Source organism: Myotis yumanensis, unplaced genomic scaffold (genome assembly GCF_028538775.1).
Source record: "Myotis yumanensis isolate MYYU_CA2020_CCGP unplaced genomic scaffold, mMyoYum1.0.hap1 SCAF_2, whole genome shotgun sequence".
NCBI lineage: Eukaryota > Metazoa > Chordata > Mammalia > Chiroptera > Vespertilionidae > Myotis > Myotis yumanensis.
The window spans coordinates 182,873,995-182,946,083 of NW_027223753.1; the positions used below are offsets into that span (position 1 = coordinate 182,873,995).

General features: G+C 39.9%; 1 protein-coding gene and 1 pseudogene across 1 annotated transcript; one reads left to right on the forward strand and one right to left on the reverse strand.

The window, feature by feature from the left end:
- Positions 1–33,679: 33,679 nt before the first annotated feature.
- LOC139002252 (nuclear envelope pore membrane protein POM 121C-like) lies at positions 33,680–36,613 on the reverse strand. The gene is given in 1 exon segment (XM_070403626.1): positions 33,680–36,613. A coding segment is annotated over 1 exon segment (2,919 nt). The 5' UTR covers positions 36,599–36,613.
- Positions 36,614–37,752: 1,139 nt separating this feature from the next.
- On the forward strand, positions 37,753–38,631 carry LOC139002253 (glyceraldehyde-3-phosphate dehydrogenase-like; annotated as a pseudogene).
- The last annotated feature ends 33,458 nt before the right edge of the window (positions 38,632–72,089 follow it).

Genomic DNA, 72,089 nt, shown 5'->3' on the forward strand with positions numbered 1-72,089 from the left:
TCTACAATGCTAATCACCCTCTGGGAGTTTATCATCTAAATGAAAAGGAAAAGACTAGCACACATGAAACAATAGTGTTTCTAATCAATATGCAAAGTAAAATCTTATGGGGAAAATTAATTTTCCCTGCAGAGAAAGTATGAAACATCAAGCTGAAATAAGCACTCGTATGTGTATTTAAATCTGTTTACTGCAGGACTAGCAAACTTTTTTTCCCTGTAAAGGTCCAGAGAGTAAATGTTTTTGGCTCTGCTGTCCCTATGGTCTCTGTTGCAACTATGCTGTTTGCTTTACAATGTGAAGCAGCCATAGACAATATGTAAACAACTGAGCATAGTTGTGTGTATTCCAATAAAACTTTGATTATGGAAATAGATTGAGGAACAAATGTGGCTTGGAGGAACATCACTTGACAGTCCCCAGTCTAGTGTATCATTTTGAGAAGTAATGCATCCCATTTTCAATATGAAAACGAGAGCAAGAAATGAACTGAGGCCAAGTGGAAGTTTTGCAGATATACTCTGAAATCCCAGATCACCAGAAACACTTATATTTGAATACAATTCAATAAAATGTGATGGATGTTTTTATTGGCTATTGTTTTATATTACCCAAGCAAATTCCTCTCTCCATTGAGAGAAATTCTTTAAAAACTGCCAACTAGGCAAAGCTCTTCCTAAGTTTGCTGTCATTGAATTTCCTTGGCACTTAAGATAGCTTTGATAAAACAGTATACACATCAAATTTTGTCAATTAAAAGCTTAATTACATTTTTAAAATTAAAATAAAAGACCTTCATCTATCACTGAGATGTGCTTCAATGTTGTACCTCTTTCCTATAAATCCAAACATTTCACTACATGAGAAAGTAGAACAGAACAAAATTACTACAAGTAACCTTAAGCATCATGACAACTTTGTCCTTGAACTCTACCCTCCATCATGTAATATAAGACAACACATTCAAAATTCTGAATAGAAAATGTTAGTAATTATAATATGGCTCTCAGTTATTTCAGTGATTAAACCACTAATAAAAATTTCACTGTTACAAAATGTTAAAATTCAGCTTATTAACACTTCTTTTCTTAAGTAATTGTTTCCTGTAGAAAGGTTATAAAAGTGATCATGACATTAGCAACTATATATATAAAGCCTAAGCGACCATTCAACCTTTCGACTAGTAGCTATGAGGTGCACTGACCACCAGGGAGCAGACGCTCAATGCACAGGCATGGAAACATAGAACAGATTGATGAATCTCAGAGGGAAGGGGGGAGAGGGGAGGGCAGGAAGAGATTAACCAAAGATCTTACGTGCATACTCGAGGCCTGATGCATGGATTTGTGCACTGGTGGGGTCCCTTGGCCTGTGGGGATCAGGGAGAAATTGGCAGTTGACATCCCCCACCCCACCAGTGCATGAATCCGTGCACCAGGCCTCTAGTTAATAATAATAGCTAATAACTATTAATTAATTAAATGTCATTTAATATTCAAAGCAATCCTATGTAATGCAGGCACTATTATTACCTTCATTGCATAATGATGAAGACACTGTGCCTCAGACAAATGCTTGTCCAAGTCATAGGGTTAGTAAGCAGCAAAGCTGGGATTTAAAAGCAGGTGTTCTAGGTTCTAAATCAGCCATGGGCAAACTACGGCCCGCGGGCCGGATCCGGCCCGTTTGAAATGAATAAAACTAAAAAAAAAAAAAAAGACCGTACCCTTTTATGTAATGATGTTTACTTTGAATTTATATTAGTTCACACAAACACTCCATCCATGCTTTTGTTCCGGCCCTCCGGTCCAGTTTAAGAACCCATTGTGGCCCTCGAGTCAAAAAGTTTGCCCACCCCTGTAAATGCTAGTGAGGCCAACACCATGATTCAGTGTCTGCACAGAACTACCAGCCTGCTGACGCAGCCAGTATGCCCTACACTTTGTCTGGACAAGATATCACTGGCAAAAAGGATCAGGAAACTGGAGCTGGAGGTGAATGCATAAAGTACAAGTCAAAAGTGGAAGATGGAGAAAGAAAGGGAAACTCCTGAAAGTTTAAAACTGGGAATCCAAAAACTAGTTATTCAAAAAACGCTGCAGGTCAGTAATCTTCCTTAGAGACATGGCAAACACATTTATTTCAGGCTAGGGAATCATGTGGGGCTTTTAAAAATCCTAGATCCACTATTTAGAAGGTAGTTTGTTGATTACTTAAAATGTATGAAGCTCAGACTCCTCTAATATAAATTAAGGAAAACGACCAGGGTTGTTTTGTAGGGAGGTTACGAGGATAAAATGAGCTCGTGTGGGCCTGATAAATATTGGGTTCCTCCAAGTAGTAGCTACTATTATTATTCAGGGTTTTGTATTTGTATTTTTAATTATAGAAGTGGTAAATAGTGGCTATGGCAACAACTTAAAAGATGCCAGATTTCTGGATAAAAATTGAAAAAATATCCAATCGTTTGAATGTCTTGTCTATGTAACTTTGGGCTTCTCGAATTTTTCTGATTATTCATCATGTGTTAGAAACAACATTTTTTGGGGGGGAAGAATTTTGATCAGTCAAAAAGACAAACTCTCTAGAGTCTAGAAGATTCACTGATTTTTTTCACTTTCATCTGAAGACATATGTATACAACTATTAAGCCTTTTCAATTTACAGAGCTTCCTACCTTGTCTCTGGCTACAGTATTCTATGACAATCCCTTCGGCCCTCAGTAAGCCCCTTACCTGTGGCCTGAGACAGGCTAAACACCCCCTTCCATCCTAATCTGCTCACTTACAGTTTAAAGCAGTTTCCTTCATCCATTTCCCCCAATATACCATAGAAATAGTCTTTCATCACTGTCCTAGCATGCCTTGATACACCAAAGATAGAAAAGAATTGTACTACTGAATGCATCTGATACATTCATCATTAAATAAGGAGGAAGTGACAATTATATTTTCATGTCATACTCCAGTAGAATGTTTACATGTAATTATATTAAACATATAACATTGGGCATAATCATAAAGAAGCAGATCATATTACAAGGAGATTTTTTTAATTTAAAAGAGGAAAATGAGCTGCCTTTCCCTTTCCCTTCTCTCTCCCTTCCCCTGCCCAGGCACATCACCACTAGCTTCCTCACTCCTAAGCTCCAAGAGCCTTTCCTTTAAGTCCATAACTTGTTTCCTAAGACCATTTCTTCTAGGAATTAAATTATCTACCTCTGTAATTTACCCAATAAATGTTCTCTTATAAAAAAAGGAGAAAGGTTATATAGAAAAAGATAGATATGGGGGGAAAAAGAGAGAATTTCATATTCATGAATTAAATTCTTTTACTTTTTTGCAATTTTCTCTTAAAAGTATAGTATAAATAGAGATTTTTTTCTGATTGTCGGAATAAACATCTCCCAAAGAAGATATACTAGTACAAAAGACCAAGAGGTACATGAAAAGATGTTCAATACCATTACAAGTCATCAGGGAAATGCAAATCAAAACCATAATGAGATATCACCTCATACCTGTTTCAATAGCTATTACCCCAAAAAACAAGAGATAACAAGTGTTAATGAAGATGTGGGGAAAAGGGAACTACTGTGCACTGTTGGTGGGAATGTAAATTGGTGCATCCATTATAGATAACAGTAATGAGGCACCTCAAATTTTAAAAATAGAACTACCATATGATTCAGTGATTCCACTTCTGGGTAATTACCCCCCGCCCCCCAAAAAAATAAAAAAGAAAAACACTAATTTGAAAAGATATATGCACAACCATGTTCATTTCATAGAAACATTATTTACAAATAGAGGCCTGGTGCACGAATTCATGCATGGGTGGGGTCCCTTGGCCTGGCAGGTGATCGGGGCCTATTGGGGCCATCTCACCCAGTCCCAATTGGGGATGATGGGGGCCAGCCGGCCAGGGAGGGACTACAGGAGGATGGCCAGCCGGGGAGGGACCACGGGAGGGCTCCAGGGTGTTTCTGGCCCTCTTGCCCAGTCCTGATTGGCCAGACCCCAGCAGCAAGCTAACCTACAGGTCAGAGCATCTGCCCCCTAGTGGTCAGTGCGCAGCATAATGACTGGTTGAGCGGTTGACCAAATGGTTGACCGATCAGTCAGACACTTAGCATATTACACTTTTATTATATAGGATAGTCAAGACATGAAAATAACCTAAATATCCGTCGATGGTTACATAAATGGAATATTAATCAGCCATAAAAAATAATTATATCTTGTCACTTGCAACAACATGGATGAACCTTGGGGGAATTGTGCCAAGTGAAATAAATCAGACAGAAAAAGACAAATACCAGCCCAGCTGGCATGGCTCAGTGATTGAAAGTCAACCTATGAACCAGGAGGTCACGGTTTGATTCCTTGTCAGGTCACACTCCCCGGGTTGCAGGCTTGATCCTCAGTGTGGGGCGTGCAAGGAGGCAGCTGATCAATGATTCTCCCTCATCATTGATATTTCAATCTCTCTTTCTCCTCTTTCCTCTCAGAAATCAATAAAAATACATATTTTTTAAAAAGGTAAATACCATATGATCTCAGTTATGTGTGGAATCTAAAAACAAAAACAAAACCGAGCTCATAAATATGGAGAAAAGACTGGGGGTTGCCTGAGGAAGGGGTAAGTGAAATGGGTGAAAGAGGTTAAAAGGTACACATTTCCACTTATTAATGACTAAGTCATGGGAATGTAGTATAGCATGATGACAATAGTAAATAATACTTTATCACATATTTGAAAGTAGCTAGGAAAGTGGATCTTAAAGATCTCATCACATGAAAAACAAAGTTGTAACTCTGTATGGTGATGGATGTTAACTGGATTTATTATGATAATCATTTTGCAATATGTATACACATTGAATCATTACATCATATATATGAAACATATAATGTTATAGCAATTATCCTATATAAAAAAGAGCCTAATATGCTAAGTGTGTCTGGTCGTCTGGTTGGCCGTTCAATCAATCAAAGCATAATATGCTAATGATATGCTAAGGATGCTCAACTGCTCGCTATAACATGCATTGACCACCAGGGGGCAGACAGTCAACTGGTCGACCAGTCACTATGATGTACACTGACCACCAGGGGACAGACACACTGACTGGTAGGTAGGTTAGCTCGCTGCTGGGGTCTGGCAGATCAGGACTGAGCAAGACGGGCTGGACATGCCCTGGAGCCCTCCTGTGGTCGCTCCCCAGCTGGCCAACCTCCTGAGTCCCTCCATGGCCCCAATAGTGGATCAGTGGGGTCCCTTGACCTGGCCTGCACCCTCTTGCAATCTGGGACCCCTCAGGGGATGTTGGAGAGCCAGTTTTAGCTCGACAGTGAAACAACTGGCCGCTATAATGTGCAATGACCACCAGGGGCAGGAGCTCAATGCAGGAGCTGCCCCCTGGTGGTCAGTGCGCTCACTCAGGGGGAGCGCCGCTCAGCCAGAAGCCAGGCTCATGGGCAGCAAGTACAGCAGCGGTGGCGGAAGCCTCTCCCACCTCCACAGCAGTCAGACATCCCCCGAGGGCTCCCAGACTATGAGAGGGCACAGGCACGAATTTTGTACACTGGGCCTCTAGTTACTCAATGAAAAGAGAGAGAAGTACCTATTGTACTTCTGTTCACAATCTGAATTTTATATAAAGAGTAAAAAAGCAAAATAATGTTACAAAATCATATGATTATAATGAATAAAATAATATGACATAATTATATAGTGATGTTTACGCACTATTTGGCAATGACCTAGCAATATAAGAGTACCAAAGACATAAATAAGGAAAGACATTTCCCACAGATGAGAAAAATAGGCAGTATAAAGCCTTGGGTGGGTTAAAATAAATGGGATTAGTTCCGGCAGGCAGCGAAATCCTATGAGATAGAACTTATCTTTCATCTGTTTTCAATTCATTCAGCTGATAATAAGCAGCTATTTTTGTGTCACTCCACTGTTGTCACCCTGTTTTAAGTTCTGCTTTCAAACTTAGATCAACCTATTACATATTTTGTTATAGGAAAGCTTAAAGGAAACATTTGTAAAAGAGATTTCAGAATGCTTCATTAGGTTACCATCATTGATCAGTTTCTACAGAGATTATTTTTGGTGTGAATTGAACCAAAATTACTTTGAAATGGTAGAATATGAGTTATGACTATAAAAATTTGAATTTATTAAATATAACCAGAATTTATGTGCACAAATGATGTGTTTTCCTCATGGGATACTCTACATGGATTTCAATTGTGATGCCATTGTCTAAGCATTTTAATAAAACAAATGAGAGTTTGTTAAACAGCAGTCTTATCACCTAATAAAGTCAGTTGTCTCAAGGTTCAGGGTAATGTGATATGAAGGCAAAAATAGTCCAACCATATTAATCCTAGAACAAAGTAGAGGACACATAAAATAATTATCCCAGTGTCCTCTGTGGGATATACAGAATGCCATTGTATGTGGCTTTTTTTTTTTTTTTTTTAAGGGATGTTGAAAACAGAAGAGTAAGAAAAGGACAATGAAAGAAAGACAGAACATACATACCTCTCCCCCTCCCCAAAAAACAAAGCCTTTCATTCATTCACTCATTTCAACAACTTTGCTGAGGGCTAATCTTGGTCTTAATGTTGAAGATTTTGAATTATTTGCATTTCAAAAAAAACCAACTATGATAAAATGATTTCCTTTGAAAATGCTATCCCCGTGTTTAAGAATATAAAATCTGTATATTGAACACTCCCCAAGTGGTGGTTTGAGCCATGATTATTACCACTAATAAAACAATCATTAATATTTTGGTTTGCTGTGATGTCTTATAGATAGGATGTATGTTTGTGAGTGTGTGTGAGTGTGTGAGTGTGTGTGTAAAAGAAACAGAAAGAGAGATACAAAGGGGAAAAGGAGAGAGATACCTTGCTGACTCACAGAAATTATCTTTATAATGTCAGAGCTTTTCCTACTCTGGAAAATTCAAATAACTGAGCCTTTGCCTTAAAACAAGTCCAGCCTGGCTGGTGTTGCTCATTGGTTGAGCATCGACCTACTAGTATGAACCAGGAGGTCACAGTTGGATTTCCATTCAGAGCACATGCCTGAGCTGTGGGTTTGATCCTCAGTAAGGGGGCATGCAAGAGGCAACCATTCAATGATTCTCATCATTGATGTTTCAATCTCTCCCCCTCTCCCTTCCTCTCTAAACTCAATTTTAAAAAATTTTAATTAAAAAAGTCCAGACTACAGAGCTGCTAGGAGTTGCTATCTCTACTTCCTTAAAAAGTTTACCAGGCTCACCCTAGACACATGGCTCAGTTGGTTGGAGCATCCTGCCACACACTGAAAGGTTGCAGGTTCACTCTCGGGTCAGGCCAAATACTTAGGCTGCAGTTTGATCCCTGGCTGGGGTGCATACTTGGAGGCAACCAACTGATGTTTTTCTCTCTCTTTCTCCTCTCTCTTTCTTTCTCTCTCTCTCTCTCTCTCTCTCTCTCTCTCTCTCTCTGTAAAAATCAATAAAAACATATCCTCAGGTGAGGATTCAAAAAAATTTATTGACTTAACTGGGGTGACATCAATAATAATAAAAGCATAATATGCTAATTAGACCAGATGTCCTTCTGATGACCTTCCTGAAAAAGCCGGGACTGCAAGGGAAATTGGGGTCCCAGGTGCCAGAGGGAAGCAGGTGCTAGCAGCCAAGTGAAGGAAGGCCTACACTTGCAAGAATTTCGTGCATCAGGCCTCTAGTTCATTAATAAAATTATATGTTTGAAGCATACAATTCTATAATACAGACACACAGATTTTTAACTTCTCTATGTAACTGGAATATCTACCAACTCTGGCCCATAACGCTCACTCAGTAAAGATTGGCTGAAGTTTGTTAGAACAGGTACTCCAGTTTTCTAGAGAGTAATCCCCTACTTTTTTTCCAGCATAGAGGCCTTGTGTTTAGTTACCAGAGATCACCTTTACACTTCACTTATCCATTTTACCAACATGGTTTCCATAGATGTTTGCATTTCAGTCATTTTTTAAATGACATTTTGGTTTCAGGAGGAAATTACTGAGTGACAAAAAACATAACATCCTTGGAGTTCTGATAAAAACATGTACAAGGATATGAACAAGTTAATAGAATAATAATCTACTGTGCCATCAATTAAGGAGTAATCCCAGGGCATTTATTTGGCTTGGTACCATATATCTCTTGGTGCCATGTTGGTCTTATAACTAAGACAAATGTTTTCTCTTCAAAAAAGAAGTTTTTTATTTGATTTTTATGTCTATTTTAGACAAACTAATGACATGTGCCAGGGAGCAAGATTTCAAATGCTCCCTAAAAAAGAAAAGTTTTAAATGTTAATCTTGAATTTAAAATTTTTCAAAACTTACCCAAAATAAGCTAAATGTTTCATCTAAATTTTCTTCAGATATTATTTTTTTCAGAATTGATTGAGAAAAAAATAATACCCAAGGTAACAGCAGAAACACTTGTAAATGTACATACATTATCATAAAAATGTCCTAATATATGTAGCAACACCATTTTCAATTAAATCTAACAAGTAAATATAATTCCAAGAATGAGAAAAGAAACTGCTAGGATATTAATTTAGAAGCACTACAATTAAAGACAAAAATACATTTTTTTTGGCAAAGAATGTTTTACTAGCACAAAATCCTTATGTAGCATCTGATAAACAGAAGATGATATGTAAATAGCTATAATGCCACCCTCCAAGAAAACTATAAATCCAAGTTCATCAGAGTATAAAACTATATTTTATTTAATAAGAATACAGAAAAAAAATAATCTTCACATTGAAAAAAATCACATCACAATTTACATTGAAAGAACATGTATTTTTAGTTTCTTGGGATATATTCCTAGGAGTGGGATCACTGGGTCAAATGGGAGTTCCATTTTTAGTTTTTTAAGGAAACTCCATACTGTTTTCCACAGTGGCTGTACCAGTCTGCATTCCCACCAGCAGTGCACAAGTGTTCCTTTTTCTCCGCATCCTCGCCAGTACTTGTCGTTTGTTGATTTGTTGATGATAGCCATTCTGACAGGTGTGAGATGGTACCACATTGCTGTTTTGATTTGCATCTCTCTGATGATTAGTGATTTTGAACTTGTTTTCATATGTCTTTTGGCCTTCTGTCTTTTTTCAAAAAGTATCTATTTAGGTCCGTTGCCCATTTTTTAGGAATATATCTCAAGAAACTAGAAACACCAATTAGAAAGGATATATGCACCCCTATGTTCATAGTAGCACAATTCACCATATGTAAGATTTGGAAACAGCCTAAGTGCCCATCAGTAGATGAGTTGCTTAAAAAACTGTGGTACATCTACACAATGGAATACTATGCTGCGGAGTTCTTACCATTTGCAACAGCATGGATGGAACTGGAGACCATTATGCTAAGTGAAATAAGCCAGTCAGATAAAGATAAATATCACATGATCTCACTCATTTATGGAATATAATGAACAACATAAACTGATGAACCAAAACAGATCCAGAGACAGAGAAGCATCGATCAGACTGTCAAACCTCAGAGGGAAGGTATGGGAGGATGGGGGTAAGGGGGAGAGATCAACCAAAGGACTTATATGCAAGCATATAGGCCTAACCAATGGACACAGACAACAGGGGAGTGAGGGCATGAGTGGGAGGGATGAGGGATAATGTGGGGATAAAGATACATATGTAATAACTTAATCAATAAAAATTTTAAAAAACAAAAAAGAACATGTATTTTACTACAGAAAAATCATACTCATTAAAAACTTAATCTTAAAAGCCACTATAATAAAGAGTTTCTACAATTTCTAGTTAGTACATACATTTTTAAAAATATAGTCTTACTACCCAAGAAATGATTTAAGAGTTGCAATAATCTAAAAAGCCAGCAACTGGAATGCCTAAACAACTGGAACGACTGGTCGCTATGACGCCCACAGCAGCCAGCAAACTGGCTAATCAGGGGATGGGGCTGGCTGGCCAACCTCCCATGGCCTGTCCCCCCAGCAGTCCCCATCCCTGATCAGCCTCTCCCAACTTGACCCAGGGCGGGGCGGCCGGCCAACCTCCTCCAGCCCCTCCCTCCAGCTGGCCTCGCCCCTGATTGCCCCCCCACCTCAATAGGGGGTGGAGCCGGCTGGCCAACCTCCTGTAGCCCCTCCCCTCAGACAGCCCCACCCCCAAGGGGACCCCACCACCCTGATCAGCCCATGGCCCCTCCCCCTAGGCAGCTTTGCCCCTGACTGGCCCCCCCACTCTAATCAGGGGCAGAGCTGGCCAGCCAACCACCCATGACTCCTCCCCAAGGCTGCTCTGGCCCGATCGCCCCCCACCCCATTCAGGGGTGGGGCCAGCTGGCCCACCACCCACAGCCCCTCCCCACAGCTGACCCCACTTCTGATTAACTCCCACCACCCCGATCGACCTGCAGCCCCTCCCCACAGCCAGCTCTTCCCCCAATCATGCCCCCAACACCAATCGCAGGTGGGGCTGGCAACACCTCCTGCCATCTCCTCCTCCCAACAGGCGCAGCCCTGATCTGCCAATTGGGGCTGGGCCAGCCAGACCCCATCCAGGCACAAATTTGTGCAATGGGCCTCTAGTATCCTATCTAATAAAGAGGGAATATGCTAATTGACCATCACGTTGTCACAAACATGGCGGCACCCACAGACAATAAGGAGGGAATATGCTAATTGACTGCCATGCCCTCAAAGATGGCGGTGCCCACAGCCACAAGATGGTGGCACCCAGTCCTCTCAGCCCCGCTGGGGTGACAGGCATGCGGCAAGACCAGGCCCACCCCTAGGTGGGTCCGGCAGCTCGGCATGCCTGCCTCGGGAGTCCCCCAGTCCCCTCAGCCCCCCAGCCACCCAGGGCCGGCCTGAGGCTCAGGTAACCAGGGCCAGCTGAGGCTTGCACTGCCGGCAGTGGCAGCAGCAGAGGTGTGATGGGGCGTCACTTTCCCCTGATCGCCTGGTCGCCTGCTGCCCCTGAAGGCTCCCCGACTGTGAGAGGGGGCAGGCCGGGCTGAGGGACCCCCCTCCAGTGCATGAATTTTCATGCACCGGGACTCTGGTTTTCATATAATAGGCTTTCAAATGTATACACTTCTTGATTTTTTCCTTATGAAAATTTTGTGACTTATTTTCAAATTTCACAAAGAAATTACTATTTTGGGGAGTATAAACAGTATTTTAAAATGACTTAAGTTTGACAACTGTTCCCATTAAGCAAACAAAAACATGCATTTCACAACTTTCTCCTTTCATTGAATAAAAATTAATAGTTTTACAAAAATGTAACTATATATCATAGAGCTTGTTCCAAGCTAATCATTCCCATGGTTTTAAACAAAGATAATATAAAAATAAACCAATTTTATTAGACAATGGCATACAGATACATTTTTATCATCTCTGTTCAATGAATAATTTCATAGATAGCTTTTCAAATTATCCAAATGGATTATGCTAAGATATATATTCTGTGAGGAGGTTTCCTAGGGCAGCTATGAGAAAGGAGTTGTCAGTTCCCCAGGGAAACAAGTCTTGATTAATAAAGTAAAATTATCAGGTAGAATTTAAATGTTTGCAAAGAGAAATGAGTTACTATGTACTGATATCAAAGTAGTCATTTCCATGTCCTCTGCCTATATTTTGATTGCATAGTTTATATTTTTGTATCTATTTGTACGCATTCCTTATATATTTTGGATATCAACCACTTATCAAATATATAATTTGCAAATATATTCACTCATTCAGTAGATTGTCTTTTTGTTTTGTTGATTTCCTTCACTGTGCAGAAGTTTTCAGTTTGATTAAATCTCATTTGTTTATTTTGCTTTTGTTTGCCTTGCTTGAGAAGATATATCCAAAATGATATTACTCAGACTGATGTCAAATAGTTTACTCCCTATGTTTTCTTCTAGGAGTTTTATGGTTTCAGGACTTCTATATCCACTTCTGGGTATTTATCTGAAGAAAACAAAAACTCCAGTTAAATAAAATATGTGTACCCCTATGTTCTCACAGAATTATTTACAAACCCAAGACATGGCAGTAATCTAGTTGTCGATTGATAAGTGAATGGACAAAAGATGTGGTGTGTGTACACACACACACACACACACACACACACACTGAAATATTATGCAGCAATAACAAAAATTAAAATCTTTCCATTTGCTACAACATGATGGACTTAGAGGGCATTATGCTAAATGAAGTCAGACAGAGAAAGAAAAATATCATATGTTTTCACTTATATGAGGAATCTAACAAAACAAAGCAAATGAAAAACAAAACTAAACAAAAACAGACTCACCCAGCAGGAATGGCTCAGTGGTTGAGCATCTACCTTTGAACCAGGCGGTTATGGTTTGATTCACAGTTAGGGCACATGCCTGGGTTGCAGGCTCCATCCCCAGTAGGAGGCGTGCCAATCAATGGTACTCTCTCAAGGTTTATGTTTCTTCCTCTCTCTACCTCTCCCTTCCTCTCTGAAATTAATAAAAATATATTTAAAAAAACAAAAAAAAAAACAAAAAATAAAAACAGACTCATAGAAACAGAAAGCCATGGAATGGTTGCCACAGGGAAAGGGTATGGGGGATAGGTCAACATTTTACAGGTACTTGCTCCTGGAATGTAACATTTACAGCTCCACTAAGAGAAAACAAAGGAATACAGTGTAGAGCCCATAAATCACTGAAATGTGTTACTGTTTGCTGATGTTGTAAGCTTTCTGGTATCAAAAATTATACTTGGGTCAACCTTACATTTTTCTCTATATACACATTTTAACCTATTCTTTTTACTCTCTTCTCCTACTCTACATCTTTCTTCTTATCTCTTTTGTCCATGCTAAATGTGTATTGTTGTCTGAGGATAATATTAGAACATACCTAAGGAGAGTTCTTCCCTCTTTCTAAGCCATCATATTTGGACAGTTTACAAACTATTCTCAGACAACCTTAACCCACTGCTGCCAAGGATGCTTCCCAAGCATAATTCCATCAATAATCAAAGTTCCATGCAATCTAAATTCTGTTCCTTCACCCTTATTTTCCAATTTTATTGAGATACAACTGACATACATCTCTGAATAAATTTAAGATGTACAGCATAATGGCTTTATTTACATATATAGGGTAGGTGAAAAGTAGGTTTACAGTTGTTCACATGGAAAATAATACAATACTTAATAAGTCATAATGCAAGAATAAACTCTGTGTTTCATGTACTCACAATTGTAAACCTGAAATGATTACTGCAGTCACTTTAATTAGCATCTCATATAGACACAATAGAAACAGGAAGCAAAAATATTATTTTTTCCTCATAATAAAAACTCTTAGGATTTACTTTCTTAACTTTCATGAACAAGGTGTGACAAAAGCAGGTTTACAGTTGTGAGAAAGTTTGAGAAAGATTGATGTTAATTCTTGATGATAAAATTCAACAGTGAACCCATTTGGCCTCAAGCTTTTCTTCTTTGGGAAAGTTTTGATTACTGATTAAATGTAATTACTAGTAATTAGTCTATTCAGACTTTCCATTTTCTCTTTACTCAATGTTGATAGTTTGTATGTTTCTAAGAATTTTTCCCTATCTTCTAGGTCATTCAGTTTGTTGGTATATACTTGTTCATAGTAGCATGTTATGATTCTTTTTATTTCTGTGGTATCAGTTTAACGTCTCCATTTTCATTTATAATTTTGTTGATCTGGGTCCTCTTTTTTCCTTAGTCTAGCTAAAAGTTTCTCAACTGTATTTATCTTTTCAAAGAACCAACTCTTAGTTTAGTTAATCTTTCCTATTGTTTTCCTGTTCTCTATTTCACTTACTTCTGCTCTAATTTTTACTATATTCTTCCTTTTGCTAACTTTGAGCTGTTTGTTCTTTTTCTAGTTCCTTATGGCATAAAGTTGTTTATTTGAGATATTTTTTTTCTTAACATAGGCATTTATTGCTATACATTTTTCTCTTAAAACTGTTTCCCCTTACGATCTTTGATTTTATTGCTTGTTCAGATGAGTTTTAATTTCCATATATTGATGCATCTTCAAATTTTCTTCTTGATATTGATTTCTAGTTTCATACCATTGTAATCAGAGAAGATATTTGGTATGATTTCAATATTCTTCAATTTGTTACGACTTTCTTTGTGGCCTATAATCTACCCTAGAAATTCCATGTGCACTTGCGAAGAATGTGTATTCCCCCTATTCTCAGAGAGAATGTTTTGCATATGTATGTTAGGTCCATTTTATCTCTAGTCTTATAGAAATTCACTATTCCCATATCGATTCTCTGTCTGGATGATTTATCCATTGTTGACAATGGGGTATTAAAGTCCCCAATTATTAATGAACTGTGTCTTATTTCTCCTTTTAGTTCTGCTAGTTTTATGTATTTAGGTATTTCAAAGTTGAGTGCATATTAACAATTGTTATATCTTCTTGACATACTAGCCTTTTTAATCATTTTACAATGAACTTCTTTGTCTCTCTCTTACCATATTGGGTTAAAAGCCTATTAATAGGTGATATATCTATCTTTGTTTTTTTTGTGTGTGTGGTTTTTTGTGTATGTTTTTTTTTTAATTAACATTTGCTGAACATATTTTCCATTCCTCCAGTCTCTGTGTTTCTTTAAGGCTAAAGTGAGTCTCTTGTAAACAGCAAATGATTAAATCTTGTTATTTTTTCTTCTTTACACTATTCTGTCTTCTGATTACAGAATTTAATCCATATGCTTAAAGTAATCTATACTAATAAAAGGGTAATATGCAAATTGGTCAGGGCACCCTCACGCAATGACCGAACAACAGTCTGCATGGGGCAACCAGGCCGGTGGGGGGGGGGGGGGGGGGCAGTGAGGGCGACCAGGCTGGCATGAGGGGGGCAGTTAGGGGCAACCAGGCCGGCAGGTGGGGCAGTTATGGGTAATCGGGCCGGCAGGCAGAGGCAGTTAGGGGTGATCAGGCTGTTAGGGGGAGCAATCAGGGGCAATCAGGCAGGCAGGCAGGTGAGTGGTTAGGAGCCAGCAGTCCCAGATTGTGAGAGGGATGTCCAACTGCCGGTTTAGACCTAATCCCCAGGATCGGGCCTAAACCAGCAGTTGGACATCCCCTGAGGGGTTCTGGATTAGAGAGGGTGCAGGCTGGACTGAGGGGACCCTCCCTCATGCACGAATTTTGTGCACCGGGCTCTAATTATTAATAAATAAGGATTTAACTATTTCCCTTTTGTTGATTGTTTTATGTTTTTTTTGTAGGTCCATTGTTTCTTGTTTCTTATTCTGCTATTTTGGTGTTTTGTTGTCTTGTGGCATCAGTGTGCTGGCTTCTTTATCATATCTTTTGTGTAATTACTACAGGGTTTTCCATTGTGGTTACCATGGGCCTTACATAAGATAGCTTAAAATTATAGCACCTGATTATAAACTAATAACAGTTAAACTTCAATAGAATTCCTAAGCTTTACACTTTTACTTCTCCCTCACAGTTTAGGTTATTGATGCTAATTAAAATTTACATTTTTATTTTATGTAACTAATAACAGATTATAATAGTCATGTTCATTTTTTACTACAATTGTTTATTAACTTTTAGAATTGTATATGAATAATTCTCAACTATTGTCATATTACAAAATCTGACTTTTACAATATAATTTCAATTATAGGTGATTTTTATACTGCCTTTTAGGTTTTTGGGTTATTAATTACCATCCTTCTATTTTCATTCAAAGAAATACCTTTAGTAGTTAGCTTTTCTTTTCTTTTTTTTTTTTTTTTTTAAATATATTTTATTGATTTTCTACAGAGAGGAAGGGAGAGAGAGATAGAGAGCCAGAAACATCGATGAGAGAGAAACATCGATCAGTTGCCTCCTGCACATCTCCCACCAGGGATGTGCCCGCAACCAGGTACATGCCCTTGACCGGAATCGAACCCGGGACCCTTCAGTCCGCAGGGCGACGCTCTATCCACTAAGCCAAACCGGTTTCGGCATAGTTAGCTTTTCTTATAAGGCACTGTCTAGTGGTGATGAATCCCTTTAGATTTCATTTCTTCTGGAAAGTATCACTCCTTCATTTCTGAAAACAGCTTCACCAGGTAGAGTGTTCTCGGTTGGCACTAATTTTCTTTCAATATTTTGAATATGACATTTAATTCTCTTCTTACCTGAAAGGTTTCTGTTGAAAATCTACCATTATATTCCGTGGGTTCCCTTGTATATAACTTCCCTCTTTTCTCTTACTATTTTTAATATTCTTTCTTTGTCCAGTCAGTATGGCTCAGTGGTTGAGTGTCGACCTATAAACTGGGAGGTCAAGAATCAATTCTAACTCATGGCACATGCCCAGCTTTCAGGCTTGATTCCCAGTGTTGGGCATGCAGGAGGCAGCCAATCAATGATTCTCTCTCATCATTGATGTTTCTATCTCTCTCTCCCTCTCCCTTCCTCTCTGAAATAAGAAATATATATATTTTTTAAAAATTCCTACTTTGCCGAAACCGGTTTGGCTCAGTGGATAGAGTGTCGGCCTGGGGACCGAGGGGTCCCGGGTTCGATTCAGGTAAAGGGCATGTACCTGGGTTGCGGGCACATCTCCAGTGGGGAGTGTGCAGGAGGCGGCTGATAGATGTTTCTAGCTCTCTATCTCTCTCCCTTCCTCTCTGTAAAAAATCAATAAAATATTAAAAAAAAAAAAAATTCCTACTTTATCTTTGACCTTTGACAATTGCAATGTGTCTCTCTAGCCCTATTCAGGATCTACCTATTGGGTCCTTGGATCTGGATGTCAATCTCTCTTCCCAGGGTTTGGGACGTTTTCAGCCAGTAGGGGTTTATGTATACTTTGTGTCTCTGCCTTTCTATTATCCTTCTAGAACTCCTATAATATAAATATTATTCATTTTTTTCTTCTTGTTCCTCTGCCTGAATAATTTCTAATGTCCTATTTTCCACGTAACTTATTCTTTCTTCTCTGTCGAATTATTTCGTTGAGTTAATATATTTTTGGGCCCTAGGATTTCTGGGAGGTGGTTGCTAGTTCCAATTCTGTGTCACACTTTTCATTTTGTTCATGTATTGTTTTCTTAGTTTTGTTCATCTTTCTTTCTGTTCTTATAGTTCACAAACTTATTTAAGTGGATTATTCTGAACTGAATACTCTACCTGACAGTTCATAAATCTCCATTCTTTAAGATCAGTTATTACAGCTCTATTAGTTTCCTTTGTCAGTATATTTACCCGATTTCTCTTTATGCTTGATTCCTTAAATTGTCTCCTCTTCCAGACTTTGCAGATTTACTTTGGCAGATAAAGTTGTCACCAGTCAAGTCACTTGGGTTGCTGGATGTGTCTGCTGGTAACCTCCTTGGGCATGTGGGGACTGCTATTAGAATCTATTTTGGGGTGATGTGACAGATCAAGCACTGAGGTTTGTGGTGGGGTCGTGCCACCGACTGAGAATAGCTGAATATGACTGCTGGCTTGATTCCCTGCCCAAATATGGCTGTAATATGCATGGTTGCTTGGATACTCTGGTCAGGCTTTCTAGATAATCAGGACTGGGTACTACACTATAGTCAGCAGTGGGTGGGCTATGAGTTTATCCTGGTGGAGCAGCAGGATGAGACCCAAGACCTGCATGAGACGTTGTTAGGGAACCCTAATCAGGCAAGAATGTGTGCACTCAACATCCTGGTCAGGGTGAGGCCATCAGTTTGCTCAGAAGGTATGGAAAGCCACAAGCAGTATTCTTTGTTCATATGTGAGTGGGATGGGCTACATGGCTTCCTCTGTGCTCTGGTAGGATTCTCTGGTTGGGGGAGCTGAGGTTATATTCAGCAATAAGTGGAACTATCAATTAACTTTCCTGCCTGGGCACAGTGGGAGAAGCAACTCCAAGCTCACGAATGCTGACCTGTGTCCCACATTCACTGGACAAATAGGGCCACTGGCTCTGATCTGGGGGTAATCAGCTTGGTCTGCCTGCCTCTTAAAAGTTGATGAGTTTTGCAGCTTCTAGGTGCTCTTACCAGCCTCTCTTGTCAGATGATGCTGGGGCCACACCTCTATGCAGGAGGGGCTGACTCAGGCTCCTGCCTGGGCTGGACTGGGGGAACCCACTTCAAGAAAAATCCCAATTTTTCCTGAGCAGATGTTCTGGTCCTAAGGGCCTGGAAGCCATAATCAGCAACGGATGGGGCTATGACTCGGCCCTTTTGCCTAGGTGTGAACACACGAGGCTCCAGAGCCAGCAAAACTAATTTGGTGACCCAAATTAGATAGAACGGCAACCTACTGAGTTCCCTGGTAAGACTGCCACCAACTTGGTTCTACAGATGAGCCACGGTCTCATCCTAGGACAAGACCCAAGTGCTGGTTTTGGCAGGCCTCTCCCCACTTCTGTCACAGTGAGATTCCCAGTGGTGGGACTCCACAGATATCCCTGTGGTCCCTGTAGAGTTAAACCAGAGTATGGCTCTTGTGAAGCAAACCACAATGCTGGGAAGACGGTGCTGGATGCCACCCCTGGGCTCTCTCAACTTGAGAAACCAGAGGTTCGGGGCAGACCACTCAGCGCGGTGCCACACCAGCCTTGGGGAACAGCAATGGGGTTAGCGTGCAGCCTTTCCTCCCACCCTTCTAATGCAGCTTGTTTTGGTCTCTGTGGTGCATAAGGGTGCTTCAACCTCACTTCCATGTACTAAGATTCTCTCAGTGGTGGCTTGTTCATGAATAGTCATTAGTTGTTCTTTCTGTGATGGGCAGCACAGTCAGGCATGACCTTTGTCACCATCTTGGTGATGCTACTTCTCCCTACTTATAAGCCTTTAAGATTTTCCTCTATCTCTTCTTTGACTTCAACCAGCTACTTCTCCTAAAGGTTTTTCTACTTTGGACAAATAATTATTTGTTTTAAAAATGAGTACATACCTATAATATTTGTCAATACAGTACCTGATATAAAAACTGCCCTTTCAAAGAATGACAGCCTGCCACGGTGACAAATAAGCACTGTAAAATATGCTAAGTACTGTTTATAATGCAAACACATACTAAGAGTTAAAATGTAATTAACTTAGTGATTACTATTTGCCAGGCTCTGGCAAAAGACTTTACATGCATCATTTCATTTTATCCTCAGATAGGTTAAATTGGCTGCCATTTTTTAAAGATGAGAACAACAAAGCTTGTTCAAGGACACAGAGCCAGTATGTGGTGGGACAGAATTTGAAGCAATATTTGACTTCAAAACTACATTTTTAATGGCCACAGGTTGTAAAAGAAGAATAAGTATAAGCCTAATAGAAAAGAGCCATCCTTTGCCTTTACTGTGATCAAACCATCCCCTATGCTTTAGTAAATTACATTCTTCGCCGTTGGATATGCCTTCTCTGAAATACAATTTCCCTTGCATTTAGCACTTATTCCAAACTCAACTCATGATGCCTTTCTGATTAATACTGCTCCACTCTGATTGCTCCCTTAGAGTCTTTGCTTCATTTCTAAAATCTATTAAGAGTATTAAATCTGAACTCATTTGTACACATTATTTATAAGTAATTTCACAAGTGAATATTCTGTGACCTCATCTAGGTATTAAGACCCTTGGAAGCAGGTACAAACCAATATTTCTTTTGACAGCCTCATGGTTCCTAGTGTAGTAATTTACAAATTATGACATATAAGTTATACTATTCAGAGCACAACCCAATAAAAAAGTAATATTACTGAATAAAAAGCAGTTCTGTTATTTTCCAAATTGTCTTTATTCTTTTCAATCTATAATAATAAAAATGTAACATGCTAACTAGACTGGATGACCTTCCAGACATCCTTCCTTCTGGACAAAGCCACAGCAGGCAGGGGTTGTGGCCGAGGCAGCAGAGGCCCCCCAGCCATGGCGGCAGCGGTGGCAGCACAGCCAAGGGCAGGGGCTGGGGCCAAGGCCCTTGCACGAATTTCATGCATCGGGCCTCTAGTTGTTAATAAAAAAAATACATATGATCAAGGAAAAAATAAGAACATTTATAAAATTTTGAGGAAACAATAAGCAATAATATAAAAGCAAACTTTACTTTCATAAAAGAAGCATCCTTATGATATATAATTTATCCTATTCATGTATATAGTTGATTTTCCTTAAAAAAAAGATTTTATAAAACTATTTGGTAATCAATCAATTGTATTAATACGGAAACATAAGAATGTAGATAATCTTCAGTTAAATCAATGGGCAGGAATGTATATACACATTTAATATCAAATGTCTTGAACTAGAGAATTTATACTTCAATTAGTCATACACTGGAGATATTTTCATATTAATCTTCATATAGTTTTTTAAATGAAATGAACACATTAGTAAATTTTTGTTACTTTTCCTCAAAACTACATGTAAGGCTGCAGCATCTGGAATGCCACCACAGCCACCAGATATCTGAGGAATAATGCACATCTTCAGTTTTTAAAAACTAAAATAGAAATATAAAATGCAAAAATACAAAGCATCATTTTTTCAAATAAAGTGAGGTGAAAAAGCCATTTTATCTTAACAGTGGACACAAAATTTATTTAAAAAAATAAATGACGATGTAGTGAATTAAAGTAGGACCAGAGGTTCTAGTACAGTAAGTTCTAATATAACCAAGGAGATAGCTAAACTTCTTTTCACTGGAAATGATCAAAATTTTAAAGGTGGGTGGTTAGAGAGAAGAGAGTTGAGGAAAAGAGAGTTACACATAAAATAAATTAGACTCTTGCCTCAAAACACACATAAAAATAAATTTCTCATGGAATAAACATTTAACATAAGAAAATTAACATGAGAATATGGAAAGTATTAGTCAAATAACTTTGTGTAGGGCAAGCTTTTATAAGCATGGGTCCACAGCCGGAAACAAGAAGAAAAAGATTAACACATATTCAGGAAAAAGATAAATAAAATTAGAATTGACAATATGAAAAAAAATTTAAAACAAAGGTGAGACAAAAGATTAACATCTTTAAAAATATAGATCTGTTATTAAATAGCAATAAGAAAAAGAAAGAAATAGTAATAGAAAAAAATTGGCAAACATGAGCAAGAAATCCACAAAAGATAGTGCAATAGCTACTAAACATTTGAAAATGCATTGAACATCACTAATAAACAGTCAAATAATGCTAAGATATCAGATCTAACCTACCTAATAAAAGAATACCCTTGTTATAAGAATATGGCTCTGGTGGAAGTATATACTTACATCTTTATAGAGCATATTTTGTATCAGTAACAAATGTATACATTTCACTCATCTGTACTTTTAAATTTATTGTATAATCTGATTTAGGAAGCTTTATTTATTTCAGAACTATTTATATGGTAAAAAACTATTCTAAATGTTCATCAATATCAGATTCTATGGGTGCAATCTAAAGCCATTACACATGAGAATGTAAACCAGTAATTACTGACATAGAAAGATGTCTATGGCAAGTTGCTAGATAAAATAGCCTAAGCGACCGTTACAACTGGTTGACCGCTCGACTGGTCGACCGATAGCTATGACTCAAACTGACCACCAGGGGGCAGACACTCAATGCAGGAGCTGCCAGCAGGTGATCAGTGAGCTCCCACAGCCAACCTCCCGTGGCCGGCCAACTGCCCGCGGTCCCTCCCTCTGGCTGGCCCTGATCAGGGTGAGACGGCCCTGATCAGGACTGTGCGAGATGGCGCCAATCGACCCCACCCAGGCACATATTTGTGCACTGGGCCTCTAGTGTTTATATAAAACACAATCTATGATGAATTTATTTTTAATCATCAGACTAAAATTCTAGGAAACTGGGAATTTATTTTGTACAAAAATGCTACTTAAGGGCTTACTAAATAGTGTCCTTCTGCTACCCTTATCCCTGGTGTTTTACATTAGAATAACTTTATTTCTCCAATAAAAGAGAGAGCAGGCTTTAAGTTCCATTTATTTTAAAATTGTTTTATGCTAGGTCTTAAGAAAATAAAGTGGTTTGTGTCTTATTTGAGAAAAATAGATAACCTGGAGTCTTAAACCTTCTCTGGTGGTTTCTTGATCTTCACTAACCACGGCCAAGGTAGAAAGGTCTCATGTGCAAATTACTAAAAATAATCAGCTCTGAGAAGTGACCTTGGATGAAGCAATGTTAAATTGGCCAGGAAATTTTTTTGAGGCATCACTGTTATTAACTTGCAATTTTTTCATTTCACTCTGCCACTGATGCTTGGCAGGTTATAATTTTTCATTTTCGCACTTGGATGAAACTCAGTGAGGTAGAGATTATGGAGATAGTGGTAGAGAATTTTTACAAAGGAATTTCCCCCCTAACTCTATAATATTGGATCTCTATTTGAGACAACTTATCAGCTGAAGATACATAATCAAACTGTTAAGATAACAGTAATGACCTACACCATTAAATTTTTTTAAAGTGATGCCTTCTATATACAAAGTTGATGTGATAACCAACTTATATACTTGAAAATGTTTTTCATTAGTAGAGATAGTTTGGGCTGGTTCTCTTTTTCACAACTTCATACTTTAAGAATTTGCTAGGGTTAATGAAAATGTCTGTGAAAACAAAAAAACAACAACACTTCTTCAGGCAAAGATGTCCAGTGATACAAACTGGAAATAAAGTTGTACTACTACTAATAAATGAAAAACTAGTCTTAGAGAGATGGCAACTCTTTTTTGTGCATCATCCCTACTTCTTTTCCTCCATAAGAGGAGTCTCAATGCCAGATGTCTGGTGATGTCCATTTATATCCATACTCATTCAGAAACTCCTTTCAGCATGCTAATTACCTAACAGGTACTCAATTACTAAATGGCTGCTAAATTACTAAGTACTAGTAGGTACTCAAGAAGTATAAATTGTCATTCCCTTAAAAGAAGAAAGAACACTCATTTAAAAAATAAAGAGTATCATAACAGAGGGTACAGTAAATCAGCAAACAAATGTATTCTATATAATAAAAGCCCGATCCTGCAGGCCAGGCCAAGGGACCCTACTGGTGCATGAATTCATGCACCGCGCCTCTAGTTGGAAATAATTCCCCAGGACAGAATTGAGACCAGTCTTCTCTAGTCTGAAAAAACGAAGAAATGCCCACTTGACACACCAATCCCCTTAACTTGGGATTTGACATTAGCATTGAATTGCATCTAAGGTCATGTCAAGTTGGAATTATCAAACTAGAAACAACTACTGGCTAGGAAAACCATTTGGTTTTATAACTTCCCTAAGTTCTTTTAGTGTGTCATCGCCATTGTATTATCTTTGTATTCCTTAAAAGGAAAATTAAGTTGCTATCCTTCTCCAAAGCATCTGAATTTGGAGTCTTGGATCTAACTGTGGAATAAATTATTATGTTCCCCTGGAGAAAACTGAGTTATACGTTATTTCACAATATAACATTATGATTACCTCACAATATAGTTTGGATATATATGGGACTTTTAACTGATCTTTTTTGTCCAACCACTGGCAAAATATGTAAATCGGTAGAATAGCTGCATATGCGTGATACGGTACTCTACAGTTGACCAAACAGATCATGTGTTTTTGCAGCAACAGCTTAGCATAAGTAACATTGTGTTTTAACTTAAGTTCCAATAAATTATGCTGGAGTAAGGTTAATTATTACATTGAAGAGAAGAAGGCAAATCTAAACTTTAAAAAGAGCAAATTGGCAAATCAAATATGTATCTTCTTCAGTAATCTGTACTGCATACTGTACATACCTAAGTTGTAAAAACTACATGACTAATAAAATTATTTAATATAAATAATAAATGCAAAAGTGATAAACCATTTTAATGATATTTCTGAATTAATTTTTAGGTTGACAATAAAATGTTTTCTTGTTTTAACTACTAATTAATAGCAAATAGACTACAAGCCAGCACAGTTGATAATAATTTATTTTTTTTCTACCAGCCCCTGGAGTTTTGTTTTGGAAAGGAAAGGAAAAAGAAGAAAAGGAAGGGATTGCTCCTTTCTTTATTTCTCTGAAACTCTAAAGACACAAATACAATCCTCCCAAGATTAGAATCAGCTCTACTTTTATCCTACCAGCCAGGGCCCTTAATTTTCTCTTCTATAAAAGACAGTAACAGGGAAAAGTTAGCCCAGATGTGCTATTCATTTGAGGTAGCAGCATTTGCTGAAGAAGCTACAGAGAAACCTACCTCTAGTTTTTGTGTGTGTGTGTGTTTTTCTCTCTTTGAGAAATAATGTCAAGCTTCATTACCTATATTGTTTTGCTTTTTTCATTCTTTGAGAAATAATGTCAAGTTTCATTATCTTTATTTCAAAAATTGTTGATTTGACTCTTCCGAAGAAATCTTGAAAACTGAAAGGCCAAATAGTATACAATGACTCAGCTTAGCATTAAGTCCCAGAAAACAGGGATGGTGTAGTTTACTAGAAGATATATTGCAAGAGAGATTCTTTATAATCTAATAATATAAGGAAAATTCTGAGTCAAAATTTGGAAATCCCTTTATTCTTACACAATCAGTAAATATTTAAAAGAAATTACTTTTGTTATTTTTATATTACAGGACAATTGAATAAAATGTTTACCACTTCCAATAGTTTCATTTGTATAAAATTTCATTCTTTTAAAAATAGCAGTTCCAGTCTTAATTTAAGCACAAATCTTAGATAAATTAATAAATTAACATTACAAAAACGCATTTTTAAGGACCATAAATATTGTCAGGAAAAACAGTTTGGACAATAAAATTTTCTTCTCAAGGTTAACTAAACCAAATCTCCAGAATTAAATATTATGTTTCTATCCCTTAAGATAAATGTTAATTTTAATAACTTCTTTTTATGTTGTTTTTATCATTGGCTGAAGTAATAAAATGGAAAATATAAATAAGTATGGTTAGGTTTTTTTAAAAAAAAACATATATCATGCATTTACCAGATGCCTGTAACATCTAATAAATACTATGTAAATGCAGAAATAAGGCATATATTTTTTGAACAGTTATAGTACTGAGGTATGCTAGCTGAGGGGGTTAGGGGGATAGAAGACATGTACTACATGTCCTCACTGCCATGCCACTTCTATCTTCAAGTTTCAGAAATCTGATTGACTAAGCACTCAAATAACATATTTCCATTCCTTCAACTTCCAAATTGACTTAAAGCTATAAAACTCTGTGATACCAAAAACAAAACAAAACAAACGAACAAACAAACAAAAATCCTTTCTAAAAGAACTAAGTGACAAACTGGATTCCATCAATATTGAAAACTTCTATTTAAAAGAAACTGTTTAAGAATGAAAGAGAAACCACAGACTAGAAAAATGTATTTGCAAATTACATATCTAATAAAGAACTTGTATCTCAAATGTCTAAAAATCTCAAATCTCAACAGTATAACAAACTTTCAAAACTCAACAGAAATCCACAATAAAAAATTTGGCAAAAGATGTGAACAAACACTCCACCAAAGAATCTACACTAATAAAAGAGAAACATGGTAATTAGCGTACGACCGCTACCCTTCCCAATGGCTAATCAGCATATCCTTATGCAAATTAACTGTCAGCCAAGATGGCGGCCGGCAGCCATGCACTGAAGCGAACAGGGAGACTTGCTTGCTCCAGTGACTGCGGACTCCAACGTTCCCCGCCTGACTTGCCGGCCTCAGCTGCAACTCTAAGCAACTATGTACTATGTTGCAAATATAGAAGCTAAACAAAACCCTAGAAACCTGTGTTAGTCAGCCAGGCTTCAGCCAGCCTGACCGCAACACTGTATGAAATACAGAAGGTAAAGGCCAGAGCCGAGGCCTCAGAGCTAAAGCTGGCCCAGAATAAAAAGAAAAAAAAGAAAAAAAGGAGTGGTTGGGAGCTTCAGTCAACCGCCAGCCTGAAAACGGCCCTCAGCCCCTCACCCAGACTGTCCAGGCACCCCAGTGGGGACCCCCACCCTGATCCAGGACACCCTTCAGGGCAAACCAGCCGGCTCCCAAAGGGTTATATGCCTCCTGGCACCGGGATCAGTGGAGCAGTGAGGCTCCCAGCACCGGGATCAGCGTGACAGGGGGCAGCGCCCAAACCCCCTGATCGCCCTGCGGCTCTGTGAGTGACAGGGGGCGGGGCCACAACCTCCCTATCTGCCCTGCTCTGTTCGTGACAGGAGAAGGCGCCCCAACCCCCTGATCAGCCCTGCTCTGTGCCTGATAGAGGGGAGCTCCCCAACCCTCTGATCGCCCTGCGGCTCTGTGTGTGATAGGGTGCGGCGCCCCAACTCCCCTATCGGCCCTGTTCTGTGAGTGACGGGGGCAGCGCCCCAACCCCCTGATTGGCCCTGCTCTGTGAGTGACAGGGGGAAATGCCCCAACCCCCTGATCAGCCCTGCTCTGTGCGTGACAGGGGGTGGCGCCGCAACCTCCCCATCGACCCTGCCTTGAGTGTGACAGGGGGCAGTGCCCCAACCCCCCAATCGGCCCTACCCTGAGCGTGACTGAGGGTGGCATTGCAACCTCCCGATCCGCCCTGCTCTGTGCATGACGGGGCAGCGCCCCAACTCCCCAATCGGCCCTGCTCTGACCCTACCAGGGGCTGCACCCAGGGATTGGGCCTGCCCTCTGCCACCCAGGAGCAGGCCTAAGCCAGCAGGTCGTTATCTCCCGAGGGGTCCCAGACTGCGAGAGGGCACAGGCTGGGCTGGGGGACCCCCCTCCCCCCCCCCGAGTGCACAAATTTTTGTGTACCGGGCCTCTAGTATATATATAAATGGCAATATGCAAATAAAAAGATGCTTAACATTTTTAGTCATTAAAGAAATGAACATTAAAACCACAGATATGTACTACTACTCCCCTAGTTAAATGCCTAAAATTAAAAGTCTGACCATGGAAAGTGTTATCAAGAATGTGGAAGACATGAAATGCAAAGATAAAACCATTTAGGAAATTAGTTTGGCACTCTTAAAAATTTAACCATACACCTACCATAAAATCCAGACATTCCACTCTTAGATATTTCCCCGAGAGAAACAAAAACATAGGTCCATATACAGTCTCATATATAAATGTTCATAGCAGCTTTATTTATGAGAGTTAAAAACTAGAAAATCTGAAATGGTTGTCAACAGAGGAATAAACAAACTGCAGCACATTCATACAATGGAATGCTACGCAACGAAAGAAGGAAATGAACTATTACCGTACGCATCAACGAATGTGAAATCTAGGCTTAAAAAATCAGAAATCATTAGTACATACCATATGATTCCATTTACATAAAATTATAGACAATAACAATGAATATATAATGACAGAATGCATATCAGTGGTTTCCTGGGAACAGAGCCCATGGCAGGAAGGAGGGATTATAAAGAGGCATGAGGAAACTTTAGGGGGTAACGGGATGTTCACTACAATGTGATGATGGTTTTGTGGGTGCATACCTGTGAGAACTTCACAAACTGCACCCCTTAAATATATGCACATTATTATTTATCAACTATCCTACCTAATAAAAGAGTAATATGCAAATTGACCATCACTCTAAGACACAAGATGGCCACCCCCATGTAGTCAAAAATGGCCACCCCCATGCAGATACAAGATAGCCGCCACAAGAAGGCCGCTAGGGGAGGGCAGTTAGGGGCAACCAGGCCAGCAGGGGAGGGCAGTTGGGGTGACCAGGCCGCAGGGGAGGACATTTAGGGGTGACTGGGCCTGCAGGGGAGGGCAGTTAGGGGCAATCGGGCCTGCAGGGGAGCAGTTAGGTGTTAATCAGGCTGGCAGGGGAGTGGTTAGGGGCAATCAGGCAGGCAGACAGGTGAGCAGTTGGGAGCCAGCAGTCCTGGATTGTGAGAGGGATGTCAGGTGGGATCGGGCCTAAACAGGCAGTCTGACATCCCTTGAGGAGTCCCAGATTGGAGAGGGTTCAGGCTGGGCTGAGGGACACCTCCCCCCCCCCCCCCCGTGCACGAATTTCATGCACCAGGCCTCTAGTACCTTAATAAAACAATAAAAAATAAAATAAACTTCTAAAATGTTAGGATTCACTGATTTTCACTTGAATCATTTAACATGATTAGATCGAAAATGTTTATTTTCCTTCCAAAGATACTATTCATCAGATTTATCTTTCAGTTTCTGTCATTATACTGTAGCACTAAAAAGTATCAGAATTAAATGCACTGTCACATATTTAAGTCAAAGTGTTCTAATTTTTAAAATGATCACAAGCAATAAACTAGGAATGGTAACTATCATTTATTCACTGAAAAAAAAAAAGTGTGTTACATCTATACCACATAATAAGATACTTAAAAGTTTAACTATTTTAATCTTGAGTATTGAACAGACCATAGCATAAATAAATAGATGGCCAAAGTATTCCTTTCTTTAACTCAATTCTAATGTGTGTGTGTGTGTGTGTGTGTGTGTGTGTGTGTGTGTAACAGTGTATCTATCTATATAAAGAAAGCTAACATCAATGAATACGTATCTTTAACATTAGGAGAGAATTCAATGTCTCACATTCTAGGCAACGAGAAAATAAACCCTTACAGTTTATGATCATGAAAATATCCAAGAAATGAGTCAAATACATTATCAGCATCTAATGTCAACAAGAGGGAGCCAAAGGGCTAATGGAAGTTACATTTTCTCTTTGGCATATTCCACGTTTTGAGATGTGGCCAATGTTTTCATAGCACATCAAGTGAGAAAAATTTAGGGTGGGGACCGTATGTGCACAGACTGAGTTGAGGAATACTGAGGGGTGCCTAAGGAGGTCAGATAACACATCAATTGCAGCTGGCCTTCTGACTGTTCATTAGTCAGCCTCTAAGAGCCAGAGGTGCCTCACCCAGAGCAGCTCACAAACCACAAGAAAGCATCCCTGGGGTTCAAGAGCACAAGCTTCATACAATCAGAAAATTTTAGAGCTGGGAAGGCTCTGAGAGGTCATGTAGTTCAGTGTCCACAAATCCGCAGGTAATTGCTGCAGTTCAGTGATTCTATGAACTTCTTGCAATCATAAGCAAAGTGTTGTGTATACTTTCCTAAGAACCACAGATCTAGTGCAATAATTTCATTTTACTAAGAGGAACCAGTTCCACTGATATTAAATCCCAGATCACTGGTACTCAACTGGAGAGAGGATCTCCAGTCCCAGCTATTTGTTTTTCCTATTCTACTACATTGCCTCCTATTAAGTATTAAAAACCTTAACTTCAGCAGAAACAGACAGACATCTGGGATCCCTAATCCCTGATTCTCTAAAAGATTACCCCCTGTGTAATCACGTAATAAGCTCTCCATGAGTCGATTTATACTGTCCTTTCTTGTCCAAGTGCCTAATATTACCTAACCTGTGCGTTGTCTGTGCTCTGGCAGCCCTTGCAATTGACACAAGCATGTCCTCACGCCCTAGGCCAGTGGTCGGCAAACTCATTAGTCAACAGAGCCAAATATCAACAAAAACGACTGAAATTTCTTTTGAGAGCCAAATTTTTTAAACTTAAACTATATAGGTAGGTACATTGTTACTAACTTAATTAGGGTACTCCTAAGGCTTAGAGCCACACTCAAGGGGCCAAAGAGCCGCATGTGCCTCGCGAGCCGCAGTTAGCCGACCACTGCCCTAGTGGTATCTCAGAAACCAAAATTAGTCTGCCAGAATACTCAAGGGAGTAATTAGAAGAATATAAAAAAGTTTTGAGAATATAACTGTTCATGGATAGGGCTGTGTGGTTACTAAGAGTGCATTGTATATAGTTGATGCTGAGCAAATATTTGTTGAACTGAATTAAATTGAATAAATCATCTAATAAATGGTCACCATGCCCATTCCCAAAGAAAGAATTCTTGCTCAAGAAATGCCTCCCTTAAGAATGCACAAAGGCTATTAAAAAAAAAAAAAAACTAGCTTTACTTAAGCAACTCCATGCATATTGATAAATCTTTGAGTTATTCCAAAATGGCTCTGAATTTACAAATAAATGCCAAAATGTTTTTATGTTGAATAAATTAACAGGAATTTATAATATATATACACACACACACATATGTATCTCCTGCAAGATATTTTGGCTAATGATTAAGAATTTCTCATCAAACTAATAACACCATTAAATTCACTTTCAAAGGTTTAACTGTGGTCTTTAGGGTCTAGTAATATATTGATGACTTGGGCAAGTTGCCACTGGACTAAACATCAATTTGTACAAAGTAAATTCTGCAAAACCTGCATCTTTTCCTATATTAACTATTGTGATTAGTGGCATTATAATTTATCTAGTCCCCAATCCAAAACATTTACTAAATTTTTCTCTCCCTCACCTGAAATATCTACTGAATAATGATATCCAAGCAAATATATCTTATAAACATCAAATTAATGCATTCTTTTTTCCATGGCCATTATCTGATTGTAAGCTCTAATCGCCCTGAGCTTGAACTGAGAGGATCTCCTACCTTTAATTGCTTCAATTCTAGCTTTTCCTGCATGTCGATCAGAATTAATTTTCTAAAAAGTAAATTCTCAGAAACATTGTTAGAGATTGTCACTAGGGGGAAGTCTTCTTTTCCAGAGGTTAAATTTAAATTGCCATAAATCTTACAATTGCACATTTCTGAATATATTAGAACATATACATCTTGTCAAAACACAAAATTTCCCCTTCTAAATCAGTCGTAAGTATCTGAAAACACAACCAATGTTTGTAAAATATATTGTTAAATATAACTTTAAAAGTTTCATTATAAATATATCATAAAGTTTCCAAATGAAAAATGAAAAATAAGCCATATTTCAAACAACTGATAATTGAGGTAAATGGCCATTGTCTTTTCAGCTAAATGTAATAACCTCCTCTCAAGTCCTCATTATACTTTTCCTGCATAGATAGATATAGCCAATGACTTTTCTCCATTAATCAATGTAGCCCCTTTTCTTTTTTTTTCTTTTTTTTTTACCATTTTTATACTAAAGTTGTTCCTTAACAGTTCCCACAGAAAAACTCGTGAATAGCAGTGAAAAGCAAAACAAAACCTGAAAGAATAGTTCCTTAGGACAATATTCACTACTCTATAATGTTCATAAACCAAGAATGTTAAGTCTCTTTAGCTCACTGACTTGCCAGTTTTAATCCTTCCCTAGAGGAAATCTATGTGTGGGTAATTTTTGCTCGAGGGCCCTTGCGGATTTGTTCCTGATAATAAGAACTGAACAGCTAAGCTAGAGCATGCAAAATCTTGGTCTGGAAATATGTTTTTTAATGCTGTAGCTGTTATTATTTCAAAAACAAATTAAACCAGGGAGTTCTGAAGAAAGCTAATTAACCAATTTAAGCAGCAACTTAATGCAAATCACTGTCCCTTAACTTTCACTCAACATGGTGCTCTGTGGTTCTAAGATGTCAATCTCTCAGTGTGCACCCATAACAAGTGACTGTTTAAAAATGACTCGTGGTGCCTATATAAGCATTCCACTGGGACACACATATTAAGGATGAGTCTTGATTTATTTTTACTTCCTACCTTTGTCATGTGGCTTTATTTCTTCAATGTCCTGTTAGAAACAAAATACAACAATGTGTAGAAAGAGCACAGAGCTAAGGATCCTCTAAAAAGAGAGATCAACCCTAGCTCCATATCAAGGAATGCATATTTGGTCCAACACTAGTTACATGAAAGAATTACCATAAAGCGACTCTTTCCTAAATTGAAGACTATATGCACATTTTGGATGATTTTGTTGTATGTTTTCCTCTTTAATTTTCATAGAACTTTAGTCCTCATTGGAAGTGGTAGGGGGTCAATTTTAACAGGAAATATTTAGTCAGACCTAGCTCAAAAGACATCTGGTTCCTGAGGCTTCCACACCTACCCTAGACAATTGGTTTCTTGGTCCTATTTCCTGCTATGAACACAGGGGTGCATATATCCTTTCTAATTGGCGTTTCTATTTTCTTGGGATATATTCCTAGAAGTGGGATCACAGGGCCAAATGAGAGTTCCATTTATAGATTTTTGAGGACACTCCATACTGTCTTCCATTGTGGCTGCAGTCCCAGAGACTTGAAACAGATAAGTCCGGCACTACCAACATGCCGCCACTCATACAATTCAATTCTTCCTCCAAACTCGATTCAAAGAGAAAGAGACATGAGCAACAGACAAAGTAACACAGGACAAGGCTTTAAACATACAGTGCCTGAGAGGCAGATATGCCCAATGAGGCCAGCAGGGACAGTGGATGAGGAGGCAGCTGAAAGCAGCGGTGGGCATCCTGTCTGCTCCAAGAGCGTTCCTCCCTGGAGTGAGGGAATCACCCCTGGATCTGCCAGGCTAACAGTCTTGAGCCACCAAGCTTTTAGGGGCCAAACTGGCAGATAGAATTAGGGATAAAACACTGACTCAGACTTGGCAAGAGGAAGTGAAATCGCAGGAGCAGCATCCTCTGGGGTCTTCAAGGCAAAGCTTGCTTCAAGATCATTTAAAAAGCAATAGATCCTGCAAGGAACCAATTGAGGGTCAGAGCAAGAAATGGAGAAACATTCCCCTAAAGGGACCAGAGAACCACTTTTATAGCCAAGACAAGCAAGGTACAGCTTTAGGGATAACCCATTTCCCCCAATCCCATTAAATGCATACCAGAGAGAGAGAGGTGGGCAGGGCTCTACCTACTACCCTCCAGCAAAGATGGCTCGCTGGGGAAAAGGTGGGAAGGAAGGCTGCCTGACTAAGCTTATATACTAAACAAGTGAGGGAAGTAAGTGGACAGTATGTACAGATGTTTCTTTAGTTCTCTCCAGCCTCACCAGTGGAACTGTTCACATAAAGGTATCAGGCTCCTGCCCTGCCACATCCTCCCCCTCCACCAAGAGGCCCGAGGCTTCCGCTTCCTCTGAGAGAGGGAAATGGCCCCCAGGGCTGCTACTACCTCCCTGGTGGCTGAAGCCAGGTTGGCTTTATGGAACTAGATGGGTTAGAGGCTCTTCCTAGCAGGTACCAAGGTCCAGATTTGGGCAAGGGGTGGGTGGAATGGAGGCAAGGGACAAACACTATTTCTTTATTTTTTTTAATTGTTTTATTGCTTAAAGTATTACAAAGGGTATTACATATGTCTCCTTCCCTCCCCCCCCCCCCCCCCGCCCTTGACAATCCCCTGGCCTCCCCTACCCCCCAGTGCCTTATGTCCATAGGTTATGCTTATATGCATGCATACAAGTCCTTTACTTGATCTCTTATCCCCTCCCTCCCGCCCCCCAACCCTCCCTGGCCTTCCTGCTGCAGTTTGACAATCTGTTTGAGGCAGCTCTGCCTCTGTATCTATTATTGTTCATAAGTTTATAATGGTCTTTATTATCCATGAATGAGTGAGATCATGTAGTATTTTTCCTTCATTGACTTGGCTTATTTCACTTAGCATAATGCTCTCCAGTTCCATCCATGCCGTTGCACATGGTAAGAATTCCTTCTTTTTTACAGAGCATAGTATTCCATCGTGTAGATGTACCACAGTTTTCTAATCCATTCATCTACTGATGGGCACTTAGGCTGCTTCTAGATCTTAGCTATGGTGAATTGTGCAAACACTATTTCTTGCGGGTATGCCGCCTTTGGGCCTGCAGTCGCTGTTGAGTCCGTGAGGTCTTGGATCCTGCACCAATGGAAAATGAAGGGGCCGCCGATCCGAAAGGTGTGGTGCCAACAAAGCCTTGGGTGGGAGTTGAGGATGTGCCAAAAGAGAGGCTGCCTCCTGATGTGCCCACTCCAGGGGCAGGGCTGTTCTGACCAAAGATGGGTGTGGAGGTGCCTCCAAACACAGGCGTGCTCTCTGGCATGCTGGCCACATTGAAGGCAAAGGGTGTGCTCTGGCTGGGTGCGCCCAATGTGTTCTGACTCAAGCCTCCACCAAAGGGGGCTGTGTTGCCAGTGGTCCCACTCTGTCCTCCTCCAAAGTTGAACGCTCCAGAGGTAGAGCTTGTGCCTGGGGTAGCCGCATTGTTCCCCAAACCCCCGCTGCCAGCTGGGGCTGCCGAGCCCCCAAATGTGAAGGGCGATGGTGCTGTGCTGCCAAACACTGAACTATTGGTCCCGATGCTGGTGGTCTGGGTTGTAGCTCCAAAGCCAGAAATGGTGGCTATATCAAAAGAGAAGCCAGCTGTGGTGCTGCCAAAGGCTGGCTGGGTGCTGGCAGGGGTGCCAAAGGCAGAGGCTGTGGGTTTCAAACCACCAAAAGCTGACTGCGCTGTGTTGCCAAAGGCTGGCTGGGTTGGGGTTGGTGCTGGAGTTGCAGTTGGGGCTGGGACTGCAGAGTTTCCAAAAGTGAAAGAGTTGCCAAAGCTGGGGGCAAGGGTTGGCTTGGTAGCTCCCTGTTGCTGCCCATCGGTGGCCCCAAAAGGCTGGGCGTTGGCTCCCAGATATGATGGGAGAGGGGCCTTGGTGCTTGAGCCAAAGGGAGTGCTGAATATTGGAATGGTAGAGCTACTGAATGTCAGGGTAGGCTGGCTGGTGGTGACCAGGGCTGAGGTTGTCAGAGTGATACCAAAACCACTGAAGCCAGCGGTGCTGCTGTTGGTGGCTGCCTGCACAGCACTGGGTAGGGACTGGCCAAAGGTGGCGGTGGTTGTCATCGTTGTTGAAGTAGGAATGGCAGAAAGCTTGCCAAACTGAAATATGGAGCCTATGGCTGGGGTAAAGCTGGCACCAGCAGCAGAGGGATTCCCAAAGAGGAAAGGCTGGGCAGTGGAAGTGGTGGTGCTGGTCATGCTGTTCACGGTGCTGGTCACATTGCTCACACCAAAGCCAAAAGTAGGCTTCGAAGCTGAGTCGGCAGAGGTGCTGGCTGTGGTTGCAGAAGCCACTGTTGAGGTGGCACTGGCCTGGCCAGTGAGGAGAGGGGCATTTGTGGTTGTGGCTGCAGTAGTTGTCTGATTGAAGGAGAAGGGAGTTGACAAAGACACAGATGTAGGTGGCCCCATGCTGCCCAAAACAGGTTTGAAAGTGCTGGGTGAGGTGCTGGTAGTCGTGGGAAGGGCAGAGCTAAAAGATGCTGTGGTTGTGACCGTGGAAGGGCTACATGGCAAGGGGCCCTCATTCTCGCTTTTAGGTGGGGCCTCAAAAATGGGCATGAACATGGGAGATGCTGAAGACACAGCAGGAGCTGCAGAGGCAGAAGGGTTAGCAGGGGGAGTGCTCAGCATTCCAAACAGAAGACTTGGCTTGGGGCTGGGGGCTGGGGCAGACAGGGCCTGGGATGGGGCAGATGTCTCAGCCTGAGGTGACTTGGTGGTGTCAGTGACTGGTATGGAAGAAGTAGGGGGCAGCCCCAAGAAAGAGACTGTGGGTTTGGAGTCTGAGGAGGTGCCTGGAAGGGGCGCTGACTGCGAAGAGCCAAGAGGGCCCAGAAGGCTGGATGTCTTCAGAGGCGAATGGGCCACAGGATTTGCCACTCCAGCTGAATCATCTGGGAAGGATGTTAGGCCCGGGGAATCCTGCACCTTCTTCAAGCTCTCCAATAGAGGATTGGTGCTTGGGGCTGGGAGAGAGGTTGGAGAGGGAGCAGTCCCAGCAGCAGGCAGGGTAAAAGTAAAAGGCTGAGTGCCAGGTGGGTTCTCAGTGACTGAGCTCGAGGCAGCATCAGTCTTGTCTTCCAAGACCTCGTTGAACCATCATATGGAAGCTTTCTTTTCCAGGTCTAGGTCCTCAGCAGTAATTGAATAACCAAGCTGGGGAGGTGGAGGCAAGGTCAGCTGGGCCCCTCGCCTGGAGGGCAGCAGCTGAATCTTCCGTTTACGCTGCCCAGAGCTGCCAGGTGTAGGTGGGGAATTCCTCAAGTTCCGTTTCTTCCTTGTGGTTGTATCTGCAACCCTTTCTCCCTGGGACTCCTTGTCGGTTCCTAATGGAGTTGAAGGACTCGAATGCTGGGAAAGTTCCTCTTCTCTTATTTTCTTTGCTGGCCCCTCTGGCGTCTGGGAGCGAGATGAGGCTGGCCTGGAAAAGGGTGATGAACTTGGACCACTTCTCTTCCATAGCTGAGAGAAACCTCGAGTAGAACTGTATGATCTGGTAATGGCATTGCGGCTGGAGCTAAGAATGCCTCCTGTGTATGTGCTCGTCATGGAGCTCATAAAGGAGGTGCGGGATCTCTTCTTCAGGTGGTCATCTGAGCTCTGGGAATTGAGACGTCTTTTCAGAGGCCCAGGCTTAGGCACAAAAGAAGCAGGGACTCCATTGGCCACCAGGGGCTCAAATGCTGAATGTCTACCCCCACTGCTATCATGGCGCCTTCTTTTATTTTCCTGGCCATCAGCGAATATTTGTTCTTCTTCCTCCAGTGTTCTTTTCTTCCTCTCTTTGAGGGCACGCAGTACAGTCTCCTTTGCACATGGGTCCGGAGCATTACTTGATGGTGAGGACAGTGTTGAGTTGAGTAACTGCTCTGTCATTGGAAAACGAGTCAATTTGCTATCAGGAGGAGCAATCCTCACTGTCACTGGACTGCACACCATCTTGGAATTATGAGGAGATAGCACAGACTTCTTGTGATAACCATTCCAGGACACTGTGGGAAGTACCCCCAGAAAGGAATATTTGGCCTGTTGAATTGGATATTGTCTTCGAGGGGTTATTGAAACCGATTTGATAAAGTTCCACAACCCCTGCGGGAAGGCCTCCTGGAAGGTCTGGAAAGAGGGGCGGGGTGGGAGGAGAGAATGTGATGCCTGCGCTGAGCCAAGGGACCGGGCGGCGAGGTGCGGGTGGGAGGGCGATGGACCTGCCGCTCCCGTGGGTGCCTGGCCTTGGGGACCCGGGCAGGCTGCGGGGAGCGGGGCTTGCCCTGGTAATTGCCCATCAGGAGCAGTTGGGCGGGGTCCGGTCCTTCAAGCAGGGCCCACTTGGCCGGGGGCGAGGTGAACAGGATTCGCTGACGCCCGTGCGTTCCGAACTAGCGAGGAGAAGGCGCGCGGACCTCGGGGCTCAGGGCTCAGTCCCAACCAGGCCGCAGTCTCCCCCAAGGCCAGCCAGGCACCAGGTACAGGGCGAGGCCGAGCAGCGACAGGCCGAGGAGCGCTGCGCTACCGCCACCCCAGCCCCGGGCCCCACAGTCCCTGACACTCGCTATGGGCTGCCACAGCTCGCCAGCCCCAGCAGGTCCAGGGGTTCCCAAAGGTGTGAACAGAGTCTGTGAAGAAGGAATGACACAGAGACAGCGTCCACTTGATCAGCAGCATAGCCAGGATCTCTAGCCAGGATCTCCAGCCAGGTTCTGTGTCTTACTGTCTTGTTACATCTGTATATACACCAGTTGATTTTAATCCTATCAATTTCTATTCCAAAGGTTAGGGCCTTTCTTATCTCCATTCTAGGGAGTAAAGATTATGTAGTTTAAGTGCGATTTTTCATAGTTAAAGTGATTAACTACCCGCCTGGCACTTAGTTAAGGGGTTTTATTCCCTCCCTAACTTCAGGGAAAAATCCCTACCTGGGGAAACAAGCTTTCTCGGAGAGGTGACCTTGGTTAAAATACATAGCACCAAGAAGAGGAGCAAACATATTAAGAACAGTATGCCATATACGCCAGGTCCCTTGAAACATGTGCTGTGTAGATGTTTCTTCCCTGCAGTGACTGTGTCAAGCAGCAAGGATAGACCGGCTTCTGACAATGGTCTGCATGTTTCAGTATGATTCTAGTCATGGCAAGTTCAAAGGCACAGTCAAGGCCAAGAACGGGAAGCCTGTCATCAATGGAAAGTCCATCTCCATCTTCCAGGAGCGAGATCCCGCCAACATCAAATGGGGCGATGCTGGTGCTGAGGATGTTGTGGAGTCCATTGGTGTCTTCATTACCATGGAGAAGGCTCACTTGAAGGGTGGAGCCAAGAGGGTCATCATCTCTGCCCCTTCTGCAGATGCCCCCATGTTTGTGATGGGTGTGAACCATGACAAGTATGACAACTCCCTCAAGATTGTCAGCAATGCCTCCTGCACCACCAACTGCTTGGCCCCCCTGGCCAAGGCCATCCATGACAACTTTGGCATCGTGGAGGGACTCATGACCACAGTCCACGCCATCACCGCCATCCAGAAGACCATGGATGGCCCCTCTGGGAAGGTGTGGCGTGATGGCTGAGGGGCTGCCTGCCCAGAACATCATCCCTGCTTCTACTGGCGCTGCCAAGGCTGTGGGCAAGGTCATCTCTGAGCTGAATGGGAAGCTCACTGGCATGGCCTTCCGTGTCCCAACCCCCAATGTGTCCGTTGTGGATCTGACCCTCCGCCTGGAGAAAGCTGCCAAATACGATGACATCAAGAAGGTAGTGAAGCAGGCATCAGAGGGCCCCCTCAAGGGCACCCTGGGCTATACTGAGGACCAGGTTGTCTCCTGCAACTTTAACAGTGATACCCACTCCTCCACCTTTGATGCTGGGGCTGGCATTGCCCTCAATGACACTCTGTCAAGCTCGTTTCCTGGTTTGACCATGAATTTGGCTAAAGCAACAGGTTGGTGAACCTTATGGTCCACATGGCCTCCAAGGAGTAAGAGTCCCCTGGACTACCAGCCCCAGCAAGAGGAAGAGAGGCCCTCAGCTGCTGTGGAGTCCTTGCCCCAGGTCGATCCCCCGACACACTGAGAATCTCCTGACCACCGTTTCCATCCCAGACCCCCTGAAGAAGGGGAGGGGTGTAGGGAGTCCTACTTTGTCATGCACCATCAATAAAGTTCACTGTACCCAGCCAAAAAAAGAAAATAGGCAAAGGACCTAAATAGACACTTTTCAAAAGTGGACATACAGAAGACCAAGAGACATATGAAAACATGCTCAAAGCCACTAATCATCCAAGAGATGCAAATCAAAATGACAATAAGGTACATCTCACACCTGTCAGAATGGGTCAGAATTGCTATCTTCAACAAATCAACAAATGACAAGTGCTGGCGAGGATGCAGAGAAAAAGGAACCCTCGTGCACTGCTGGTGGGAATGCAGACTGGTGCAGCCACTGTGGAGAACAATATGGAGTTTCCTCAAAAAAAATAAAAAATGGAACCCCCATATGACCCAGTCATCCTACTTCTAGGAATATATCCCAAGAAATCAGAAACACCAATCAGAAAGGATATATGCACCCCTATGTTCATAGCAGCACAATTTACAATAGCTAAGATTTGGAAACAGCCTAAGTACCCATTACCAGATGAGTGGATAAAAAAACATTGGTACATCTACACAATGGAATACTATGCTGCTGTGAAAAATAAAGAACTCTTACCATTCACAACAGCATGGATGGACCTGGAGAGCATTTTATGCTAAGCGAAATAAGCCAGTCAAAGAAATATAAATACCACATGATTTCACTCCTTTGTAGAATATAATGAACAATGTAAACTGATGAACAAAAATAAATCCAGAGGCCCTAACTGGTTTGGCTCAGTGGATAGAGCGTCGGCTGTGGACTCAAGGGTCCCAGGTTTGATTCCGGCCAAGGGCATGTATCTGGGTTGCGGGCACATCCCCAGTGGGAGGTGTGTAGGAGGCAGCTGATCGGTTTCTCTCTCATCGATATTTCTAACTCTCTATCCTTCTCCCTTCCTCTCTGTAAAAAATCAATAAAATATATTTTTAAAAACATCCAGAGACACAGAGGCATCAAACAGACAGTCAAACCTCAGAGGGAAGGCAGGGGAGGGTGGGAGAGGGGGGATGTAAGAGATCAACCAAAGGACTTGCATGCATGCATATAAGCATTACCCATGGACACAGACAATAGCAGGATGAGGGCCTGTGCTGGGGCGTGAGAGCACCCAGGGAGAGGTCAATGGGGGGAAAAGGAGACTTGTGTAATACTTGAAACAATAAAGAATTTAAATTTAAAAAAAAAGAATTAACTCATATCAGACCTTTTACTTCTGTTAAAGTATAGTAAATAAATATAGTAAAATATAACATGCAAAATATATAGTTTATTTCAAAGTTTATACAGCACACAAACATGTTTAAAAATCATACTCATTTCTAGGCATTTCTATACTAGAAAAAAATTTTAAATGTAAAAATGAATGTACCATTGAATTATCTTTGAGAGAACTGGAACATTATAATACAACATTACAAGAGAGATTACATTAACTATAAGATGGAAATAAAACTAAAGAAAAGACAGGAAGCCCTAACCGGTTTGGCTCAGTGGATAGAGCGTTGGTCTGCAGACTGAAGGGTACCGGGTTTGATTCTGGTCAAGGGCATGTACCTTGGTTGCGGGCACATCCCCAGTAGGGGGTGTGTAGGAGGCAGCTGATCGATGTTTCTCTCTCATCGATGTTTCTAACTCTCTATCCCTCTCCCTTCTTCTCTGTATAAACTCAATAAAGTATAAAAAAAAGAACTTTATAATAAAAAAATATAAAGAAAAGACAGGAAAACTGAAAATGAGAAGGAAGAAATATGACAGGACAAATAAAAAGCAAGTATTAAATGAAAATAACAGCCCAACACAGAAAAAAATAAAGCACATAACTGATCTATATGAAGGTTTGGGCTACTACGCTCCTCTCCTGATGTGCAGTTATTTCTATCAGTAATAACTGTGTCCTTTATGTAAAAAAAAAAAAGGCTGTTCTAGTTTTCTAATTTTCACCTTTGAATAACCAATCACAGGAACACAATTTGGGTAAAATCATCTAATACCTTAATAAACTTGAATGGGGTCTCTGACAAGTAATGATGTCATCACAAGGATTTGATTATTTCACTCATTAAGCATTATATTTAGAAAGAACAATTACATTTTTAGTTATTAAGAGTGTAGAAAGTAAATAAATAAAATGCATTAAGCCGAAACCGGTTTGGCTCAGGGGATAGAGCATCAGCCTGCGGACTGAAAGGTCCCAGGTTCGATTCCGGTCAAGGGCATATACCTGGGTTGCGGGCACATCCCCAGTGGGAGATGTGCAGGAGACGGCTGATCGATGTTTCTCTCCCATCGATGTTTCTAGCTCTCTATCTCTCTCCCTTCCTCTCTGTAAAAAAATCAATAAAATATATTTTTTAAAAAATTAAAAAAATAAATAAAATAAAATGCATTCATATTTTGCTGTTAACTTTTAGACTATATCAACTCAGTGTATGTTTCCCTTCACGGAGCTAGGATTGTATTCTCTGGAATAACTTCAATCTCTGGTATCACTTAACCACCATTCCCTCTGCCCACCTCTTTGAATAACTCCTAAATGACAGTCTCATTTTTAATTTTAAAATCCCTACACCTACCACCAGGTTCTATGCCTTCTAGGGACTCAATCTATTTTGTTTTGTTTTGTTTTTCTTGTTTTATTTTTTGATGGGCAGTTGAGTAGATGGATTGATGAACTAGCCTTACCAACAAAAAAAAAAAAGAGGAAGAAATGGGAGGAAAGGTGTTCTATCTCTGAGCTGTTTCCTTGAGAAATAGCTTTTTATTATTCATACTTATCATTTTAGCAGTTAGGATGGTATCTGGAACATATTAAATCTTCAAATAATGTTTGCAGAATGAGTGCCTGGTTTATGTTGGCATTTCACAGACTGTGTGATTCTTTCACTGTAACAGTTTGTATCATCAATTAGAAACTTAGTCAATCCTTCCATAAATTACTCTCTTCTGTTCTTAGTCCCTACAACTACTTTTCTATGACATCAAAAGAAACTAATTGTATACACTATGCATTAGACTTGTTATTTTTATGATTATCCCTTACATCCTATTCATTAATTTAATATTTTCTCTGAAATGGATTTCATATATGCTGCAAATCAGTATTGTCCACTTTGTTTTCTGCAAATAGTTCATTTTTGTTCCCTTTCAATTACTTTATGCAAATAAATTTAATCAAATCAGTCCATCTTTTCCTTAATGACATATTCTTTTGCCTTTAGACTTTAAAATTCCCTTCCAGATGTTTAATAAATATTCAATTTTACTTTTTCTAATTCATCAGTAGCTTGTTTTTTAAACTATTATCTTGGAATTTATTTTGCTATGAACTGTTAAGTGACAAGCTAAATATTTTCCCAATCCCTATGAAAATGTCTCTCCTCCCAAATCTGAGTTGTTTCCTTGATAATATCTTATTTTTTTTTACATATGACCAAGTCTTATTCTAAGGACAATGTCTATATCAAATTGCAAATGACTAATAAACAGGGAAGGATGGTGCCTGTGCTGCATCCAATACGATGGGGAAAAAATGCTAAGCATTTAATAAATGCTTCCTATTAACAAAATTCTCAACTATTTTACCTGCTCTGAGATTTCAATTAGAATGATGAAAATGCCTATGTAGTTCTTCTGTAGCATTCCAGAAGACCCTTGAAAGCAAAACACCTGTCTCACTCACTTTCAGGTCCCACATTTGGTACAGTGCCTGACCCAGACATTCAACAAGCATTGGAGGAAGGAACATAATTATGATAAGTCTGAAAAAGAGGGTCCTATGAGAAAGAAAGAAGGGGTTAGAAAAGGAACATACATGCATACCCCATGGACAGGGTCAGTAGTTTGATGAAGGCCAAGGGAGGTGAAGGTGAACTTGGGTGGAGGTGTGCAAAGGATGGGGAAAAGGGGACATCTGCAATTATGTCAAAATTAAAAATTTTAATTAAAAATGTAAAATAAATAAATAAATGTAAGAAAGTAAAAGATTATTTTTCTCAGTAAATAAAAAATTAAGTGGTTAGTAGGAGAATTTTAAAAGAAAGAAAAGTATAAAATACAGATTTCATCAACCGTCTATTCACTCCAATTACTATGTAAATATTACTGACTTTCAAATACTCTTGTTTATAGGTTAGGTTGGTTCACACAGTAATGACAAAAGTCACTGGCAAAATACACTTTCATTCTCATTCCTCATTAACTACTAATTATAATTCTTCAGTCAAAAATTCTCATCTCTAATATGACTTGAGAATGTTTCATTTATAAATGGAAACTTGTGACCTGAATTTTCAAACTCAATCCTCATGACTACATTCAGTGTTTTTAAAAGAATCTTACTTTCAACTTTGTTAATTAAAATTTGTGAATCAATAGCCTGAAGAAATGTTCACTAGAAATATGTTACTCTCAGTGAGGCACTATTTAGAGAACGTTATGTAATTTCCATTAAGCTGAGTTGTGAAGGATGCTTTTTATATTAGTCTCAAAATATGAATTTATCAAATAACATCTAATTCAATAGTAAATTCCAAAACAAATAGATAATTCTTTATCTTTATTAGCCCAAGGTTATTATTACCATATCAGTCCTTTCCACCTCTCCCCATCACCCCCCACAGCAAAACAAAACAAAGACACCTCCTGCAACTTTTATATCATTCTCATGAGATAAGGAAATAACTTAATGACTAATTTAATTTGTAATGGCCCTTAAATATGTCTAGGCACATTATTATCTTTTCAGTAAGAACAACTGGTTGGCAAGTAAACAGAGTAATCCTGAAAGGGAAATAATTCAGTCTCCCACCTATGAAACCCAATTCCATTGACATATACTAGTAAAATAGGTAAAGTTCACGGGAAGAAAAAGGTTTCATTTAGAAAGTCAGGCGACTCTTACTATTAGCCAGAGGAGAAAATAACATGTGATATGGCTCTTGACACTGAAAAGTGAGTATAGAACTGAAAGGTCCTTTGTAGAGTTGACTTAGTGAAGCAGAAAATGGTATTTTCTTAGGGCAGATTACCTCAGATTGCCAGAAAGGTCTTCAAAATTCAACATTCCTGTAGCCTTTCTGCCTTCTGGTTGAGATCAAACACAGTAACAATCCTCAATCACTAACCAGATCCACTGGTTCAAGTTGACCAGCAGGGCAGGGCAAACAGTAGGAGATAAGGCAAGTTCACCAAGATAAGTATTATTAGCCCCATTTTGCAAATTTGGAAATTCAGTCTTGAAGTTTTTAACAAACATAGGGAAAATCATAGGGCTAACTGGAGAAGGTGTCGGCCTTTGGACACAAATCCCTCTAATTCCAAAGACTATGCCCTTTATACTGGGCCACATTCATGCTTCTGTCGGAACATAAAAATAAATTTAAAAAATATATTTATACAGTCCTAGGTTGAAAATTATAGGATTCAACCCGAGTTGATATTTTCATCTATCCTATCCCCATTGAAGGTAGTGCTATCGGAAAATACGTAAACACAAATATGGGAAGGGAACATCTGGTTCTAAACAATACTTGAGATTCATACCACTGTGAGATACAACGCATGCTTAGTGGTGTAGGCTGAGATTATGACGGTTGGCAGAAAACAATGATGTTGTCCTCAACTTTAATAAAATAATACACTCAAGCAAAGAAACAAAGAGATCTCAAAACTTGAAAACAAAGAGAAACACTATAAATGGAATTTTGTGATGCCTCCCTCTTTCTGTGATTCTCACTAATCCCCCCCAATGGCAGACACACACGTACCCTGGGACTCTCTGAGGACAAGTCCGGTTCCCAGGGCCTTGTTTCCTCAAGCATCCTGAGCAGTGCTGTGTACTTAGTCGGTCAATAAACACTTGCTGAATGAATGGAAACAAATGATACTGAAAATGAAACTATTCAATTCCTATTTACTTCTATCAAACAGAATGATCTTCCAACTGGACAAGGTATAATAAACATGATTAAGAACTAACTGAAGGCTAAGATAGACGGCGAGACAGTAAGAGCACCCGCTGCCTTACACGAATGATTTCAATTCCTCCGTCCCAGACAAATTGAAACTCAGAATTTTCTCATGATTACAGATGTGATCACTGAATGTGCCAGAAGACAGAGACTAGAAAATAAATCCTGATTCTCAAAAAAGGCAATTTCATAAGGATAAAATTAAGATTCCTAAGAGATTCCTTAGAGCGTAAGCCCTAAATAAAAATGTTTTGGTTCCACCATATTCATTTGTAATTTGTGGGAGATATTTTAGGTGCTTACAAGCACATATGAATATATGTTTTCATATTCCCCTTTACATGGGAGTCTTATCACATAATATTTTTCTGAACTTTGTGTTTTTTTCACATGATACTAAATCATAGCTTTTCATTTCAATATTTATTTTTTAATTTATTTATTATATAAAGTTTTACATATGTCTCCTTTTTTCCCCCGATTGACACCCCCCCCCACCCCGCCCCCGACTCCCTCCAGCCATTCCCACCCCGGGCAAGCCTCCACCACCTCAGTGTCTGTGTCCATTGGTTATGCTAATATGCATGCATACAAGTCCTTTGGTTGCTCTCTAACCACCCCCCCACCCTGCTATTTGTCTCTGGATCTATTCTTGTTCATCAAATTATGTTGATCATTATATCCCACATATGAGTGAGATCATGTGATATTTATCTTTCTCCGACTGGCTTATTTCTCTTAGCATAATGCTCTCCAGTTCCATCCAAGCTGTTGCAATTGGTAAAAGTTCCTTCTTTTTTATCCCATTTCACAATATGTAAACAGCTTCATCGTTTTATATAGCTACATAGTATTCCATTTTTTTTAAATAAAGTTGTTCATTTAACCAGTCCCTCATTGATGGCTATTCAGGATGTTTCCAATCATTACTATTATAGACAATGTCATAACAAGCAACCTTATAAATACATCATGTCTCACGTCCAAGTATACATATAGAAATAGAAATGCTGTATTAAGAGGTAAATGCAATCAAAAGTTTCATAAATATTAACAAATTGCTCTCCAAATGACTGATATTTTAGGCTCCCACCAGCAAAACATGAGAGTCCTTGAATTCCATGGGCTTCTACAATGCAGTGAGTTCCACAGTGCTTTCATGTGAAAGCCTTACATTCCCAGATAGAATATATAAATCACAAAGAAAAAAAACATTCTAATAAGTTCTGCATTCATCAATCTAAGACGTTGCAGACAATGGACAATATACTAAAAGCATCATTGGGAATTATGAGTTCACCAAAGTTCTGTGAAAGAAAATGAAAAGTTATATCAGTAACTGTAACACTAAGAAAGGTATTGTTTAACAATAAGTACTCAGATGCTCTGGTATGAAACCCAATCTCCCTTAACATAACCCCTCCAACCCAAATTCTATTGAGGTTGATGCTAAAGGGCAAGTCGTTACATGGGCTAACCCACACCTTAAGCAAAATGAATGTTTCCTAAGATTTACCTTCTTCATTGGGAGACTTAATAATTATGTTTAACACACCATGCTGCTAGGTCACAGCAGACACATTCCACACAGAAAATGAATACTGTGTCCTTCCCTTGATGCTTTCCTTCATTGCCCCATAGGACAAATGAAACAAGACTACCAACTAGCATAATGTAATATAAGTGCAATTTGAAGATTAGTAATGGTCACCTAAATCCATTTTATCCTTGCTTTATAGTAACAGAATTTAAGCTGAATGAATGGGCACCTGATAGAGACTGCCCTTCCCAGCTTCCTTGAAGCCATATGTAGTCATGTGACAAAGTTCTAACCAATGGAATGTCAAAATGTTGGCCACTTGCTTAAAAGGAAATTGTGTGCCTTATACTTCTGCCCTTTCTTCCCTTTTCTAAAACTAGAATGCAGACATGGCAGTGATTCAGATTTAACCTTGCAGACAAGGACAACATCTAAGATAAAATAAACTTGGAACTAGTAACCTTGTGAGGCTAACCTCTTTGACAGCCTGGACCACCCTACCATCAATTTGTGGAGAAATAAGCTACTATCTTATTTGACCCAACGTAAGTGTTCTGTGTCTTTGTAATAGCAACCTTATCTCTACAAATACACACACAAACAGGCACATACACTAAAGATTGCACAGTAGAAGCATTAAGAAAAGTGAAAAACTTGGAATAAAAATAAAAGGAAAAAAGTGCATGCATCTTTTAGGCATCAGGGCATAAGACTACAAGAAATAAAGATGAGTATAAATTAATAAGCAGAAGGAAAATATTAAGGAACCAAAATAAAAGACTGATATCAGAAACAGATATTTTCTATGCACATGAAATTGTTATAATATAGGAAAAGCATTAGAAGGAAAAGTACATTGTATTTCAGACACCTGATTTTTTATTCAAATGATTACACCTCACGCAGAAAAGCACAGTAATTCAAATATAATTAACAACTGTATTTGGAAACATTTAAATTTGTTTGAACTTTCAATGGATTATATAACAAATTTGGTACCTTAGCTTGATTAAATAGTGACAAGTCGGTCTCGGTGAGAGAAGATGTTGAAACTCATTCAGTAAACATCATTGAATATGTACTGTGAACTAGACAGACAATTGTGCTGGACTTAGGGATGCAATGGTGAATAAAAAACAGTTCCTGTTTGGAAAAGGATCACTAGTAAATTTTATTAATTGTGTTGACATGTGAAGATAAAAGTTTTCCAGTTCAACTGTGTAAAATTACTTTTTAAAGATCAATTATTTGAACAATTATTTTTAAGAAACATGCCCAAACTCTTTAATGCAAGGATTCTTCAGGAAAACGTGTTTTTTTTTGTTTGTTTGAAAAAAGATAAATTTCAAAATCATCAATACCTTTTAATCATTAAAGCACTGTTCCTGAAGTTAAGATACCAAGGTTTCTTAGATCTTTATAAATAAAGCAACTGCTCAACAAATGTTATAAAATGCTTAAAAATGGCAGTGTGGTCACTTCTTCCTTTATATTCTACAAGAATTTATTCTAATTATTACAAGAAGGAAAATATCCACCATACTTTGATATATCATGTAACATATTCACTTGAGAAGTGAATCACAATGATACTGTTGTAATTAACAGGAAAGGAACAAAGGGGAGGCCAGATAATATGGGCATGACATCTGTGCCAGGAGCTGCAGTTTAGCATTCTCCAGGTCTGTTCCCTGCAGATCCTCGGGCCAGGGACTGGACAAAGAGAGAATCGACCCACGCCCAGTAAAGTCTAGGTGACAGGAAAAGGTGATTACTTGTCAGTCACCCCTGGGAGCAGGTCATTAGCCAGAATAGGTGTGGCTATTGCCAGTGTATGAAACCTGAGCTACATAAGCTCCTCAACAAAGGGACTTTTCTCTCTTAGTTCTCCTGCTCTCCTGGGACTCTTGATGCAGGGGGTGTGCTCTCATGCCCACAGCCATGTGGGCCCACACACAGTGGACTGATGGGCTGTGATTAGCCTGATGCTGTGCCGGACTCAACTCACCATGGAATGGAAACTCTGGACACAGGCTTTGCTTCTAGCTCTACTGAAGCCCCAGCTGCACATTTTCCTGGACTGGTTTAAGGGAAATAGGACTTTTGAAACTGAGGGATATGACTTCTCACAAATAAAGCTTTCTACCACATCTCATACGCCCATGGGGGCCTCTGGAAATTCTTATTTCAGCGGCACCCCAAGAATCCCACTCCCACTTAGCCATGGAGAAATCCCACCAGTGCACTTCTCCGATAGCAATAATAGTCTATCTTAAAGTATTATCTACTTGAAAATGACAGTTGATCCAGTAAAAATGATCTATATATGAATCTAATTTAACATTTACTTGTAATTCTGTCAAAACCAAACATTCCATTTCACTGACTTTAATGCATTAAAATCCTGGAGTGACTGGTTATTATATTAGACAAATTCTGTCAAATGAAAACATGATTGCAACAATTTCATTTTTAAAAATTGTTTGAAGCTTATAAACTACCCTACCACTGCTATGTGAAGCAGAAATAAGTTTCTTCCTTACGACAATGTGTATGGCATAATGACAAGAGAGCCTTTGTCTCCCCTCGAAAAATGCCAGAAATTACAATAAGTAAATATAAGAGATTAGGGTAAAATCACACCCCCAAAAAAGAATCTAACAACTAACCTTAACATGATTTCATAGTTTAACTTATGGGTAAAGTTCTTCTACTATAAAACTGATCACTGTTTAACTTTAACCTAAAAGTTGTTACAGATATAGGTTAGAATACGGTACTATGGTCTCACATACTTTAAATACAAAACACTTAAAAAGGACTTGAACATTAGTATGTGGAATCAGCCTACAAACTAAAGAAAATAAGATCTAAATCAAGAAAATAATAAAGGTTAAAACCACGAAATATTGTAACTCAGAAATATTCAGTTTTCTGGAAATCCTTACTTTTTCTACCCATATATACCAGCTTCATAATTTCCAAAATTGGCCTTCTAACCTCTAGTGATTACTTTTAAATTTATTTCTTAATCAATTGCATTCTTTAGTCACATTTAGTTCTTTATAAACAGATGCTTAAGAGAGAAAGTAATTTAAAAATCTGACTACAAAGTTTAAAAAATGGAGGGAGATAATTATTAAACTGTAGCATTAAATTTAGTATTTAGTATTATTACACAAAAAGCCTTCAAATAAACCTGCAAATCAGGTATTCTTTACTCAACCTAATGGTTTTCTCCCCTTCCAATTTGATAGCTATTTCTTAAAATAAAGAGTATATGAAGGCCAGGGATGGGGTGGGAGCCAGGTAGAGGGGGGCAATGGGTGGGGAAAAAAGGGGGAGGGAATCTGTAATACTCTAAACAATAAAGATACATTTTTTAAAAAATAGAAATAAAATCATCATACAATACCAGTGCATACTGGTAGCTACATAAAACTGACTGAAAAAAATTTAAAAAAAAATGTATGCCAAATCATATCAGCTTATCTAACCACCCTTCAACTTGACTTCCAGTCTTCTTGCCAAGCTTGGCTGTGAGGTCCTTCTCATGTAGTTGATATTTTCCAGTGTCCTTTTATCCTTTTCTTTCGGTGTTACAACACTGCTCCTGTTTCCAGCAAGTGGAAGACTTTTTACAGAGCAGGACAAGTGCATACAGAGCAGAGACGGTTGAGAACCACAAGCAGTCCTGCTGGTTCTTCCCCACAGTAAATAATGTGCTCTAATGCAGATTTTGCTGGGTTCTCTGCAGGATCTCACAAAAATATGTAAATCTCTCCTTCCAGACCCAGCAACAAAACTGTACTTTCCTATCTCTTGTGTACAACAGTTTGTTTAATGCGGCATTCATCTAAAGAAGGTGATTCACTCGGCCCAAGTTATCAGAGGCTGAACAATCACTTTCACTTTAAGCTCTGCATGTTCTCATGGCTAATTAAAGCCCAAAGGTATATAGGCTGTTCACAAATAACTTTATAATTATATGACAGAACAGTGACTTGGGATTATTGAATTACCATTTTTATAAACTAGAGTCTACAAGTATCTCTATGCTACAAATCAATCAAACAATTAAAAGGAAAACAAAAACTTAATTTCGTAAATCTAACTCTGTAATCTGCTTGGCTCATTTTAGCTAACTTCACTGTGTGTTGTTCTAAAGCAGTGGTTCTCAACCTTCCTAATGCCGCGACCCTTTAATACAGTTCCTCATGTTGTGGTGACCCCCAATTTCATTGTTACAAATTGAACATAATTAAAGCATAGTGATTAATCACAAAAACAATATGTAATCATATATGTGTTTTCCAATGGTTTTAGGCGACCCCTGTGAAAGGGTCATTCGACCCCCAAAGGGGTTGCGACCCACAGGTTGAGAACCGCTGTTCTAAATGGTCCTTTCACCTTTTCTTTCTTTCACTTCAAGAGTGTGCCGTGAGAGCAATGAACTCCCCACTCCAAGAAGCATATCCTGACACCTCTCTACCAACACTCTCTAAATTACACAGACTTGCCAATTTTGACTCCAGATCTATCTTTATTTTTCAGATCATCAGCCATTTCACATAGAGAAACATATACAATACCGAAGATTTTTCCATTTCATCTTAGCAACTTTTCATTGATATTCATACTTCTATTTCTGTTCCTAAAAATCTTTAAAAGAGTCCATACTAATGGATATTTGTTAAATATTTTGAGAATTACTCTATTATTAAATTAACTAAAAAAAACACAGGAAAAGAAAGTTTAATTATGATGTTAGTAAATTTGTGAAAACAACTTGGTTACAAATTGTGATTTGGTTTCCATTTGGAAAGATAGGGGATGCATCATTTTATTCAATTATTCATTAGAACTGTATTTGTGTTGAGTTCTATAGGGTTTTCCAACAACCAAAGAGAAAGGCACTAGTAATAACCATTCCTTATCTAAATTACTAATAACATTAAAAAATAAATATTTCAGGAAAAATATTTAAAAACAAAAATCATAATTCTTCTATGAGCAAACTAATATTTTTCTAATGGCTCCATGTTAAACAATGGTATTTAAAGAGTAGAATATTAAAAATTAGAGGTATATTTGCAATGAAAACGGGAAAAGAGTGAATCACATCTTGTTATATATTAAACTTCTAAAAGAGTCTAAGTGAAATACCACCATAGAACACACAATTTATTATTCCCACCTCAAATTATTCTTTTAATGAGATGTGAAATTCATAGTACATAGTGGCAGATAAGCCATTCATTCTTTAAAGTAATTTTAACATAGAGACATTTGAAGAATAAAACTCACACATACACACATACATGTGTACACATACACACAGAGAATATTGTCTTAGAATTATTTAACACATTAAGCGCCAAGCCTGTTTTGTCTTCCTTTCTGTTTAGCCTGTGATATCCAATTTCACCGATATGCTGGCGGCCAGAGATCTGTGGAGGTTGCGATAAGATTGCATGTATATCTTTCAGATATATTTCTTGTATGTATTTATCGCAATATGTACTCTGTATTCTTTTAGAAATGCTTTCTCTCCAGTTAGTTGTCTGTGGTTCGTGTTCCAGTGAAGTTTAAAAATGTTTCTTTACCCATAACAGTGACCATGTCAGTAGAAGAAGCGTGTGAAAGCGATCAAATGAAATTAGTTTTCCTAAAAAACATCGTAGAGTCGTTCTTTTTTCGTCATCACAGGGTGAGGATGAGGATTTTGAAGAATGGCATGATCCCAAAGGTAATCAACCAAGGATTATGCTTTTCACCTATCTGTCTGGCTTTAAGATTGAAGACTTGAATGTAGTCATGTGCAACAGCAGAGGATTCTTATGAACTGTTTGTGCCTACTGAATTGTTTGAGGATATCACCAAATGAACTTACATGTATCACAAAAACTAGGAGTTGAAAACTTGCAGCGTTTGTGTAAGTGGACTATGACAAACAAAAATGAAATGAAAAGATTTTTTGGGTTGACTCTATGGATGGGACTAGTTAGACTACCATCTCTACTTTTATATTGGTCCCATGATCCTGCATATATGCAAACTTCCCCCCCCAAAAAAAAAAATGTCAAGAAATAGATTTGAAATATTATTACGAATGCTTCATTTTTCAGACAATAGGGAGATAGATGTTTCCAATCATTTATGCAAAATACAACTACTAATGGATAACATGGAAATAAATTTCAAAAAATATTATGATCCATCTGAAGTTATATGTATCGATGAATCTTTGATACCATTTCATGGCTGCATAATATTTAGGCAATATTAAAACAAAGATGCCACATATATGGTATTAAATTATTTAAGTTGTGCTGTGGATCTGGGTACACGTATGCTTTTCGTGTATATGCAAGGAAAAGTTTAGAAAAAGAAAATAGAACACCAACTAATGTTGTAATGTCTCTTTGTAGAGATGTGTTCAATAAGGGACATACATTGTACACAGACAACTGGTACATGAGTTTAGATTTAGCATATAAATTACTTGATAATATTCTCATTTAGTAGGAACATTACGTTCAAATAGACAGGGAAATCCTCATGAAGTGATGTCAAAGAAATTAAAACAGGGAGAAATTATAGCAAAAGAGAACAAAAAAGGAATAACCATCTTAAAATGGAAAGATAAGGAGGACATCTTACTTCTTTCAACAAAACATACGTCAGAGATGGGGAATGTTGAAAATAGATCAGGTCACTGCTTGAAACCAAAAATTGTAGTGGATTATAATGCAGGAAAAGCAGCAGTTGATATATCTGATCAAATGAGTGCCTATAATAATCCGTTACGAAAATCCATGAAATGTTATAAAAAGCTAGCCTTTGAGCTCCTCCTAAATACTGCTGTTCTCAATGCTCATATTTTATTTAATAATATTAGCAAGAAGAATATGAGCAGCACAGAATTTCAGAAGAAATTAGCTGTCCATTTAACAAATTGTCGGGATGAAGAAATTCCAAGTAGCAGTACTGTAAATATACCTCGAATATCTTGTCACAAACTGCAACAAAAAAACTGGAAGAGTGCCTGAAGTTCGAAGATATTGTAAAAAATGCTACAAAGATAATGCAGTACAATTTGGATGAGATATTGCCAGAAAGTTGACAAAACAAGTTATAACATTTTGTGAAACCTGCACAGAACAACCATTTTTGTGTATACTTTGTTTTAAAAATATTTATTAATTTTTTATAACAAGTAATATTTAGGTACATTCTTTTATGATCTCCAAATTATTTAAAATTTATTAAATTTATTAAATAAATTTAATACAATTTATTAAATTATATATCGTCAGTCAACAGTGACTGACGCAGCCTGAACGAAAAGTATACTGTCAGTCACCAGTGATTGACAAGGTCCAGGCAGAAAGTATAGTGTCAGTCACTGGCAACTGACATGGCACTTAATGTGTTAAGTACTAGAGGCCCGGTGCACGAATTTGTGCACCAGTGGGGTCCCTCAGCCGGGCCTGAGGGATCAGGCCGAAACCGGCTCTCTGATTGCAAGAGGGCGTAGGCCAGGCTGAGGGACCTACTGGTACACAATCGTAGGCAGGGAGGGATGTGGGAGGTTGGCCAGCTGGGGAGGTACCGCGGGAGGGCTCCAGGGCATGTCCAGCCCATCTGGCTCAGTCCTGATCGGCTGGACCCCAACAGCAAGCTAACCTACCAGTCGGATCATCTGCCCCCTGGTGGTCAGTGCATGTCATAGCAAAAGGTTGAGCGGCCTTAGCATATCATTACCATATTACGCTTTGACTGGTTGAACAGAAAATCAGACACTTAGCATATTAAGCTTTTATTATATAGGATATAAGATAAATGTGGAAGAGAAACTCTAACATCAAAAAATGTAGACCTTGATTTATAAACATATTTTGTGACTATTTCCAAAAATAATTTCAACATTCAATTAAATTTTATTTCACAAAGTTTTTTTCAAAATAATTACCATAGAGTTTAGAGAAAGAAATGTTTAGGAAAGTTTCCCAAAAATATACATATTCATTTGAATAGCAATCTACTTTGGCACCAAGTAGCAGTATTTTTTCCAATATAAATACAAAGATCTTAAACCAGGAAAAAATCCACACATCCTTATCAAGGAATCTGAAAAACAAGCATTTTGTTCAGTAATCTTGTCCTCAACACTATCTTTTCCTACAAAACAAAATGTATTGAAAAAACATAAGTATTAAACTCAGATATGACCCAAATAGCCAATAGAATGTTTATGATACTGACAAACTCTTGTTGTACTCTTGAGATTAATAAAAAGTAAATTATACATTAAAAAATCAATAATTCATGCAGCCACCGGTATTAATATTGGCATAAAACACTTCATTTTGCATATAGGTGAGGTAAATGCTTGAGAGTAGCAAAAAAAAAAAAAAAAATGTAAACTGTATAGTGAATGAGGAAATATTTAATTCCTTACATTCTAATTAGGTCCTTTGCATGTATTCTCTCAAGTATATTCATGTCTCTCCAGCTGCATGAAGACGTCCTGTTGAGGTTCATGGTAACTTAGTGAAAGGAGCCATATGTACTTGGTACAACTGCGATACAACCATAACAACTAAGCTGAAGTTGGCATAGCAGCAGTGGAGAACAAGGAGTTTTTCATATTACAAAGAATGGGGAGGGAAAAATTCCAGGAATTAGCTAGCATGTAATTGAAAGGATGAAAGGAGGAATGAAAAATCTTATCTTAAAAAGAGTCTTTTCAAAAAGTTTGCTCAATTGAAGAGGAAAAACTCAACAAAACAAACTTGCATTAACTTAAAGTTGTAATAGTTATGCAAGTAACTTAATGTCCAACAACAGCGAAATAGTTAGGCTTATTTTGATCAAGTGAGGTGTTGTAACATGCAGTCATGAATAATTACATTGATAAAGTTTAAAATAATATTTAAAACATTCTATGTATGTTATGTTGAGAAAGCAGAATGTTAAAATTTCTGGTATAATCTAAAAAATATAAGGAAAAAACAAAATAGAAAAAAATCAGTAGAAAAAGGGTGTAATTTTAAAGGGCAACTCTAGATAGTACATTTTTCTATTTCTTTATACATTTATAGGCTTTCTGAACATTCTGCAATGACTATTGTTTTGATTAGAAAAAAATGTTTGTAAACATAAAATGTTTGTGTGTGTTCTTTTTTTCAAAAAATATGCTCATTGAAACTCATTTTAAATTTAATGTAATAAAAATCAGAATAATACTCTATTTTTAAATAGTTGTGCTTTGCTATCAGAAAATGGTACAATAAGTAAACAAGTCTTAAATGCATGATCTATATCACTTGGATCTTTCCATCCAAACTTCTTCAAATAAGAATAAATGCTGGCCCAGCCAGCGTGGCTCAGTGAGCGTTGACCTATGAAACCTGAAGATCAAGGTTTGATTCCTGGTCAGGACATATGCCTAGGTTTCGGGCTTGATCCCCAGGGCATGCAGGAGGCAGTGGCTCAATGACTCTTTCTTATCAATGACTAGTACATGGGTTCATGCACCAGTGGGGTCCCTCAGTGGGGCCTGCGGGGATCGAGCCAAAACCAGCAGTCCAATGCCACCTGCCCTCCTGCCCGCAGCTCATGTTCATCCTGGCCCTGCTGTGCCTGCTGCCACTGCTCAGTAGTCTCACTGTCGCTCAGTAGGCTCACTGTCCCTCTGCTGCTGCAGCCTCCAGGCTGCGGCCTCCGGGCTGTGGTGTCCAGCCGTGAGCCCTGTGTCTGGTGCCCATTGGTCAGCTGAGCAATGCTCCTGTTGTGGGAGCACACTGACCGTCAGGGGGCAGATCCTGTTGATGGGTTACTTAGGCTTTTATATATATATATATAGACTAGAGGCCCAGTGCACAAAATTCTGCACTCGTTGCCGGGGGGGGGGGGGGTAGGGGGGGGTCCCTCAGCCTGGATTGCAAGAGGGCACAGGCCAAGCCTAGGGACCCCACCGGTGCATGGGGCCGGAGAGGGACCACGGGAAGGCTCCAGGGCATGTCTGGCCTGTCTCGCTCAGTCCCAATCGACTGGACTCCAGCAGCAAGCTAACCTAGCGGTCAGAGCGTCTGCCCCCTGGTGGTCAGTCCATGTCATAGCAAATGGTCGACTGGTCAACTGTCTGCCCCCTGGTGGTCAGTGCACATCATAGCGAGCAGTTGAGTGGCCTTAACATCATTAGCATATTACACTTTGATTGGTTGAACAGACGACCGGATGACCAGACACTTAGCATATTAGGCTTTTATTATATAGGATGTTTCTATCTCTCTCCTGCTCCCTTCCTCTCTGAAAGCAACAAAAATATATTTTTTAAAAAAGAATGCTAAATATTCCCATTTCCCCCACACTGCTTTTATACACAAACAAAACTGCAAACCAAACACAAAATTAAACTTTGAATTCTTTATCTTCCTGATCCCAGAGGAAAACACATTTAGGGCTTCGACGATAAGGAAAAAGTAGTTATCAGTATGCTTTATTCTATGTTCGATACCAGATGCCATAACTCTGAATGTATTCGAGCATATCCTCTCATTTGTTGGGGATTATTTATGGATGTCATTGGCAGGGTGGGATTGTTTTGGGTTTTGTTTTTTTATTTTGCTCTAGCAGCATGCATATATGTCCCTATAAATTCAGAACATCTGTAAAGCAGCTCTGAACTTCAATCTCAGTAAGGTTGCCAGTATCACATTAACCAATGTTAAGGCAACTTTCCAAAAAATTAAGTGCTTTTTTTCACATCGCTTCATAAATATAGAGCACGTATGATATGACATGCAGGTGGTTTTGAAAACACAGATAAACCACAAGTTTGCTGCCATTATGAACTCTAATGCCACTTTGAAAAGCTCCAGTTGAATCCTATTTCAAAGTGAAGAAACTGTGTCCAAATGAAGAGACTACCTTTGAAGCTGATAGTGGGACACTTCATTTGAGAATCTTAAAGTGCTTTAAAAATCAGCAATTCCTATTCTGAGGGGGAAGCACTCAAGAGAGTCTACAACTGAGCTAAGATTACTGAATGAAATCAGTGCAAATACTTAGAATTCTAAATAACCATTCTTTCAAGCCACTGTCCACTGCAAGGTCTTCCCTTGTTGGCTTTCTGAGAAAGCCAACTAAATGAACACCCTTTATTTTCCCCACTTCCCCACGATCCTCAAACCTGACATCTTCTCCGTTTTAAAACGTATCTGTCTCTTCTCCCCTTTCTCGTCGCAGGCATCTAATCCCTCATATCACCCAGTCTTCTATTAAGAGGGCTCATCTGGGTCTTTTCTCTCTAAATAGCTCTACAGATTCTGAATGAATCTTTTGGACTTCATGGACCCATAAATTTACTAAGCTAAGAGAGCCAGAGACTGGACTGGACTATACTATGGAGCAGAAATTCTGGGTAGTGGACTTAATTCTGGCCCTACTGAAGACCAGATTGGACTTCTTCCATGGAGAAACAGGCAGAGATTAGACTGTAGGGGAACTCCCTTAATTTTACATCAACAATAAAACTTTCCACAAAACCCCATCCTCCCGTGGGGGCCTCAGGAAATTATTTTCCTCACAGCATCCCAAGGGCTCCACCTTCACCGAAAACACTAGCACTGAATGATTTCAGCTGCGACTTACTAGAAAAGGGCTTATTCTAGGAACCAAAGCCTCCCTGGGAAACAACACTTTCACAGTCTCATCTCCACAAGAAACAGGAAAGCCTTGAGGCCTTTCTACAAACATGTACACACACCAGAGTAGTAGGCTGCCTGAATAATTAGTAGCCATTTTGCTTGAAAATACCTTGTTCTTATTTGGAATGTTTTATGGGAATTCAGCGAAATTAAATTTAGGGAAATGGCCCAAGACTCCAAGGCTTCTTAAGTCAATCTCAGTCAGATTCACATCACTTGACAAGGTCGGATAAAGGATGCTTTCATCACCTAAATGTAATTAAACATTTCAAGCTGACTTCTGTGACCCGTGTTTCAAAGACGTATTGCAGGTGCGCCAGCCGGGGTTTACTTTGGTTACACTCTTAAAGTCCTGAAGCCTGGAGGGGAATACCTTTCAGAGTTTGTTCAGAAAACTTAATGGTGCCCTCCTGGAGCTGACTAGGATATAAGAGCTTCTTACAACCAGGAGATGCCCCAGGAAGTTGTCAAGTTACTGAGTAGCATGTTAAATACACACACACACACACACACACACAAACTACTATTTACAGAGAAATTTATGATTTGTTTAAAAGTGCCTCTGATTGAGTTTTCTGTTCTTTTCATTTGTTGAGTTTTATGAGTTCTTTATATATTTTGGAAATTAAACCTTTGTCGGAGTGCAGATATCATCTCCCAAATCATTGGCTGCCTCTTTGTTTTTTTTTGTTTTATTGTCAGTTTCTTTTGCTGTGTAGTAGCTTTTTAGTTTGATATAGTCCCAAACCTTTTTTTTTTTCACCTTTACTCCCTTTGCCTTTGGGATCAAGTTCATAAAATGTTCTCTACTACCAAGGTCCATAAGTTTGGTACTTATATTTTCTTCTTTGTAACTTATTGTTTCAGGTCTTATATTTAGGTATTTGACCCATTTTGAATTAATTTTTGTACATGGGGACAAACTGTAACCCAGTTTCATTCGTTTGCATGTGGCTTTCCAGTTTTCCCAGCACCATTTATTGAAGAGACTATCTTTACTCCATTGTGTGATTCTGGCTCCTTTGCCTAAAATTATCTGTCCATATGCATGTGGTTTTATAGCTGGGCACTCTATTCTATTCTATTAATCTGTGTGTCTGCTTATCTGCCAATTCCACACTGTTTTGATTATCGTAGCTCAGTAGTATAATTTGAAGTTGGGTAGCAGTGATACCTCCAGCTTTGTTCTTTTTTCTCAGGATTGCTTTGGCTATTCGGGATCTTTTATGGTTCCATACAAATCTGATGATTTCTCCTTCTATTTCTTTAAAAAATGACATTGGGATCTTGATGGGGATTACATTAAATCTGTATGTTGCTTTGGGTAATATGGCCATTTTAACTATGTTGATTCTTCCAATCCATGAACAGAGGATATTTTTCAATTTTGATGTGTCTTTTTCTAATGCTTTGTAATTTTCAGTATACAGATCTTTCATGTACTTTGTTAAGTTTATTCCTAGGTACTTTATTCTTTTGGTTGCAATGCTGTTCATTGCAGCATTATTCATAGTGGCCAAGATGTAGAAACAACAAAAGTGTCCTGTAATAGGGACTAGATAAAGCAGATGTGGTACATAGACACAATGAAATATTACTCAGCCATAAGGATAAAATACTGCCATTTCTAACAACATGGATAGACCTTAAGAACATTATAAGTGAAATACGTCAGGCAGTAAAAGCTAAGAACCATATGATTTCACTCTCATGTGGGATATAAAACTGAAACTAGTAAACACAAACAGCATTGTGGGGGTTGCCAGAGGGAAGGGGGTGGGGAAGAAGGGGGTACTAACATATGGGGACAGAAGAAGATTTGACTTTGGGTGGTGGGCACAGGTGTAATATATAGATCTTGTAACACAGAAACCCATAGCTGAAACTTATATGATCATGTTGACTAATTGTCACCCAATAAATTTAATAAAAATATTAATAAAAATAAATAAAAGTGCTTCTGGTTTGTGTTTTTTTCCTCTAATTTCTAAGTGTAAAAAAGATAAGGAATCCCAAAGTACATTTAGGAATGCATTATTTGAGGTTATTTATGTTATCGCCAGTGATAATTGGACTCATTACATAGGAATAAGTGAGCACAGAGTATGCAGAATTATAAATTTACCAATAGGTAAGTCCTAGAACTGAAGAATTTCATGGATAATTTTAAATGTCAAGGTTGTAAAAAGACAAAAAGCCATCTGTAATGTAGAAAACCCCTTTTTTTATTGCCGACAATGAAAGTAAGTCAAAATACAGAATAAATTTTGATTATCTGTGTTAAAAGGATTCATAGCTTTCCTAAAGTTTTTTCATGCCTGAAATATCTAAGAAATAAAATATCTGTAATATATTCCTATCAAATCACATTTTGGTAATTAATACTGAGAGCTTGCATTTCCATTGTGATTAAAATCTAACTTTTTAAAAATTGAAACCACATTTATAAACAAGTAGTTAGGGAAAAAACCATGCTGAGCTCAAAATACCAGGTCTCTCTGCAAGATAAATCACCTTTCTTATCTGAATCATTCAGATCAAAATGTCAAAACAATTAAATTACAATTTTGTCTGACATCAATATCCCATGCAACAGTGCAAAACAGAAAACCCTGATTTCAGGCATACTGTTTGCTTTTCACTGGCAAACAAATTGAGCAATGAATCAAATTTTGCTCAAGAAAATATGAGACACGCTTCCAGATCACAGAGGTCAAGAATTCATCAAGCCTCACTTTCCACATAACTGTGTTTTCGGGTCAGGGGGGGAAATGTTATCTATTCCCTCAAACAAACACAAAAACACAAATATAAGAACAGATAGTTAAATGCCTATACACCAAATACAACTATAAATCACACTGATTTTATAATTATATGTACAGGCTTATGTTTATGTTTATACATATCTGTACATGTGTTCATGTGTGTATAGATAGAAAAAAAGGGAAGCTTAAATATTTGACTTAACAAACCTGTTGTTACCTCATCTATTTCTCTGAATGTACCCTGTAAAAATTACACAATCCTATTTCCGAGTTGTAGGATGTCCTCATATGAGCTACCTCCTCATTTTGCAGTTGAAAAAAAAAAAAATGGCCAAGCAAGGCAGGGGCACAAAAGCTAGTTGGGAAAGAACTGGGACTAAAATTCTGGGGCCCTACCTCCTAATCGTTTGCATCAATCATGTCACATGCTAGAGATGGGCGCCTGAAAACTGATAAATATTGCCATAAGAGTCAATAATAGGCTCCTAGCCCTGACCAGTTTGGCTCAGTGGATAGAGCGTCGGCCTGCGGACTCAAGGGTCCCAGGTTCGATTCTAGTCAAGGGCCTGTACCGTGGTTGTGGGCACATACCCAGTAGGGAGTGTGCAGGAGGCAGCTGACCAATGTTTCTCTCTCATCGATGTTTCTAACTCTCTATCCCTCTCCCTTCCTCTCTGTAAAAAATCAATAAAATATATTTTTAAAAAAATAGGCTCCTAGTGTTGTATCATTTTATATTTACTAACTTTTTAAGTAAAGTGTTTTGCTTTCAAAAATCCAGTAAGGCTTCATGAGAAAACGATGATGCACTAGAATTTTCTATCCAGGCACATTTGAATTTCATACACTTTTTAACTATAATGTACATTCAGGATTAGTCAGCATCTTAAAGCCTTTGCATCTGTAATCACAATATAGAACTTTACTTGAGTGCAAATCATTGATTTATGAATTAATTTTCATTCTATGATTGAATAAAATACTTTACATATATATATATATGTATTTGTTCTGTGAATCTAAAGAAAATGCAGCATTATTGTTAAGGATATGGATGTTGAAAGAAAGATTGCCTGGATCCACTACTTATTACTATGTAACTTTGCCCACCTTATACCTTAGTTTCATTTATAGAAATAACAGAACATACCAGATAGAGTTTGGGAAATTAACTGAGCTACCACATACAAAACAAAATAACAGTGCTGGCTCTTAGTAAATGCTCAAATAATATTAGCTATTATTACGAATTTGAGCTAAAGGAATCTCAGAGATCATGCAGAACAGGATTTGGAAAGCATTTTGTAAAGGGTTAGACAGTAAATATTTTAGGCTTCTCTCGCCATACCCTCTCCGTCTCAACAACTAAAATCTAAGTTTCTGACAAATGCAGACACACACAACAAACTGATGGATGCAGTTGTGTTCCAATAAAACTTTAATACTAGTACACAAGCAGGCTGGATTTGACCTGAGGCCTGTAGCTTGCAACCTCCTGATGTAGGTAGAGTAACATTCACATTTAACAGAGAAAGGGAAGAATAAAGAGATCAAATGAGCAAGAGAAAGTTAGGCAGCAAGCCCAGCAGGTACAGCCTAGAACCAAGAACTCTACCATTTACTTTGATGTTCTTTCTACCTTTCCATATAGGGGAGGCTTCATGATGTCCTTTCTGATATACAAACAGAAACAAGGCCTCCCTTCTCTACTCTCCCACACCATGCAAGATCAAGAGAATACTGATAGAGTTTGAAGGGTGATGAGTATACTAGAGTTTATTATCCTATTTTCTCTATTTTTGAGTGTCTAATAATTTCCATAACAATTTTTAAATCTCTCAAAGCCCTCAGTAATCTCCATAAGGCATTCATCAATTTTCTCAGAATGTTGGTGTACATTCTTTTATTTTACCTCTACTAGTAATGGTAATTTGACAGCAGGATCCTGCCATTTCCACCTTGGTATCACCATCCCCTGCTAAGATCTCATATAGAAACTTGTTTTATAATTAGGATTCAATAAACAAATGGTCCCTAAGTAACTGAAAGACATCTCAAACAAGTTACTATTTCCAACTCCAACAATTCTCTCCATCTTGTCAAATCGCTCAATATCCATGAGCAATGTTGTCAAAATATGATCTTTCCCCTACACCCAATTTGTTGTTGATCCAGTCTTACCATATCATTTTCAAAATACAACCTGAAATCTAGTCCAAGTTATCATCTCTTTCCAGCAGTATTAGACTCTGATATTGCCTCTTAATAAGTAGATTCACCACCACCAACACTGTTGTCCGTTAGATCACTTTGGTCTTAGAAAGTATCTCAGTGATATGACTAATATTCTTAGAATTTTACTACAGTTATATAACAGCACTGAAGTTAAGATTCAATGTTTTTATCTTCCTCATCATAGCCTTTCCCAGATTTCATGATGTAAATTTTTTTATACAAAAAATTTAATAAATATTACTTTTCAAAATTTATTGCCAGGAACAACACATCAAAGATGCATTTTTATGTTCATAACACTAATAGGACAATACAAAGTATCTTCACGGTCTCCATGGTGAACCAACAAAATGACTGTTTGATAAGCCTTCTGGATCTTAAACTTCGGAAGAGCGCTTTGATTTCCTCGCGTAAGGCAGGCAGTGTACTCTACGGCAACCTAAACAGTGATCTTACTGGGCATCTGACGGTTCAAGTATTCAACTAGCTTATTAGAATACTCCCTAAATGCAGTAGATAACAAAAATCAAACCTACGGTAGTTCAGTATTACATACGAATGGTGAAAAGAAATCAGAATTTACAAAATAAGATTGGTGTGCTTCCAACTTCACACAATTAATTTGATCATTTTAATGATATTCAACCACTCACATTTTGGCTACGTTTACATCATAACTCAACTTGTTCCCTTAAACGGCTGTGCAGCAGATCACCTGCCTGTCTCTTTTCAAGTCTAAAGCAGAAAAAAATACCAAGACAAAAAAACTGTTCTAGACTAATTCTGAAACTGCCTCGGTCAGTCCTGAAAACGTGTTTTAAAGTGATGCTCTAGATTCTCTAGAGTCTAGAAGGTGTTTTAAACATCTTGACGTCCAAAAAAATAAAAAATAAAAAAATTTCACCAGTATTCCAGGCACAGAAGCCCATCTACTGTCTTAAAAATAAACCATTTTCAAACACCTTACTTTTGGCTTATAGGCAACACGTAGTAAGAAAATAAGTTCAAAAAAAATAAAGCCATACACTTACAATGCTATCAAAAACCTTCAGTTCTAAACACATACATATAAATAAAAAGGAATGATGTTTTAAGGCTCTTGATTATTAAGTTAATAAATCAAATATACACAGTGATTAATAAAAAAAGAATCATTTACATAACTATACAAAAAATTCTACTTTTGACACATTTTTCCTCTTTAAATTCTTCATTTTACCCAGCAACTGCTGACATCAAAGCCCCCCCCCCCCCCCGCCGCCCCCAACAACAACAAAATACAATAAAAATAAATAATAAATTCATTTGTGATAGTTGCTGTGGTTTTGAGCTGCAAAGGCACTTTTCAAATACAGAACTACTTGTACGTCATAATAAAACCAATATACAAAAACAACTCAAGAGTCAATAAATATAAATAAAACTATGCTCCTAAGACTGCATCACCATCGGGACATCTGGCAGAAGTGGCAGCTCGATATTAAAAGTCAGGTGGGATTTAGATATCCAAGAAGGGATGTCAGTCTGTAGTCTGAAGGCTAGGCTAACTATATCCATTTAAGACTCTTCAGCATACAACTTGTTTTAAAAGCAAGGAGATTGGATAAATTCATTAAAGATGCATGAGATTAGAAAAGTGAAGAGGACCAAGGACTGAACCTTGGGGCACTCCAACATTATGAGATGAGAAACACCTACCAGAGGATTCTGAAAAAGCTGTATGCTAAGTCAGAAGAGCAGAAGAGGGTGGGATCCTAGAAGCCAAACAACAAAGGATGTGTTTGAAGGGGCCTGGTCAAGTGTTTTAATTGATTTACCTAATCAGCTCTATTAGTGACTCTGATGGTAGCAGTTTGCAGAGTGGTGGGTGGTGAAAGCTTGCTTAGAATCTTTGACAGAGTAAAATAAGAAATATTGAACAATTTGATAGTGTATATCTCTTGAATTTTATTGAAAAGGGAGAGAGAGAAATGGAACATTAGTTGGAGGGCTCTAGTTTTTTTTGTTTGTTCGTTTGTTTTTGTTTTTTAATTGAGCCCAGTTGAAACACTGAGAGCCCTTCTTAGTAGGTATCTTCTTTCTGAGGGTCCATGATTAGCATGTTAGGGAGGATGCAACAGAAGAGATGATCTGTTGTTAGGATAATGGGCTACTTATCTGTAATGATAAGAAAGAAGGTAGACTGTATGGACACAGATGCAGGTGGAGGGTGTGGATGTTCTCTTTGGATCATTTCTCTATTCTCATCATAGTGAGTGGCAGGCAGTTGAGGTCCAGAATGAATTTGTAGGAAATGTTCTTTTTTCCAATTTGGTCAGGGATATATTTGATGAGAGAGTACTTTGAGATACTGAAAATTTCTTGAAACAAAGAACTTAGTATTTTGTTAAGGGAAGAAGTGGAGCAACTTCTACCTTGATTGCTCCTTGGGAGAAGACTTGAAAAGGAAGTTGATATTATAAAATAAAAGGTAGATGCAAAGGAGGAAATAAGTTAAGCAAGATCACATCATGAAACATATTTGGATAATATGTCCAAATCCAAGTTCTTTATCTTCACAACCACATCTTTCTCCTGCTCTCTTCCTCACCTCAGTAAATGAAAATCCCATCTTCTCAGTAACTTAGGCAATTAAGTCCTTCATTTCATTTGGTCTCACACTCCAGATACAATCAGTCAGCAAACCCTGTGGATTGTACCATCAAAAACACAGGGCAGGGCAAAAGTAAGTTTACAGTCGTGGGTACACACAACAGAGTTTATTCTTGTATTATCATTTATGATTGTATTATTTGTCCATACGAATAACTGTAAACCTACTTTTGCCCCACCCTGTATATCCAGAATCTGATTTTTCCACCAACTCACTGTTACCATCCTGGTCTAAGCCACCATCATCTGTCACATGGATGTTATTATAGCCTAATTGGCACCCCTGCTCTGCCTCTTGCCTTCCTTCAATCTGTTCTCAACACAATAGCCAGAGTGAGGTTGTAAACAGTTGTGATGAAAACAGCCCAACGGCTTCCCAAATCACTTCCGGTAAAAGATACTCATTTCATTAGCTTACTAAAACATCAGAACTATCTACTCTCTATTTTATCTCACTTCCCTCCTCTCTCCTCCACTCCATCCACACTGGCTTCCTTGCTGATTATTGAACACACCAGTATGCAGGGCCACTGCATTTTCTGTTCCCTGAACCTGGAAAGCTCTTGCTCCAAGTATCACATGACCCACTCCATCACAATTCTACTCTAAACTGCTACACACACACACACACACACACACACACACACAACCTTTTGTGCTTTATGTTATGTATCTTAACAGCACTTATTACAGTATCACCTAGTGTTTTCCTATTTATTATATATACTCTCTCCCTCTACTACAATGTTTATTCCAAGAAGGCAGTGCCAAGAACAATGCCTGGCACTGGACAAATACCTGTTGACTCAATAAATAAATACTGCCCTCTCGACTTGAACCTCAAAATGCTTTATCTAAGCAATTAATAAATAGTATCATTTCACTCTTGTAGGTCCTATAATAAAAGTCTATAATATACTAGATTACCCTGGTGAAGAGAAGTTACTTTCGTGTTTCCCAGAAGTCTTGAGAGATCAGAGATTACTCCAATATATACACTGGAGGACAGTAACGGAATCTCTTTTCTTTCTTAATCTGTCACCAGCTATCCATGATTAACAAAGAACTGTTAGTGGGTTGAAGTGAATGGAGTGAACACTACACTAACCTATGCTATAACTGCTCATGCTCGCCAAGACGTAGTCTATCAAAGACGCAGCACCATCATGTAGGTGTTTAAGGCCAGCTGCATACACACCCATGTCCTCTGTCCTGCATGGCTCACTGAGGCTTCAGGACAGCCCAATAACTTAGTCGCATGTGCAGGCCCAGCATCCATCACTCTGCTCCTCAGGATGTACAAGCCATAGTAAGCACCAACTAACTGCTAAGAACTAGAGTAAAAACGAAGAATAAATACTGCATGTGCACTTGCTATTCGAACAGAGAGGGACCAAACACACACACACACAAGACGCCAAAAGATGAGATGCCCCCAAAAGAGGAAAACTGGAAGATAAACCTGTAAGAATGTGGGGGAAAGAGCCCGGGGCGGGGACTAGAGGATGGCGAGGGATGGCAGAAGGAGACCACAAGGCACCCGCGGGAGCCCGCCCGGCGCTGGGAGAGCCGGCGCGGCCGCAGTCACGGGCTGCTCTCCGCCGCGTCTCGCCCGCTCCCTCCGGCGCGCGGTCCGGGGCGCATTCCACGCGCGAGGGCGTCGCTCGGGAGCCCGCCCGGCGCTCAGCCGGCTCCCCGCGCCCCGAGGGCCTCGCGGGGCGGCGCAGCGGGCACGTGCGCGTGTGCGGCCACGTGAGCGACGGGCCCTGCAGACCCGCGGCTCGCGGAGCGGGGCGGGGGCCCCGGGGCGGGGCGGGGGGCGCTGGGGCCGGCGCTGGCCCGCAGGCGACCGGAGGCGACCCAGCCCGGTGCCCCGCGCCTCCCCTCGGAGGAGCCCCCGCCCCGAGACCAGAGGCCGGTGGGCGCCCGGGACCGGGCAGGGGTGCGGCCCGGCCTCCGCGCGCCCGTCTCGGCGGGAGGGAGGGAGGGAAGGGGCCGGAAGGCTGCGCCGCGACCGCGCGGTCTGGGAGCGCCCGGCTGCTCCGGGCGAAACTTTGGAAACAGGAAGACTCCGTTACCTGAGGGCGCGGGCGCGGGCCCGAGGGCGGCGGCGGGGCGGCAGCGGCGGGAAGCGGGCGGAGCGCGGAGCGGAGCCGCGGAGCCCTCGCCCCCAGCGGCCGCCGGCGCCTCCGCGAGCGGCCCCCGCCTGGCGAGCGGGCTGCGCTGAGTCATAAGAAAAGACACGTTGGCCGAGAACTTGGAAGAGGGGCCTGGAGGAGCCGTGGTAGATGGCAGGAGGCCCCCCAAATAGGGAAGGATTTCCTTTTTCTTTTTCTTCGTTTTTAAGTGGACAAAACTGAAAAACTTGACTCGGGGTGGGAGCGAGAGTTCTTATATAATTTGCTTATGTTGCACAGATGTTCTTTGTAGGAAATAAAACTTTCCAAAAGTGCATTGTCTCCGGGGCCAGATGGATAATGCTCAGTGTCGTCACTTCCAGCTCTAGGATCTCACGCAAGAGACTTGAATTCGGCGCCTTTATCTCTCATCCCTGGAAGGGGATAGTGGAGGTACCTCCCGCAGCAGGCGGGATGCTGGGAGGGTCCTGCCTATGGTGCCTGCACTTGGCACGCAGTAAACGGGAATTATCCTGATTTTAAAATAAAGGGGGCAGAGGATAAGTGAAAAAGAGCCTAGATGAACAGCTTTAAAAGGGAGGAAGACAAGAAGAGAAAAGCAAGATTTGTTTTCAAATGGTGTGAATTTGACAGATGTCTCAATAGCAAATAGAAATTGGAGCCTCCCAGGAACAAATGAGGCCAAGAGGTTGAGTTGAGGTGGAAAAAAAAACAAAACAAAAAAGGCGGGGGGAGGGGGGAGTTGGGGAGGCGGGGGCTAGGCTCAGTGGCCAAAAAGATGAAGCATTATGGGCAAGGGAGGAGGAGTATGCTTTCTCTCTATTTAGAAAATCATGACAAGCTCCCACTGCTGAGAGAGATTTTAAAAAATAAAATAAGCAGATAAACAACTATCTAAAAATCAGCCCCAAATGAGGAGCCTCTGCTCCAATGAATGAGATTTGGCAGTTCTGTAAAATGAGGAAATTCTTCCCTGAGTTGCATCTTGGGGTGAGTCATCGAACCCACAGCAAAAATTAGTGGGCTGGATTCCTGAAAGGCAAGCCAGATGGATGCATTCTGCTTAGTCTTAATAACTATGATGTTCCCTCTGTGCTGTCAGTTTAGAAGAAGGAAATCTGACAAGATTTGAGGAGTGAACTTAAAAATAAAAGGCAAACTAGTTACAGTACTTGCTATAGGAGTATCCGCACACATTGAGGGTACAGCTAAAGATTCCCTACAAGTAACCACGTGTCCTACTTTCATTCTCCCTCCCCTTTGTTTCTGCTTTGATGTATTTATTTTTATTTACTTTTATTATATTATTTTTATACAATGGGACTGCCTAAGGCAGTAGTTCTCAACCTTCCTAATGCCACGACCCTTTAATACAGTTCCTCATGTTGTGGTGACCTCCAACCATAAAATTATTTTCGTTGCTACTTCATAACTGTAATTTTGCTACTGTTATGAATCGTAATGTAAATATCTGATATGCAGGATGTATTTTCATTGATACAAATTGAACATAAAGCATAGTGATTAATCACAAAACAATATGTAATTATATATGTGTTTTCCGATGGTCTTAGGCGACCCCTGTGAAAGGGCCATTCGACCCCCAAAGGGGTCGAGACCCACAGGTTGAGAACCGCTGGCCTAAGGGAAAGGTGGTTTTAATTAATACTAAAGAACGGAAGGAATTTTAGCTATGCCTGTCTAAATAGGATCAAACTTTTTGAAAAAAAGATTTTTCAGTTGAAGTTTTAATGAGAGCAAGGGTAAATTGGCAGATGTGAAATCAGAAGTTGTTTCAGACAAGAAAACAGTAAGACTGGCATGAAAGAAAAATATAATAAAAATTAGAAACAGTTCTATTTCCTAGTTACTGTAAGCACCAAAGACTAGAGCATAGTTTTCTCTAGCAAGTAAAAATGGATGCCTTGCTCTACTGCCCAGACTTTCAAACAGAAACAAAAGAAAGAAAAAAGAGAGGAGAAAAAAACAACCTCTAGCAGATTTTGTAATGATTTGCATTTTCCTAGGAGTTCTCCTGCAGGATAAAAGACTTGAAGGTGCCTCTGAAAGTGAAATATTTGAGGGGATTAACCTTTCCAGAATTGGGGAAAACCCTAAGTAAAATGAGAAGCCTACTCTTTGTTCCAGTTTTGCTAAGCCTTGGGGCTGAAGCAAACATTGTCCTTAAACCATTATTAATGTAAAACAAAGAGTTAAAACCTTAAATGGTGTGAAGCCCTTAAACTAAAAGCAAGAAAACAAAACCAAAGCCCAGAAAATAAAGAGATTAGGAGGCTTTTCTAAGAGAACCTTTGAACTTTTGGCTGTCATGTGAATGCATGTGATTTGCTTTAGACAAACAGGCAATACAAACTAAAGCTGGGAACCAAGACCTGGTCCAGTCAGATTTTTTAAAAAGCCTGCCTTGACTGAGATATTTTGGTCTAAGCAGATAACTCTATTCATTTTGGGGGCAGATGAAAACTCACCGGTTAAGTTTGTGAGCATTAGCACCTGAATCCACTTCAGTGTGCTTTTTAGCTGAACTCATGGCATTCTGTAGACTGGCTTTTGAGCATTTTGTGAATTTATCCAAAGGTGGATTTTTACTAACTAGCATTTGCTTTTGAAGCTTTTAAATGCATCATTAATTAATGTTAATAATGTAAAGCATAGAGAGATCCACTTTTCAAGTTGTTTTATGGGTAGATTATCCTATATAATAAAAGGGTGATATGCAAATTGACCCTCATGGCGGAACAAACCGGAAATGACCAATGCTATGACACTCACTGACCACCAGGGGGCAGATGCTTAATGCAGGAGCTGTCTTCTGGCCAGTGCAGCGGCCATGGCAGGAGCCTCTCCTGCCTCCACAGCAGCGCTAAGGATGTCTGACTAATGGCTTAGGCCTGTACCCCCGGGCTGCCAGAGGGATCTCTGACTGCCAGGTTAGGTCCCATCCCCTGGGGAGCGGGCCTAAGCCAGCAGGTGGACATCCTCCAAGGGGTCCCAAACTTCGAGAGGGCACAGGCTGGGCTGAGGGACTCCCTGCCCCCCGCAAGTGCACAAATTTTCATGCACCAGGCCTCTAGTAATAGTTATAATTAAACTATATCAATTTGATGACATTACAAGTCTCTGTTACACAACTGAATTTAACCTTGGTGTGCTAGTATGATTTTTATTTAAGATTTTACATAAGATGATATTGGAAAGGACTATTTAGATTGCAAAAGGCTGCATTGTTCGGTATGACTTACAACCAGTGTAGAGAGGACCTCATGCTGTATAGGCAGTTAGACAGACATGGGCCAGGTACAGAAAGTCAGCAGGGCAGAAAGTCCTAGGTGCCTAGCAAGGGGCAAAACTGGGAAAACTAAGACTATCATCCTGGGTAACCTTTCCTCCCCTAGCATATCATTACTCTCGTGGTTTAGACTCCTGACCTTTCATATCACTGGTCACGTGGTTCTGACCCTGCCCTGACCTTTCCTCCCCTGGAATGTCTCTAGTCATACCATAGAACCCCCTTGGAGGAGGAACAAGGGGCCCAGACCCCCCTTGAATGACCACTCCCTTAAGCATTAAACCCTAAGAATAACATTTAGGCTTCAGTTGTGTTTCAGCTCGAGGTCCAGAAAAGCAGCAAAACCAGACAAGGGACGCCCTGGCTGGTATCAGGACCTGCTGCATTTGTTGCCCGTGGATGAAACTCCCCTGTCTTTGGGGGAGTGAGGTTCTTGAGGTGCCACTGAAAGAAGCATTTTCAGAAGTCCCCAAGGGAGGATGGAATGTGGAAGAAGGCTTTATCTGGGTAAAGTTCCATTTCTCGGGCTCCAAAGTCCCCTGCCCCTTAAGCCAGTCCTAGAAAAGGTGCAGCTGGGAGTTCAACAGAGTCAGAAACAAGGCCAGTGTCCAGAGTTCCTGTTCCATGTTGCAGCCAGGTGTGGTTCAGCCTTGAGGCCAGATTAAAGTGTATTAGTCCCTGCGTGAAGCCTAACGTGGCCGTGTGCCGTGCGGGCGCAGGGGGCTGCAGCCCTCTGAAGCAGGAACCTCAAGAGGGCCCACCCGTGCCTTGGAGCCAAGAGAGCGTGGCTCCTTTGTCTAGAAGTTTTCAATATATTTAGATTTCACACACTTGCAATGGCCACACCCATCCTGACCAATTACCCGTTTTCAGTTGTGATTGACAGGCAAGCATTTTCCCATGTCACTCAGACCCTACTGGGCATGTATCTAAACTGCTTTTCTCCAGTCCCTTCCCCCATGGATCAGCAGA